The 72,089-nt window shown below is 41.9% G+C and overlaps 1 protein-coding gene across 1 annotated transcript; it reads left to right on the top strand.

The window, feature by feature from the left end:
* Positions 1 to 24,887: 24,887 nt before the first annotated feature.
* Positions 24,888 to 52,951, top strand: LOC114426515 (rho GTPase-activating protein 20-like). Its single transcript, XM_028393983.1, has 15 exons — positions 24,888 to 25,167; positions 28,390 to 28,475; positions 34,835 to 35,011; positions 36,103 to 36,252; positions 37,109 to 37,150; positions 37,249 to 37,333; positions 37,482 to 37,559; positions 37,996 to 38,062; positions 38,495 to 38,692; positions 42,744 to 42,934; positions 43,180 to 43,344; positions 43,776 to 43,885; positions 44,263 to 44,452; positions 48,717 to 48,828; positions 49,592 to 52,951. Exons 1-15 carry the CDS (start codon positions 25,075 to 25,077, stop codon positions 51,259 to 51,261), a joined length of 3,414 nt encoding a protein of 1,137 aa, XP_028249784.1. The 5' UTR covers positions 24,888 to 25,074; the 3' UTR covers positions 51,262 to 52,951.
* Positions 52,952 to 72,089: the final 19,138 nt, after the last annotated feature.

Genomic DNA, 72,089 nt, shown 5'->3' with positions numbered 1-72,089 from the left:
ATATAAAGACACCACTGCACTGTGAGCTGAGCCAGGCAGGCGCTAATTAAGCATCTCATATCGCTCTGCCCGCTTCAGAACTCTTTTGTCTGCCTGTCTTTGTCAGCTGTCTGTCTGGTATTATGAAAGCTTGAACGAATCGTGATCCAATTAGTCAAATCCGGATGCAGACCAAAGACCAGCCGCTCACAAAGACGGTGGGCTTGTGTTTGTGCAGCTAAAGAACCAACTACCACTCTATAATACAAGCATTATGTTAAGTATTACCAATTTATAGCCTCTCTACAGTAAGGATCTCTTTTCCAGCGCTAACATCAGAGCATAATCCCTGCATATAAATACACACTGCTTCTATAAACTGCTGAAACTGGACCACAAAGCAAACGTAAACATGTTGATGGAGAGGGTCCAGAGATGGTATTAAGCTGGGGTCTGCACAAAAGAGTCCAAACAAGTCATCATGTGCTGTCCAAATATCTTATCTTCTCTTATCTTAATGCCTGAATCCTGCAGTTTGCAGCTTGTTGCAACAAGTGGGATGATTTCTGGGGGAGTCAGGATTCGAGGAAGGATATAAAAACTATATATTTTTGTTTAAATGTAGAAATCTCATATCATGTTTTCACCATAGGCTGACTGGAAATGATTAACATCACACAAATTTATTCAACGGAGCCTGGAAAGAGAGGATTGTGTGTCAGAGATCGCGATTCCTTGTGTGTTTATTGCTGCACGTCATCTTTGGGAGGATGTGATTCAGGAACTGGTTGAGAAATACTGGCAGGTCTTCCAGGAATGATGAATTGACGAATGAACAAAATGACTTAGATGTGAACTCCTCCTGTTTATGCAGAAACTTCACTGCAGCACTAAAGAAAAATTAGGTGACACCAAGTTAGTAAGTTTTATCCTCTGGGGACCCTGAGCCAGCGTGTAGGAAAAACATGTGGACTGACCAATGTTTTGATGCTTAGAAGAGCTTGATTCATAGCTCCAAACATAATATTTTTACTGTAAAAGCACTGAAAATGTGCCTAATACTGCGGTTTTAGGATTCAAATGGAAGATTCAGTGTGTAATTTTTACAATCTATGCAAACAATTCGCTGCCTAAATCCAATTTAAAACCAAGACTCATGTGATGTCTATGTAGGGACTTAAATATTGTGCAAAGGGGAATTTTATGGGTGTTTTCGCAGTAACATAAAGCAATATTAGCAGGTTAGCGAGGTCTGTTGAAGCTAAAGTCAGGGTTAGCAGGATCACAAATGTGGCTTTACTTTAATGCTGCTATAACACTGTGGTGAACTTTGGTTGTCAACTTAACCTGGTCAGATTTTCAGCCTAAAACCAGCCAGAAAAGCTGCTGTTCACCAGTGTTAATTTTGGCAGCAATTTCGGATTTAGTTTTTATTTTAGTCTTGTGACTAAAATGTCATTTGATTTTAGTCACGTTTTAGTCATCAACATTTTTAAAGTTTTAGTCTAGTTTTAGTCGACTAAATATCAAATAATTTTAGTCGACTAAATCTGCCGTGGATTTAGTCGACTAAAATTCTATGATATATATTTTTCATGAAATATTTAAGGTTTGATTGTGCAATAAAAACAGGCACAGCTTTAACTTGTGTTATTTGAAACAAACATCTCTTTATTTAATTGCTATTACCTTTTCACAAAAGTAGCAGTGAACAGTGAGCTGCTCTCCCTGAATACACTGTTCAGTCATGACCTTCTTCATGAATCCTCCATAACTACAGCAAAACACTTCAGTGACAGCTTAGAAACAGGTCGCATGCTGTAAAACCATCAGCAGCGGGGTCTTCATTTATAGATTTTGTCACGTGTATCTTTGAACGGAAGTTAAGACGACTCGTCTGCAAATGTCGCTTCAGGTTTATTGTTTTTACCGCTGATAGTCGCTCCGCACGGTTTGTAAACCGTCTTGATTGTCTTGAAATTAAACGTGTCTGTGTGTCTGTTCTCCTGTGTTGTGTTACCATGCATGAGTACGCCTTCTTCCAGCATCGCGGCGCAACGTCCTTACACAGAGAGAGCACTTCTGATTGGCTCTCTGCCGCCGTCTCCTGATTCGTCCCTCCCTTTCCACAAACAAAATTTGCTCTGATTGGATCTCGTCTCCATCAATAATTTCGTCTCGTTTTTATTCGTTGACGAAAGTGTCAATCCATTTCGTCTTCGTTTTTGGCACCGTGCGTTAGTTTTTATTTAGTTATCGTTTCGTTTTTATCAGCAAAAAAAGGTCGTTAACGAAAACTATGACGAAAATGATTCGTCAACAAAATTAACACTGCTGTTCACATCATCACCATTCACAGCTGCTACCTGAACTGTACCACTGTATGTCGCACAGTATTCCCTGTGAGCGCCCTCTGCAGAGACTGTTGGTAACACCGTGTGCAGTTTAAATATTAAAAGCCATTGCACATTTTAATCACCACCTGTTCCTCCTGGTCAACATCTGTGACCCTGAAACATTCAATTATGTTATAGAAAAAGCATCAAGTGATGATCATGACCCACTTCAATGTGAACAAACCTGATTTCCACTATTGTATTCAATGCTTCAAGTTGACAATGTCTAACAACCAAACATAAATAAACCAAACAAAGGTAGAGTATCCACATGAGGTCAGGGAAGAGGAACACACAGAGGAACACCAAGGAACACAGAGGAACACCAAGGAGCACAGAGGGGAACACCAAGGAACACAGGGGAACACCAAGGAACACAGAGGGGAACACCAAGGAACACACAGAGGAACACCAAGGAACACCAAGGAACACACAGAGGAACACCAAGGAACACACAGAGGAACACCAAGGAACACCAAGGAACACACAGAGGAACACCAAGGAACACACAGAGGAACACCAAGGAACACACAGAGGAACACCAAGGAACACACAGAGGAACACCAAGGAACACACAGAGGAACACCAAGGAACACACAGAGGAACACCAAGGAAGACAGAGGGGAACACCAAGGAGCACAGAGGAACACCGTGGAACACAAAGGAACATGTCTAGGATCGCATCGAGGTTACAGAGGTTACATCTCAGACAGGCTGACAAAAGAGAGCACAAGACTTAAATACATGAGGGTAACGACACACAGGTGAGTACAATCAGCGCAGGCAATTTCAAATGGATGGAAACACAAGAGGAAGAAAAACACACACAGATACACAAAGACACCAGACTTTCAAAATGAAACATTGCTGCATTCAGACTTCAGGCCGCTCGAGACCTGCTGAAGTCATGACTGAAGGATAAACAAGAACAAAACTGTAAGTGAAGCCTGATAATCCCTCACCTGGTCTGGCTTTTACAACTGTTATGGTTTGCCATGCTGTTCATCCTGTCTGTCTTCCCCCACCTCCACCTCCACACACACACACACACACACGTGACTGGAGCCATTAAAACAGTCTCAGACTCGAAGCTATAATCCTTTCAACTGTGTCTTTACCAGCAACAGTATCTCATGTCCTCGGCTTCCAGAAGAAGTGGAAAGATTTTCTTTGTGTCTGGCCTCCTTGTTTTGGTTTCCACCGTAACCATGGCTAGAACCGTCATGGTGTCACTGATGGGGATCCTGCTCTGACACACTGACACAAAGACGGCTTTGCTTTGGAAAGAGTATCTGCTTGCACCTTTTTTGCCTGTAAATGTTGTTTTGCATGAGTCTACAAGTCTTTACAATGAAGGTGGGGAGTGAACAGGATGCTCCAGGACAGGAAACCCCTGCGGCGAGTGATAACACCGCCTACAACAAACATATCAGTGTTCTCTTCAGTATCTCTACAACTGAGGTGATCAATGCCAGACCAGACACCCACGCTGTTTTTGCTTTAAAGTGAATCTTGAATCTAATTTTACAAAAACTGCAGTTCCTTGAGTGGCCACTTGAGGCTAAGTGAGTCAATCTCATCTCTATCTTCCTTAAGTGTCATGGAAAATATTTTAAATAAATAAATAATATTTAGGCTTAAAGTCAGCAGGTTGGTGGTCTCACAGGTCACCTGCTGCCTTCTTAGGCACAGCTGCAGACTTTATAGAATCATATGATGCACATTGATGTGTTATTTTCTCAAATGTTGTAATGTACATCATCAAACAACATTTTTTCAGCAGCTGTGTTGATTTTCCAGAACATGTGCTGCTGTTGCCCATGCAGTGGACACAAAAACTGTACAAATACATCCACACAGAGGCTCACATTACTGCTAGATTTGACGTAAACATCAAAGTCTTAGCATTAAAGTCCATCTCATTCTCTGCCCCATTTTTAGATTAGGTAGAGTCAGGCACTGCCAAGATGGTGACGACTAGTGCCACCAAGGTGAACTGTCTTCACACCTCATAAGACGGCACATTCTGTATTTTTTACACACACACAAACATGTTGAAACTAAATGATTTTTGATTGTTGTGTGTGTATTTGAACCCTCTTTGTCATGCTCCACAGTCCTTATTTTAACCCTAACTTAAACCTCATTTTAAGCTGCACAGATGAGGGATCACAGTGAGTGTATACTGTACACACACTCAAACACCCACTCCCTGTTTAACGTGTGTGTGTGTGTGTGTGTGTGTGTCCCTCCACACTACGGCTAAATAGCTCAGCACAATGGCGCCTATTCTCACATTAGAATAGCAAATGCTACTGGGACAGCAGAGGGTGGAGGTGAACAATGACAGTGTGGTACAGTATCTGTCTGCAGGAGGAGCACAGGGTGACACTGACACACACACTGTTTATTTTATCACTGCCCTCGGTTTGTGTCTCTATTGTTATTTTTTTGTTCCAGTTAAGCAGCTCTGTCTCTCTGTCTGGATCCATGAAGAGGCTTGTAGTGATCTGCCTCCCCCGACCTCTCTGATGGCCCTTCACCTTGGAACCTCCACACTTATCAACATGTATCATTATTTTCTCCCTGTACTGTGCGACAGTTTGCAGGACGCTGTCAGGCGTCCTCATAACCCCCTTCATCCATTTCTCCTCCTCCTCCTTCTGCCCTCAGCCCCTCCCCCTGTTTACCCCCTTCCACCTGACTAGCCAATGGGACCAGACGGACTTGTCTGGGCATGGAATGAATGGGACGAGGGAGGGGGTAGGGGGGATGATGACCAACTGGACAGGACCAAACTGCCCTGCCGACCAGACAGGCAGGAGCAGGCAGCCTGTGAGAGTGTGTGATTGGAGTTTTACACAGTGACATTTTTTTTGTCGTGTCAGTTTGTGATGAAACATTTAACCTTCTTTTGAATGGATTTGTGTAGCTGCTGCAGGTGTGGAGGAGAGGGCCTCTGAGCCTTAGGAGAGAAACACAGGACATTCAAAATTAAAAGGGGAAGAAGAAGAAGAAGAAGAAGGAGAGGCAAATCAAAGAGTGTCAAACTCAGCTGATGCCAGTTTACTCACTCAGCCAGCACACATGCCAGCAGGAGGACGAAGGTTTTCGGACATGGAGATGTTAGTCGGGATGGAGGACGAGCATGTGGACGCTGCCAGGAGCAGGGCAGGGAGCTGTGTGGAGTTTCACAGCATCAAAGTGAGTCTTATTTTTCTTTTACGTTCGATGTTATGATGTCAGACAGACGTAAAATGAGCATTTATGCTAATAATGATGAGTTTGGTGGGAGGGGTGATGTATAATTTGTGTGGGACAATCTCAGAAATCCATCACAATGTGTTTTACAACTTGTTGCAATCACTTGTTGGAAGTGGAGTTGAAATACTATGGAGTTCTGACACACACACACAATTATGGTTTTATTTAAAGAAACAATTTAAACCAGACGCCCTGGCTCATTTACAGTCATGCTGATTAATGTGTATCACCCATGAAAAAGTACATAAACTGTGGTAATATTTCATGATGAAATCACAATGATTGGCAAGTGTGTGTGTGTATAAGATCAGCTGCAGCCTATACTCATGAATCTGGGATTTGCAGAAGCAAATGTTATGACATTAAAAAGGATATTTTTGTATTGCAAATATGCAGAAAAACAAATATAGTTTGAGCGGAGTCATTCTTTCTCATTACTTCATTCTTTCCCAGCTCCAATTAGCCGAACAAGCAGCCAATCATAGCTTATTTTTACTTTTGAAAATAGAAGTTATGAGAAAACAAAAGTTCTTTGTTTCATAACCTTGGACTCTGGCATGTTTGTACGCCGATACAAATCTCCACAATTCAATAAAGTACACATAATGTCAGTGGTGTTTAGATGGATAAGTTCAGTCGTTATTACAACCACTTCTCTATGCCTCTGTTAAAGCCAGCAGACCAAAGGAGATTTGTGTGTGATTGGAATGAGCCGAGCTGCTCGAGGAGGGTCCTGGTGGCGTTCAGCCAGATGCTCGACCTGCATGAGGACACTTTTCCCTCCCCCCCAGTGTAGCCCTGGTTTATTGACCCCTTAGAGGGCATCACTATCATCCTCTGATATTGCACTAAAAAACACAGAAGATAAACACAGGGGTGTCTCTTTAACTGTCACATCTGATCGTTATCTAAACATATTGCAGTTTATTTGAGGCATAACTGAAGCTGCGCGATGTTAAAATCAAGCGATACCTGATGTGGTTTTTTTTTTTTTTTTTTTTTTTTCTAGGCATGTTGTTGGCAAGCGTGGAGGAGATAAAGAATTTATGGAGAGGCCTGTTTTAAATCAGCTCTGGCTGCAGTTAAGCAGCCATCCAACTTTATTGCATTTGTCAGTCTGAATTCTTTCAGAAAGAAACAGCAGCTACCACAATGTTTCTGTTTTACTGTTGCATTTAAATATGATTTATGGGTACACATTACCTTGGATAAATCATATATGCATCCAGAGTGAATGACCTGCAAGCTGTCGTGAGGATTTATAATCAGTATGCATAAATGCTCATTTTACGTCTGTACGACTTTATAGATACATGCATATATATATATATATATATATATATATATATATATATATATATATATATATATATATGCATGTATCTATAAAGTCAGTCATGACCTGATTTACTCGACCTCCTCTTCATTGAATGAACAGCAGGTCAGCTACAAACCTGTAATCTCCATATGACCTACTCTCCGATATGCAATATACTATAAAAACTTCAGGTGCAAAGTTTTTCTTCTCAGTGGTGAAAGGAAAAGTATCTTGGTTTATCCAGGTCACTGTGCCAGTCTCTCACTGGTTTCTGTTCAGAGACTGTAATTTTGGTTTAGGGGATTACAGAGATATAAATTATGTGTGAGTGTGTACAGTAGGAGGTCAGGTGGCTTCACGTGAGGTGACTGTAGAGACTCAGAGGAATGCTGTTGTTGTGGGGCCTAAGAAAGCCAGATCTTTGTTCCAAAGTGAGGAGGCTGTTACTCCATTGTACACCCCCCCCATTGGTCTGTCTTTGGTCTGTGATCCTGTTTTTACGTTGAAGAGTCTGGTTTCCTTGTGTATCTGTGTGTGTTTCCCTCCATTCGTAGTTACCTGCCCTGATTGTGTTCACCTGTGTCCTTGTGTATTTTAGTTTTGTGCTCCCCATTTTCTGTCGTCTGTGTGCCTTCTCGTGTCACTTGTATGTATTTCTGCTCATTTACCTGTTGTTTGACACTTTGGTAGTTTATTTTCTTGTGTGGTTTTTGTTTGTTAGCCTTTTAAAGTTTTTGATTTGTGAAGTTTGGTTGATTTTGTTAGTCTGCATTTGGATCCTCCTTCGTTTTTGAACACAAAACACAACAGACATCGTGTAATACTTCATCAGGCTGTATAAACTGTAGTGACAGCAGACTATTTAAAATATTGAATCTGGATCCCATTTCGTCCAGTGTGGTGTGTGTGCCTTAGTAGCAGAAACAACATCACCCAGATCAGGTGAGAACTATGAAATATGAAATATGAAAAAAACGCCTTATTTGGCATCAACACATCTGCTAATAGATCATGATAGTAGTGCCTCATCATCAGATACAGATGTAAAAGTTTGTGTTAGGATGGAGGCTGGGGATAATGGATGTACATATAACATGGTGAACGTCCATGCATGAGCCCCCCCCTGACACTGCGAGCTGTTTTGTTTTCACCTGGTGTTAAGTTTAGTTTTTAATCACAAATTTATTTGGCATAAAAAACTAATGGTTAAGGTTAGGCAAGGAAAACTCTTCACATTGCAATGGTGGCCAAAAATGGCTTCCTCCTTTCCAGTAACATGTAGAACTGTGCCGGAGAAATATCCTTTTCAAGGACCGAAATATTATCCTCATGAGTCACTGCTGCTTCACATTGAAAGCACTTAGGTGGTTTTAGCATGGTGTCTCTGCTCCCCTTGGCTGGATGGGTGTGTTAGCCCAGATTTGATTCATTTCTTCTTAAATAAGTGTTTGTGTCTCCCGTCACTAGACACTGCTAAAAGCTAGAAATCATCCAACAACTGACCACAGTCTCACCCTCAAGTGGTGTAAAAAAAACATTATAAATCCTTCTTTACAGCTGTGCTAGAATTTAATGACAGATCATGTAAGAACATGAGTCATGTTCTAATATACAGTTTATTATGTATGTCTCCTCTTCTGATGATACAGTGTGAGTGTAGGTCAGTGCTATTCGTCAGCAGACATCCTCATGTATGGTAAAGGTATTGGAAGTGCTTTTTTCTAGATTTACTACAAGTCACATGAAGTTTACGTGAAGTTTTCTAAACAGTGTCACTTTATTTTAGTGATGCATTCCAGTGCAATATGAAACAACAATTAGCAGGCTCTTGAAACTTACTTGAGTTGTGTAAACCATTACACTGAACATGCAGCCTGCATTTTGTCAGACCTGTGTTATTATAAAAGGGAGCAGAGTCACACACAAAATTACACAGCAATGCTACAAAAATCCAATTTGTAGACAGGATTATTGAGCCTAAAAGTCCAAAGAAATCATTGGGACCATCTACTTCCTGAATCTTCTGATAAATGCAGATGCAGTGTTAATGTATGCGTTTGCACACACGCGGCCGTCCACGTGGGAGATCAAGTACATTTTCCAAAGTGCTCTTCAAAACATCAACATATTTGAGCAGGTATCTGAGGAAAAAGCATGAAGAAGCTTGTGTGACTCAGAGGTCAGCGAGTGAATGAGGCCGTTTGAACCATGAGCTCGTGTCCAATGCTATATCAATTATGCGGCCATCAGCACGTGCACGCTCACACACACACACATACAGTGAGAGTTTGAAGTTCAGAAGCCATGACGTTCAGTGTATCATTAAAGTTATCTCCTGACTCCTCCAGGTATATCATTACTGCCCCCAAGTCATAACAAACCAGGCCATACTGATGCACTGTGTATGCATTTAGACATGTAAGGTGCCTGTGTATATACTCAGTTTTGTGTGTGTGTGTGTGTGTGTGTAAGGGTTAAGGGTGAGTTAGCGATCATGCTATATGAAGGTATGCGATTGTTCTCACGTGGATCATTATAATGTATGCACTGTAAAGGACCGGTTTGGGTGTTTTTGAAGTGAGAACACATTTTTTAGAAAGAGCTGGTCTGATCTGGGATTAAGACTTGGTTTCACAGTTTATTTTAGAATATGGCATTTAGATGCAATTTCAAGGTTAAGGGTAGGAAGTTAATTATGTCTCTGAGGGTCCTCATAAAGATAGAAGTAGAACTGTGTATGTGTGTGTAAAAGATTCCTGTGGGGATTTGGTACTTTGTCTCCTCAATGAGTCTTTGTTTGAAGGGGAATCCCACCAAAGTCTTCTGGAGACCAAACAAATTGAGAAACTAAAAGATCAAGTCACGTCCTTTGAAAGTGAGACACTCACAGCAGAAGCTGGGCCTACTAACTGCCAATAAACAGGGAATGCATTTGATCTCGGATCATGTGTATCTTTAGCAATAATGCTATAGTAGCATGAATTAACATAAAAACATATTTCCCATCTGATAAGTGGGTGAGATGGTTGAGAGATATTGACATTTTGTCACTGCAGGAATGTGAGGCAGGAACTTCCCTCTAATTGGCCCATTTTTACAGGCTTTCTGTTTTCCTTGTGGTGAATATTTGTTTCTTTTTTGCACATCCTTTCGTTTGTTGTGCTATTCTTTGTAATGCTCCTTTGTCATGCACATTGGAAGTTCCAGCAGTTACCTATGGAACAGGATCTTCAGTTCCTGCAATAGAAAGATGACAGTTGTGTTTACTAGAGCTGCAGCTGACTTTCAGTTTGCTCATGAAAACTTGATCTAACTAGATTTGACAAATTTGACTTTTCACTCACATTAGTGCTCCACCATGATCTAAAATCCATTTCAGGGCCAAGGAACTGATCAACAAGGATTCTTCAGTGGATTTTCTTTCTTCTACCTTCTCCTTGTCATGGGTGGCCATTGAGGCTCAGAGAGGCCTCCTTCCTTACATGTCATCATCAGAGGTTTGCTTCTCCAAAGACAGCAAGTGTGACTTGTTCAAATGTCAGGTTGCATTACCTCTCCTCAGCTTCAGACAGTGGTCCTGACACGGCAGGTTGTAAAGTCTGAGATGTCAGGGTGGCGGCAGGAGGTATTAGACCAGCTGTAAGAGGGGCGGATTATGTCCAACTGACCCTGCATTCCCAGGTTAGAGAGCAGGAGGAGGAGGTGGAGGAGGAGAAGGTGGAGGTGGAGGACCAAAGGTGAAGACAGAGAGGCAGAAAGGTGTCGCTTGTTAGGGAATGAGGAAAAGGATGGAAGATGAAAGGAAGGAAGGAAGGAAAGGATACAAGGATAAAAGGGGATAAAGTTTTGATGAGATGGCATCTGGCAGGTCTTGGCGGCTAACAACTTTCACAACTACAGTGAGAGAGGTAGCTCCCCCTGCTGCCATTTATTTGATTACACCGAGTCTGAAATAGATGGACTTGAATGTAAGACAAAAGTTGAAACTAATGAATCATCACAGCACATGATCCAGTGAAAGTCTTGGACAAGTCAAGTGATTTGTATAATAATAGCACACAGCTGTCTCCTTTTAGTTTCTGTTGTCATGGTAACTGTACCCTCAAGCTGCTATGCTGTTTCTTATGTGTGACCTTATCAATAAAATCAATAAACCTCCTTGTGACTGAAACTTATGAAACTGAAATACAGGAGGGGCTTGTGCTCCCCGTGGGACTCTTAAATGCTTTACGACTCATCGCTGTACTTTCGTTTTCACTCTGCAGAGGTTATTTATCTGATAAGAAAGCGACTGATGTAATACATTTATAATCAATAATGACACTGATGACAATCTCTACCCGGAATCTGTGGCACGTATGTTTCATGTGACTCTGTCTCATGCTGTATAAATTTCATAGATGCTAAGAAAATAAGTGTAGACGAGGTGAAGCGATGTGACTCTCACTCAGTCGCCCTATCTGCAGTGGATCTCGGGCCTGAGAGGTCTGCAGCAGATGAGCTCCTCCAGATGGTTTCCAAAGCATTAGAGGAGATGGAAGACTCGATTGCTTTGTTGTTGTAGTGTGTGAGAAAGTGTGTGTGCACACTACCAAGCCATCCATGAAGTAATTTGGTCATTAGGTTGGGTAATTATTGTGAGTTTCTGTGAAGTGTGACCTAGTGTAAAAACCCGCTGTTTTCATGCATTGAAAACACTAAATGCTGAAGATTGTGGGAGTTTTTTTTTTCATGGGAAGTAGGAATGGCTCTACTGCAGGCACAGGGGTGGAAAGAGTGCAAAGAGGAAGACAGAAAGCAGGAAGGGGACTGAAAGAGAAAAAGTAAAACAGAAAATGATCTCTGACTTATTGGAAAGATGGTTTCATCAGTAAGACTTTACATTTCTGGAAACTTCAATGATGGGGAACAAATGAGGAAGGAAAGGAATGCTGATATGTTTTATAGCATGCAGGGAAATGTGACGGGAGGCAGCAGGATAAAAAATAAAAATAAAAAAGTGATAGCAGGGAATGGTTTAGTTCAGCTTTAGGTCACAGGATTCTCCTGTTGCCAAACACATGTGCACAGACTTTGGCATTGTAACCATTGTGAATCGGACAGATGTTTACAAGATAATCAGCTGCATACATCTGCCTCATAATGACAAGGAAAAATCTTCAAGACTTGTGTAGCCGAGTGAAACTGAACTGGCAAAGGTCAATGGAATATCTTTCTTAATTTGTTATTCTGACTAGAAGTTCATGGAAAAATCCCCATCAACCCTAAAACATCATGCTGCATGACACGAGATGACATTTTTTATGAACCGCAGCATTATTTTATAAAAACAAATACTGTTTCGTTTAAATTACGTATTGTGTATTAAATATGAAATGAATTGCCAGAATTATTGTTTTAATCTCCGGGGTTGAGAAATAAAGCTGATGCATACGTTTTTAAAAGCTGCAGTTCCCTTCACAGCCTCTAGGGCCAGGTCAACTCCCATAGACCTCCATGTTAAAATGGTCAACTTTACAGATAAAATACAAAGACTGTTTGGGTCTCTATTGATACGTTGGGTGTAAATGTTCAAATAATTTTAATTTTATTAAACTGTACCTACAAATCATGGTAAGGCTTAAAATTTCACATAACTATGGGCGTGACTGTTCTGAGTTATAGGCAGGTGACCACTTCCTGTGTGAGATTCCTGCTTCCACGACCGCCCATGTGGCTCAGCTCCACTTATGCTCCACCTCTTTGTCTGTGTTGGGAGTTTAGCCAGACTATGACATCATACTCTTGGCTGGAGCCAGAAACTAATGGGTGACATCACAGATGATGTGTCTCCAGTAAATCCAAACAGCGGGACATTATAGATGTTCTTTGGTTCAGACAGTCAGACGTGCCTGTAAACTGCAGATATTGCCTCTTTTTTTATGCATGAGAGCATTCAGCTCACAAGAGGGTTTATTATAGGACAAAGCAGCTTAAAACTTCAGCACATTAAAGCGTGAAGATGACACCACATGCTTTCTGATATCACACGCAGCTTCCTGTTTGATGAAACCTAATTTATGTACCAGTCACCACTGTGGCAGATCAATCTGGTCCAGCAGATGCTTTGTATGCTGCGATCAGACAGATAACACGTTCTATATCTCCTCAGCGCTCATCAAAATGTCACCGTCCTGACACCGAGAAGCTGATATGAGCTGGGTTTCATGGTTAGCGCCTGTTGCTGCAGATAAATCTTTTGGTTAATTGTTCCACTGACAGAAAGCCATTAGAGAGCACTGGAGCTTTTCTGCAAAAAGATTCTTTGTAATGTTGCATGAGACAAAAAGGGATGTTTGCCATCTGTGTTTGTTTAAAGAGGGATGTATGGCTACACTCTTCCCTGTTTTCACCTGATTTAACCCTTCTGATGCCCTGAATTCACGCTCCAGAAATCACCAGTTTTCTAAGATTTTTCTTTTGTTTTTCCATTATGCCTCTACCAGCTGAATTAAGATGAATAAGGGCTGCACATTTAGGAGAGAAATGTCTGTGCATTTAATTCCCATGCTTCTTCAGGTGTGTCACGCATACATGGATGGGCAGACATTGGTTCCCCAAAACTGCAAATGTTTGCATAACATGACCACACACACACACAATACACACGCTTCAGTCCAGTCTGTGGGACTTTCAGATTGAAGTTTACTTCACACAGCACTTTTCAGCCGATGAGGTTTTCAGATGTGACGACGGAGTGTGAGAAGAATGTGGCTTTGGAGAGATAAAGGATTGTTTGGTGAAAAAAGAACAAGGGAAAGAAACACACACACACACACACACACACACACACACACACACAGAGAGAGAGAGAGAGGTTGCTATGAGCTAATTTTAGCCCAGGTCTTGTTATGTGATGCCACTAGTCCTTCTGCACGGTAGCCGGAGCTCTGCTATGGCAACAAAGGCTTTAATGACTTATGTGAATACTTAGATTTGCCTCCAGTGTGTGTGTGTGTGTGCTTTTTATGGCACACTGCTACAAAATCAACACAACTGTCTATGTTGCTGACACACAACTTTCTAATACATATGTTGTTGCTTACAATATGGAGGTCACAAAGGTTTTGGCTGTGCTTTGTTTTCTGCAGTGATGTTTATCCATCTATTTGTATTGATTGTTTTGGAAGTATCAGCTCTGATATAATGGAAGTAAATGGCAGTAAATGGCATATGTTATCACATTTGGCCTTTTGCATGGTAATATGGTGAACAATTTCCAGCATATGAATAACGGAGGTTACAGGAAAAAAGATGAATATTTGATTTGTGGGTGAACTGTCCCTTTAATTGATCGCTGGGTGCATGAGATAATGACTTGGTGCAGGATAAAACACCATTTGAGGGATCTTATCAAGCCCATGTATTTCAACTGTTTCAGTGGCATTTTACATAGATACGAAAGGGAACATCAACATAATATCTCTTTATCAGCCTGTGATGACTCATGTGACTTGTTCACAGCATTGTTTCTGTTGCTGTGATGCGTTTGTAATCTTGCAGCTGCAAGTTTGACACTTTCAAGGAGACATGAGTCAGACTTTTTAAAGGGGAGTAGAAAGTTCTCCATCTAGGCGCTCATGACATCAGGAAACAAATGCATCCAGCCTGTTCTGAATAATGCAGCCTTGGCCTGAGGGGTGGACATCCTTCATGGGCAAACAGCAACATCAGCCTTCAGCAGCTTGAGTCTTGAGTTTTCCTGAATAATCTTAATTATTCCACCATTACTCCACCTGCTCAAGCATTATCTTAATTAATAATTTCCCAACATCCATCTTTACTATAAATACAACTGCCACTTATTCATATTTAAACTGTATATACTTTCCTCTCTGGCTCTGGCTACTGTCTGTTCTGGTGCTGAAATACTGCTGCATGAATATTTTCATTCATACTTATTGTTTTAAATAGCATGTTAGCCCAGAAGTTTACATGTAAAAATGTTAGCAACATCAACCAAGACTGAAAAAAGCCCAGTTAACGGATTAACTAATTAGTTAATCAGGTGTTAAAGCAATGCAAACAGTGAGTGTTGGCTCTGTTAATTTGGTCAACAGGCCAAGTATCAAACCTGAGTTTGTTTAAAGGCATCGCCAGCAGCTTAAAAATGCTCATTTTGATTGTTCGATTGTTCTGTTCTTTTTCTTCAGCATGGGACACATAGATGCTGAGAATCACAGGCCACCACTGTCACCATAAAAAAAACTTTTTCTCTGTTTAATCAGAGTGGGCACATTGCATCAGTGAGCAGCAGGGTTGATCACTACACATTCAAACATCCACGCAGATGTTGACACAGCAGGATATGACTGTGTTTCAGGGCATCAGGCCAAAACTCCTATCTACAATTGGCTCTGGGCCCCAGCAGCACGTTTCTCTACCACTTTGTTTTGACAGAACACATGACTAAATGTGCAGCAATACCCAATTACAGCACTCGAGGCTCCGCAGTGGTTCTGCAGCATGTTTAAAAATAGCAACAGGCGTTCCCTGGAAGCAGAAAGGGAGAGAGCTGGGTGTGCATTTCTATGTGCAACTAACACATTTTTTTTTTGTGTGTGATCGTGAGTGCGTGTAAGTTAGCGTGTGATTAAAGAGGTTGTGTCAAGGCACACAGACACAGTTCGTGTCTTAAATTAAGGCGGGTTAATTGTGGCAAGAAAATGGAAAAAACATTGCAATCCTGCTCCAGATCCTGGTTTATTTCTGGCACAAGACGTGCCATTTTGTCTCATTAACACACACACACGTGCACACACACACGCACACGCCTTTTAATAAAATCCAGACCATGCCTTGCTGGTTTTTGCCGGGCTAGTGAAGCCACAGTGGGACGAGATTCTGTCACAATACAAGTCTACAGAGTCGCTCTACTTCTACCATCATCCACTCAGTTCCTCAGTGTGAATGGCTGTGAGTGTGTAGTTATATATTTTACTGAAATTAAAAATTTTAGTATTTGAAACTTCTTCATCTGTTCATTTGAGAGGAAACCCATACTAAAGTCCATGTGGTGTAAATCAGAGTGTGGATGTAAGGCTAATATGTGTACATACTGATGTACATGTGCCATGGCTAGCAGGATAGCATGCTAATTTCAATACATATTTGCAGCATAACGCCATAATTGATATTCCACATGCACAACTTTAGTTCATTGAGGGATGTTATTAATGTTTTAAGACAATAAATAAAATGGCTAGGCTTGTGTTCCCTTTAGCTAGTGCTAATATTAAATTAAACACAGCCATAAAACACTAGTAAAAGATATGAATTAGTCTATGTATGGTGTTTCTGATAAGACTTGTAATGGTGTGGTTTAAGCCTGTAGTATTACTGTTCTACTCAGATTATTTTTACCACCCATGACTGTCTACTTTATGGATTAGTGCTCACACTGCTCAGACCAGAGTCCTCCCCTGTTGGCCACTGACCTTTGACCTCTTGATTATTTGTTTTTCATGTTCATTATGTACAAAAAGAGGCACATCCTGCTGCATTAAAAGTCACATTCAACTGTGATAAAAGTAACATTTTTAAACTTGAAAAATATCGGCCTGTTTTAATCTGCATCATGAATTCAGGACCTACTAATGATCCTGACCTCTGGTGGAATGCAAGCTTTGACCCCTTGACCTATGAACCCTGCTGGGTTGATAAGACGCGGCTGGCAGTGATAGCGGCTCACACGCAGCGTTCTGTCGACGCTCTGATTTCTAGCGCCGACTGACGAGACAACCAAACACCATAAGGCACACAGGCACACACACACACACACATACACATGCTGTTAGTCAAGTGAAGGAGGAGGCTGCTGACTGAAGTGTACATAAACACACTCATCCCCTCCTCTAAAAGATCCTGATTGATTAGCTTGTCTTCCTCGGCTGCCTGTCTGACTCCTCCTGCAGAGAGCGGGCAGCGCCACGCCTCACTCTCCCTTCCTTTTCCCCTGCCGTGCTTTCAGACACATTATTGACATGACAATCAAACACAAGTCAATACTGCTCCGGCGTGTTTTAAAGGGATGCACATTACTGCCACATCATTGCTGCTGTTAAAATTGACAAGTCACTCAATAAACTGCCATTTACTGAGGAAACAACAGATCATTATTATCATTAAAACCATTATTCATATTGTTCATATGCATTCAAACCACTGAGCACTGTGACACTGAAGAAAGTGATATGTTCTAATGAGCCTTATTCTGACAAGCCGTCAGGCGCGTTGCTGGCAGGTCTGATGGGGTCAGCAGTTTAAGGCCCCCTCAGAGGGCTTAGCTGATGGGCCGGATATGAGCATATATTAAATGGCTTTGTCTGGTTAGTCACATTATTGCTCTGGATAGCTGTTAGCAGGGGGCGCAGATTGATTGATATCATGAGTGCCAACAAAAAAAATAAGGAATTATTCCACTTGCAGTAGCTGCAGTTAGAACAAATCCTCACATTTCCCTGAGCTACAGCAGCATCTGAGGACACTAGAGCACAGGGACACCACATAAAACACAGAATTATGTGTGTAACCCTACATTTGGTGATTTGCAAATTTGCATTATGGATCCTCTTGTCTGAAGAAGAGAGGGACCATCTGGCACAAACATGTACGACAACAGAGTACAATTACATGGCTGCATGCTAAACTGGCTGGAAAACATTAGACTCATTATAACACACAAAAGACACCAAAGGAAGCCCCAAACTGTTGACTGGCTGAAAGCTTATATCAAGCAAAAATATAAAAGTCGCTGCCCCAGCTTCTCTGAAACATGTTGCTGTCAGGACTTTACTAACAACCCTGACAATCATTTGAAATGTTATAGAAACACCCAGAAAAGAAAACATGAAAACATGAACAAGTTCCTGTTTTGTCTCTTCAGGTCAAACCACTCAAGGGCAGTTCTTGCTTTACGTCAGGACTTCCATGGAAAATGTGACCACTTGAAAATCCAATTATTCAAATTCAAATTCAAATATTATTTTCCCCTTTCTGCAGTCTTTGCTGTTGTGTGTGCATGAAAAGGGTCAAATGTGACCGCATTTACTAGGAAGGAATGCTGATTAGCTGATGTAAGCTCGACCTCTGCATGCACCCAGTGTTGCTCAAAGGGATTTTTATCTTGCTCCAAACGCTTTTCCTGAAAATACTCAAAAGTGTTTGGACACTGGTGGTGTTTGTCCTGTTATTAGGATGAAGAGGGATGCAAACACTTCCTGGCAGGTTTATGACATTTATTATTAGTTATGTTGCATTGTTTATGGAAGAATAAAGCTAAAAAAAAATCATGATGAAAGGATGACCTTTGTTTGACTGATGGGGTCATGAGTGTTAGCCTGCAGGACTTAGGAAACAGGCAACTGTGTATGTGTGGTTTAAATGCAATATCAGCATGTTTAAAAATACCTAAAAAGCAACATAATATCATGTCTTTGTGACTTTTAATGACAGTGCTTGCTGTTAGCATTAGTTTTCAATTGAAGTTAATGTTTATTTTATTTATTTATTTAGTTGCAGTGAAAATTAAAAGGTACTGGTTAGGATTGGGATTAAAAAAAAGGGATAAAGACCAAAACACACACTCATTCAGAACATTAAACAGATTATAAAAGGACAATCGTGCCTTTCTGCTGCTGTGATGGCGTGTCAGTGCAAATTATTATGGCATTAAATGACACATATAAAGCTAAAAAGGGATGTTCTTAATGCACCTTTGATGAAGGAGGGATTTATATATATTATATATGTTAATTTGAATGTCAGTGCATTGTGTTGCACAGATAAACTGCCTGTTTGTTTCAAATGCATCATCTAATACATGCAAATACATTTCCAGATGATATGAGATAGTCGGTGGGGCTCACAGGTGTCAGGTAGGTGACACCTCCCTCGCTTGTATATCTTGAATAGCTTGCTTTACAGAATGTTGCTCACAGAAACGTTTAGAGGCGGACCATGGCAGCTTTTTTCCAACTGAAGTGATTTATTGGAATGTGGCGTGGCAACAGGACAGCTGACATCTCATCTACACACGGGACCCTTGCTGCTCTCACATGGAAACCCTGTGTGGTTGATCCCACTGATAACATCACGACCCCTCCACTAACAACAGTTCTGTCAGCCTGGATGAAATGATTTAACCTGTCTCACTACACTACACACAAACACAACCACAGCAGCTGTGCGTACAGACACACACACACACACACACACAGACACACACACACACATCCTTCCATTTATGCACCAATACAGAACAAATAAAAACAGTAAATTATGTTATTACAGCAGACAATGAACACACAGTGCAACAAAATAACACTGAACAATTACAACACCTGATTATATCGCACATGGATTGTCTGCTGTGGATTTCTGTGTTCTTTGTATTTGAAGGGTGTCATGCAATGCAACACGACGACAGAGTCAGGTTAATACAGTCCCAACAACAACGATAAGGCAAAAACACGCACAATGCAGTGTGTCAATAGCATCCGTCACTCTGTAGGGACACTGTGCTAATCAGATTAGGAGGGTTACAGGGTCTGGAAGGAGGAGGAGGAGGAGGAGGAGGAAGTGGTGGTGGTCTGTGTGTGTGTGTGTGTGTGTGTGTGAGCAGATGTAACAGACCAACAGCCAGGCTTAGACCGTCTGTTTCTCTGATTTCTGTCTCATTATCCCTGACTGACTGAATGACAGTCGGTGTGTGTTTCACTGTTTGTGGGTGACTTCTGAAACAAAACAAAGGTTTCAGAAAATGGTGAACAGGTTTTTTTTTCCCCCAGGGATACATCACACACTATATGTTCACTGTAGGGCTAATGGCATGGCTCTTATTTGCCACTGCACAGCATTAAATAACACCACAAACACATTCTACTCACACAGATTTTTATCTTGCTCCAAACGCTTTTCCTGAAAATACTCAAAAGTGTTTGGACACTGGTGGTGTTTGTCCTGTTATTAGGATGAAGAGGGATGCAAACACTTCCTGGCAGGTTTATGACATTTATTATTAGTTATGTTGCATTGTTTATGGAAGAATAAAGCTAAAAAAAAATCATTAAAGGATGACCTTTGTTTGACTGATGGGGTCATGAGTGTTAGCCTGCAGGACTTAGGAAACAGACAACTGTGTATGTGTGGTTTAAATGCAATATCAGCATGTTTAAAAATACCTAAAAAGCAACATAATATCATGTCTTTGTGACTTTTAATGACAGTGCTTGCTGTTAGCATTAGTTTTCAATTGAAGTTAATGTTTATTTTATTTATTTATTTATTTAGTTGCAGTGAAAATTAAAAGGTACTTGTTAGGATTGGGATTAAAAAAAAGGGATTAGGGGTTAGATAAAGACCAAAACACACACTCATTCAGAACATTAAACAGATTATAAAAGGACAATCGTGCCTTTCTGCTGCTGTGATGGCGTGTCAGTATTATGGCATTAAATGACACATATAAAGCTAAAAAGGTGACAGGTGACACCAAGCTGGACAACAAAAAACTGGCATAATATTAAAAAATAACTTTCTTTAAACTCTAACTCGACAGAATGACACAGTTTAATATCAAAGACATTGGTGTACAAGTCATTCAGTCTGGGTTTTCTAGGTTAAAGTGGCCTTAATGTGATGAAAACTCAGCTGCTGGATCCTTAAAACAAGCCCTCAAAACATCATAGCCTACAACTTAAGCCCAGTCCTTAGGAGCCAGTCGCCAGCGAACCCACAGTTTCCATCTTCAGCACAATAATGTTTAGATGTATGTCCTTGCTTTCCTCCACCTGAGTCACTCCCTCTCACCACAGGCTTTGTCTCAGTCTGTTTCACCCAGGCCGCCTCCGTCTGGCTCCTCCGCACGTCTCCAAGGCCTGATGTGCCTCGGCCTCCCCACGCCGCAATGTTTAGACGAACTGAGAGAGGCAGAGACACGCTGGCTGTGGCAGAGAGTGATGCAGGGATTCCTGCCTACTCGTTCTCTGTAACTAACCCTGATGTTTGTCTCAGAGGCTTTAAAGGCTGGATCCGTAAATCCCGGAAGAGTAAACAGATGATGGACTCAGCATGAGAAAACCAAAACACAGGGAATGAGTTTCACTTTCAGACTTTTTCAAAGGGCTCTTCATTAATGCAGTTTTATACTCTAAACAGTAAACGAGCCTTGTGCAATAATTTAGGGGGATCCAACTATAAACTTCTTACCCACATCATTTCTTCATAAAGTTTTGAGTCAGGGATTAGACATGATCCTAATGTCAGCATATGTTGATATGATTCTCATAGACTATTTTCTATTGTGTGTATAATGTCTGTGTATTGAAAAACGAGTCATGATAATTTGAATCTTGGATGCTACCAACCCCCTCGTAGCCATGACCTACATTTCTCCTGACCTGTAGGTCAGATTCATCCCTTAATGGTACATGCAAGCAGCTTTGGAGCATATTATTCATAGTACATACGGAGACGTGGGAGATAACCATCCAACCATTTTCTGGACCTGCTTTGTCCTGTACTACAGTGTCAGAGGGGGTCAATGGGTGAGAGGCGGAGTACACCCTGAACGGGTCTATCCCTGGGCTAATATAGGGAGACAAGTGTCCAATAAAGGACGCATAGAGCCTGCCCTGTACGCCACCTCTCATGTCTAAATGAAGCTGTTAGGAACATTAAAGTCAAAGTAAGCTATGTCTAAATGATTGTGTTTTCTGTCCTCTTAGTTCACCCGATGACCTCAGTCACATTTAATCAAACCAAAGGCTGCAGAGCATCTGAAGTCCTGATGAAGTCAGTGATCAAGGGATAATGCATGTGGCATTTAGTGGTGCTAAACACGAATATGAATATGACTGAAAACCAAACAGCATGTCCTTTTCCCTCAAATAGACAGATGTAGACTGGCTGCACTACTATGCTGGCTTCTTTCTCACACATGCATGACATGTTTTCAACTCAAAAGTCACCTTTAGTTCAAGCAGCATGTCTTGGTTGTCATTTCCCCCCCCCCCCAGCCCATATACGAGAAGCAATTTACTGCCATTTCTGAGTATCTTTGTCACATGAAGTTGGGTCTGTCAGGCCTGTCACAAGCGCTCACTGCACACACATGCACACAACACACAAAATAGCACAGATGAGTAGTTTGAAAGTGTTTGCTGTGTTTTAACCGCCATAGAAACTATAATCGCCTCTGCAAAGCAACTAAAAAAAAGGTGTTTTCCTCCAAGTTTGTCATTTTTTCCAGAAGTTGTACAGTCATACCTAAACATTTGTCGCCCAGAAACCTCTGGATTATGTTGTTCAGGGGGGAAAAAGGAAACAGTGGGTCTTTATTTTTGGCCGCTAACGTGAAAGTCTGGCTTCTTAAAGTAGCAACAAGGATGGAGGAGGTGGTGGTGGCAGCAGAGGCGGCGGCGGTGGTGGTGGAGGTGGAGGAGGCTCTTCATACCAGGATGGCAGACGCTGTTTTGGGTAATAGAAACTCCCTTGCTGTCACAAGCGTATCTGTCATCTGTCTGACATCCCTCCATTCATCCATTTATCCACACAAGCCTCAAAAACCGCTCATCTTATCCCTGCGGCCTCTCATCAACCTCCCTGTATGAGCATGTGCGCTTGTTTGCTCTTTAAATAGACATTTGGCTATGTTTAGTGCAACTGTGTGTGTGTGTGTGTGTTTACAGTGCGAGTCTAACCCTACCCAGGCTATGAATATATCCCTCATGTACGGCTCCTGTCAGAACTCTGGACGGTCTCCAGCTCATTTTCTCTCGCTGGAATCGACCATTTGCCGTCCAAGTCGATACTCTTGGCGGCTTCCAGTTTTCAATAGCCTGACTCCCCGGGCGTGACGGAGACATTCCCTATCAGACACACTTCAAAGAAATGTCAGATGATATTCACAAGGGCACATATTGATCCTCTTTCTTTCAGTAGTGGGGAGAATCACTAACACAGATTAGGCTTCCAGTTTCCCCCACTGACCTGAAGTTACTTGGCCCGGCTCGGTTCAGGCATGAGGAGAATCTAGGAGCTTTTGACTGCCGTCTCACTGTGAGGTGTGTGTGTGTGTGACCCACTTTGGGTTTCTGGGCTGAATAAAATGTATGTTTGTGACTTATCATGTAGAAACGTGTTGCTTTTTGCCATGGATACCCAAAGAAAAAACACTCCCAGACTTACTTTTTATTACTGCAACCCAGAGTGGAACATTTAGGTTGAAACTAACCAGTGCAGTGCAGATGCAGACCTGGTCAGCCAATGGCGTTTTCCAACCACATTTCTGACACACCCTCTATTTAATCTCGCTCCAAACAGCAGGAAACAAAAACAGTCATTTAACCCCTAAAACTATGCACATGAAGTGCAGTATAAGTTCAAGAACAAATATGATCCGGCCGCCTTGATGAAAGGATGATTTAGTCAAGTTTATTTGTTTTTTGTGTGCATCAGGACTTGAAGCTATTCTCCAGACAGAAGGCAGTATATTCTCCCTGGCTGTTGTTTTCATGCAGCTTGTGACATGATCAAAGAGGATGGCCCTAGCACTATCAATGTCCTTATCATCATATGCATGCCACTTTTCAGGGGGACAGATAAGAACAGTTCTTGCACAGCTTTGTGTTTGAGCAGAGGGAGGCAGTGGCCTGCGACAGGCCTGCTGCTGGAATGAATAATAAAGGAACTGTTGGGTTTGAATTTAAAATCCTAAAAAAAAGGCCTCAACTTTCGTGTGTTCTCGGATTACCTTCAGACTTTTTAAAAGTAAACACTCTCACCCACACAGGAAAGTGTCTTACAGTGAGGAATACTGTAACTGCAGCTAGAGGCCAAACGTGTCATGCGTCATGCCTGTGCAGAAGAAAAAAAATACTGTGGACATTCCTCCTCATCAGTCATGTTATTCTTGGCCCTGGGAGAACATTCTTACACCTGGACCAGAGACCCCTCAGCAAACCGCATTCACTACTAGGAGAACAGGCTGTTTCTATACGGCACTGACTGCCCGACAACGAAAACATATGATGGGCCCTTCAAATAAAAACACACAGGTATATAAACACTGACAGGCTCAAGAGTTAAACCAAGACATGCTTTCAGGAACAGGGGCTGTGTCAAGGTTTGCTAATTGGGGGCAGGATATGGCCTGAAGTTAGTTTGGCTGTCAAAATAAAAGCTTCTTATGCATGCAGGCTACAGATCACATGTGAGTATTCCTGCTGGCTGATTCCAGCTTGATACATGTACTTTGCACGTTGCTACATACATTTTAGAAGAAAAGCCGACTTACCTTCTCTGTAGGTAAACTTGAATCACTGAAATTATTTGGTATACAGTTGCCTTGCTGCGTTGAACTGTGAAGCTAGCTTGTATAGCAAAAAAATGTCATAGCTCTCAAAATGTTATTGTTATTTAACCTAAACATCTAGGTAAATATTAGTAGCTTGAAATAGTGTCTCTGCTTGGTGGTTCGTTTGTTAGCTAAAGGTGCTAGCTCTACACTATCAGTATAAACACTTAGCACTTAGCTAACCAGGAAGCAGTTTGACCAACAAGTGCTCAATTAAGCTAACAGGTGAGTCCACTGTCAGCTAGCAAACAAACTTAAGTTGCCATAGCTACTGGAGCTTCACCAGCAATAGCTCAACCAAGAGTGAATAACATAGATTTACAAAGTTGTTCCGTTTATGTAACCTGTCTTTATATGTGTTGTTTCCTTTATATAGTTATAAAACGGTATTGGCGTTTTTTGAGTCATTTTTTGACAACGACGTAAGACGGTTTTATTTTGAAGGGCCAGAGCGGAAGTGGCGCGTTAACTCCGCAGCGCTGGAGTCAGTCGAGGTTGGAACGTCTCGCTGCGCTTAGAGCGAGCTGCGCTTTAGACAGAGAGACACACGCACACAGTCCCACAGAGCGAGGAGATCAGTGCGCACGTTTCACCTCCTGCAGCTCCTCTTCTCCAGCATGGATTCTCCTCGGACTCCTGCCGGATAATCGTTGGACTTAAAACGTTCGTATCATGGGAATATACAGCCGGTGCGCTTGGCCCCGTGGATCTATACAGCCTTGATGGAAACCATGTCACCGCAGGAGGGGACCATGGGACAGAACAGGTCCGACTCTCTGACGGGAGAGAGCAAGGCGCTTCCCGATAACAAAAAGGTACCAGTGACGATCCTCTGTACCGCTCTTGGTGCTGATGGAGGGTCCAGTCTAGGCTCTGTTTCTGTCCTGGTGTGTGCGTTTTTACGCAGTGGTGCCCTCATTATGGATCAGTTTTATATTCATATTGCATTCTTATGAAATGTTAGAGTGATAAATATTAGGTATGCCTTTTGAACAGTGGGTTAAGATTTCCTTTTCTATTATATGTCAGGGATATTTGCTTAGGTTGCATCACTTATTCTGTAATTTATTATGGTTATAAAGCTGGAAAACCTGTTTGGTGTGCGTAAAGTGGGGAAGATTTATTCCACATTATAAATAAGTGTGAGCTTTGGTGTCATTCTTCCAGGCTGCGTCCTGTAAACATCCTCTGCACCTTTGTTTTATTGGAGCTTTATCCTATTATTCTGCAAATTTGACGAATATATTTATTTGAAGAGACTAAGCAAATATAGATATATAGATATATGTATTTATTTGGTTAAAGTTTGGAATGATCAGAACTTTTATCAAAGAAAAACGCACAATATGCATCTTTTAAAAATATCTACTCCTAAAAATCTCTCTTCATTATCTTGAATAAATCAATATCTGATTTACAGCACAGAACAATGTATTTAAATATTTATTGTTGATTAATTGGACTCTCAGGGATACTCTCACTTGCGCATTAAAAAAAGATACTGCACACAGCACATTTTTATATTTGATTCCTCATCACTGACTTTGCATTAAATGCAGTCCTCTGCTCTGCAATAATCTCCATCTCCAGTTTTTGTTGATACAATAGGTGAATCCCCAGCTGCTTGGTGTATTTGTAGTGAAGAGCGCCACCCCTAAAGAGCGTGTTGAAAACCTGTAACTGCATCCTTTCAGCAGGCAGGATGCTCGCTTTAGATCTGCTAAATCCTGCAATCTAGTGACAAAAGTTGACCCCCATTTGGAGGTCATAACCAACACCAACATCATGAGTGATATCCTCAGATCAAGAGTGCCACATGATTATAATAAATAATAAAGCCAGCCTTTTGTGCATTGAAAAAGCCTTAAAACCAGAGTTTATGTGGAGCTTTGTGGACAAAATCTCCTCTGTAGTCGTGCAGTTCCAAGTGCAACAGGCAAACTGCATCACGTTTTGGCTACAGGACGCAGTTACTCATATTTTTCTGTTGGACCATTCCATGTTTTTGTAAGTGTTTCACCACTTCCCAGACCTTGTTTTTAGTTTCATGAATCTACAAATGTTGTTGCTGTAGCCTCCTTTTTTTTTGGCCCGCTCTCCAACAGTTTGTGCTCTGTCCAGCTGGTGACGAACAAGGTGTCAGCCAGAAATGTGTCCCCTCACTCGGCGATTGTTTATCTCAAGCTGTTTTTGTCGAAATGTTCATGTCGGGTTATGCATGACAGGTGCATCACATTTTTTTTAAAGGTATTGCCTACAGTCCATACTTCCTCTTTGGCTTGTCAGCATCATTTGAGACGTGAGGGCTCATTGCACTTCCTCATTGTTTTATCAGCTATGTGAAGGGTTTTCATATCGGTGTTTGTCGCATGTCCTGTCAGTCAAGCTGTCACTTAAGGAATGTTATTGTTGTTTTAAGGCACATATCACAGAAAATATGCTGGCGTTGCAGACCCAACCTATGAAAAACAGTACTCCAAAAATGTTTCACTGTGGACTAAAGATGTCTGTCTTGTCTTCAAGCGTTCAGTCCGATGTCCCGTGATTTAGTCTAGACTGTAGTAACTTGTGCCTGGAGATGCCATGAGAGAAATCTGACCCATGAGTCACCGCAAAATGAGTTTAAGACATGACTTTTATTTATTTTGACTCTTGTTATTCTACGTCTTTATTATTAGTTTGATTGCATTTTACAAATGTACAAATTTCAAGATAGAGGAACCATTCAAAGTTTAAAATACTTCAAACATCTTGGTCTTCAAGAATTTGGAAATTCAGCTCCATCTTCAAATGGCAGGGGATTAAAGATGAAGTGATTTTTGAGGTCTCTTCTGAGTTTAACATTAGTGTGTATTGCGTGGAATGTTGGGAGCCAGAGTGGGTGATGTCATCACTCAGAGTGGAGAGAGGCTGAGGAGATGCCTAAAAAAAATCTCTCTAACCTGCGCTTAGACCTGCACCTTCCATCTAACTGGGATAATTTTTATATCAGTTCGAAGGAACACTCGTTAGCTTTCTGACGGTGTGACTCCACACCAAACCGTTTTGCCCTGACAGCCAGCTGTTCGGGGAGAGTGCCGGTCATTCTTCCATTAAGACATAATGTAAAACCAAAAACAGAGAAGCAGAGCTGCCATATTTTCTAACTCCGTCTCCACATCTTTGATATCGCAGACATAAAAATTATACCCTGTTGTAGACCCTGTGCTTCTTATAGTCTTATGGTATTATTCCAGCCTCAGACCTTTCATATGGTGTATTCACAGGCTATTCTTTAAGGTCAGTGACTTCATACTGTTCTTGTCTTCAGCCGTTTCTTTTTCATATCTTCATAATATTAAAACGTTTTCTACTTTTCAAAATAAGAGCTTAATCTTTTCAAATTCTTAACTGTGTTTCAGCAAATTAAATTCAGATTGCAGATTCCCCAGCAATTCAGCGCAATCCTTCACATCAGCATTCAAAGCAATGCTTCAGCTGCGGCAATCAAACTAGTTAATTTGTGATGTTGCCTTTAAACCTTTTCTCAATAACTTCAGTGTGTGTTGGCGGGGGTGGGATGCTTTGCGCTCACTGGAGGTTTTTGGTATGTTGTAAATAGATTAGGTTTAATTGAAATAGCTGCGGTGGCTACAGGGATGCTTGTCATACTTCTATGAGGGAGCTGCCAACTGATTGTGTTACAGTCAGACTATATGACTGATCATAAACATTGCACAACTCTGAAATGAAATGTTTCTTGAGCTCGCTTTTTGTTTTTTTGTTTTTACCTCCTCCTTGGCTCACGTCCTCTGTTCCCTCTTCACTGCTGTCACTTCTCCTTTTCTCTCAGTCCTCCTGTTTCTCTTAAATCCAGTATTTCCTTCATTGACCACAGCCAGCAGCCAGCCTCAAGCAGTGCTGCTGAGTGTGCACATTGCAACCATTTTGTCTCCCTGTCTGTAATCATTACATGTTGTTCATTACTAAAAAAGAATGAAGCAGGTCCTCACCTCCTCTCTCTCTCTCTCTCTCTCTCTCTCTCTCTCCATGTGTAGAAAATGAAGACCCTGGCCCAGAGACGACAGTCAGCTCCCTCACTGGTTATCAGCAAAGCACTTAACAGATCCAGAAGCACATCCAGGTATGAGCAAACAAAGAATATTGTTGGCATGTAGTTCCTTAACAGAGCATTTACTTCTCTCAGTGGATGATGGTTTAGGTTTCTCACAGTTCATTTCTGTCCTGTATAAAAGGGTTAATACACTTCAAATAATAACAGGTGCAGATATTTAAAGGTTTCATTTGTAAAAATTGAATTGAATTTCTATTACATATAACTTAAAAAATAGTTATTGGTTGCTTATATCATCCAGATGCCTTGTTTAATTGTGCAGCACTAGCTTACATTAGCTTGCCTGCACACACATAATTGTGCCAGTCTCCCATGCTGATCTGCTTGTGCGTTGGCTAGCTTGGTGTTGACATATTACTTAATGAGCTCAAATTTTGCAGTAACCACATCCATGTAGTTAATTTGCACCTTATTCTTAGTTTTTTTAGTTTTGTAATGTTAAGTTTATTTTTGTGCTTTCTTCTGGTTTTTACTGTATTGAAACAGAAGCAAAATGCGTGATTGATTGCATTGGTGCTTATATTGAGCAATGGAATGCTGACTGCAGTTCCCCCAATAGCCACAGGTGTCACTATTAACAGGAGTTATTGGATTCTTACATTATAAAATAACCATCTAATTATATCTTTACCAGGGATTTGATATGTATCAGTGTAGCTTTTTTGGGTGCCTGCATTGCTTTTAGCAGTTTCATTGAATGTTCTTAGAAAACCACTTAGATTTAAGGGGCTGACGGCCCAGAGATTAGAGCAAAGTGAAGCTGGGAGGCTGATGATAAAATCACCAGACTCACTGGGAAGTCTTGATCTGGAGTGAGTAAAAGTGGAAGCCTGTGGCTGCTGATTTGAGGTGTACACTCTGAAAAACAGATCCTAAACACCAGAATTAAGAGGTCAGCCTTCCTGACTCATTCATTGAGGGGTCTTAAATGCTTAGTTCTCCCAGAGCTATCAGGCTTTTCATCACACTCGTACCAACACAAATCCCTTCCTTTTCCTTTAACAGGCTCGGAAATAAGCCATTACAAACCCTTTGGGGAGGGTATTTATTTACTAGAAACTTTGTTTGTCTTGCATACTGTGTTGCAGTGCCAGCTCTGTGGAGAATTAAGGGGGGGATAAGGCAACCTGGTCCTCAAAGCACTGTGAAATGTAGGCTTTTATGCCATGCTGCAAGTGACTGGTGAGGAAACTGGACATGTTTATGTTGTGCATGCATGCTAGTGGCATTTTTAGTGATTGCAGAGGGAGATCAGGATGGGCTGGGGCACGCATAGCTGTGAAACTCCACCACTAAGACCAGTGCTGAGGTAGACACTCCACACTGTTAAATGGGTTAGTGTTCCAGGGGGAGGATGTGTGTGTGTCTGTGCTTGTGTCTGTGTGTGTTGGTAAGAAAACTGACATATTCTGTGAGGCAAGCAATCTATTGAGTGACAGACAAACAGAGCCTGACCAGCAGAGTCACTCAGTCTGCCAAGTCTGATCAGTCTGTGTGTGTGTGTGTGTGAGAAGTAAGAGTTGGTATGGAGCCAGGACTTGACACTTTCAGCTGTCACCCTTAACCTTTGACCCCACATCAGGAGGCATAGGGGCTAGCAGAGGTCACCTGGGGTCAACACCTCCCATGTCAGCAAGTGTGTGTGGTGTTCATCAATGTCTGGATGTGTGTGTGTGTGAAGGGGGTGCTACCAAGGGAGAGATGTGGAATTGTTATAGTATGATGACTCACAGTCATCTTAGAGGCAGTGTGAGTTTAACAGGTGCTTATATATTTTTTTTCATCATCTTCTGTTAAAGAGGGCAGTGCTGTGATGGATGCATACCTGTTGCTGTTTTATCAGAGTTCATGCTTTTGTAGCCGTTACATAAGAGTCATAAAGCTCCATTAGTGCAGTTAAAAATAGATATATCAAGAGTGCCAGGAGTGCTTGGCATCATCATCAGTTGGCTTTTTCTCCAAGTAAATCAAAACAGCTGAGAACAGAGAGAGAGATATTCTTGCTGTAGGTAAAGAGGTTTCAGATTATGGTTCAGAATTTGAGAGAGTCATTGTCATCATGGGAAACAACTGGTTGGTTTGGGATTTCCTCCCACATTCTAAAGACTTGCTTGTTAGGTCAATTGGTCACTCTAAATTGTCGTAGGTGTGAGTGTGAATGTCTGTCTGTGTTTCCCTGTAATGGACTGCTGGCGACCTGTCCAGGGTGTACCCTGCCTCTCACCTGTAGATAGCTGGGATGGGTTCCAGCCCCCCATGACACTGCATTGTGGATAGATGGTTGGTTGAAAACCCCAAAGCTGCAATCGTCTTCACCACAATAAACAAAATATTTGCCAGCGCCCTTCTTTTGCTCCCTCTCTTCTGCCTTTCCCATCAAACTGAGAGGTGCCAAAAGGGTCTCTCTGTACTCGCTTCCAGAGACACACACTTCATCCCTCATGTACCACGCCTTCACTGAACTGTATCCCCCCTTGTATGCAATGAAATCTATACATCATGGAAGAAGGTGGCTGCACCATAAAGCATGAAAACATATGACTGGCTGACACTCCTGACCTCACACACTCTCACTCGCTACCAGCTGCAGTGTCACCACAAAATGACATACACAAGCTGAACTCAAACACCAGCTGATGGATAACACACCCACACACACTCCGTCACACACACATTAGTGTGTTGGCAATAATCCAAACCAGTCCTACATGCAGTTAACTCACTTTTTAACACACACTACAACATCTGTCCCGTCCTCTTCTTGGACCCTAGATAGCCATATTTCTTTAATAAGCACTTCTCAGGATATTACTGTTTTTACACAATCCCAGTTCTAATGTTATCCAGAAATCTGAGTTCTTTAGAAAAAGGCCCTGCTGCTCCAACTGACAAACACAAGAACACATACTCACTCACACATCATGCAAAAGACATTTCCTGGTTTTAATAACAAGCTCTGTTAAGGATATCATGGCTGGTAGTTACTTCTCCTTTACTGGCTGTAAAAAGGGAAGAGTTTCAGTATTCTGACCTCATCCTCTGTGTGTGTGTGTGTGTGTGTTTTCTCTGGTTCTATAGGAGGCATTGTGTATCAGTCAGGGATGACATTATATTTTGCTTATGGAAATGAGCCGATGCAGATGTGAGTTGAAACACGTAGAGACAGGATGGAGACAGAGTGAAAAAATACAGGAAGCAATCAGTTAAAAAGGCAAATTTGGTGTGAAAAATTCAGTGTAATTTAGGAATGAATGAATAATTTGAGGAAGTAATGTCTTTATTGTCAAACTTACTTCAGTTTATAGTTGCAGCCATGAACAAAAGCTGCCACTGTTAGTTTAGGAGATGGCACAGGGTGGTGTGTGCTGGGATGACATCTTCTTGTGTCTGCACTCTCTCTCTCTCTCCCTCACACACACACACCACTTGTCAATTGCTCCCTGTCTGGAGAACCTTTATCTGGAAAAATGAGGTCAGACTGCTGCTGATGCAATTCTCCCAATGTTGAAGCGCACACAAAAGTTCAATGGGTGACACACACACAGAGAGCAGCACACAAGCGCACAAAGTTGTCTGGATACAGAGGCTGTGAATCAGTGAAACACATCTCTGACTTTTTCTCTCTGTAGCATAGGAGTTCAGCTCGTCTTAGTTTGACTTCATCAAACCTGCATCAGAGCCAGCAGACAAACTGATGATGAAAATGACGTATACACACACACACACATCCTCCTCTGAGCAGATGGAGTTGTGTCATATCTGCCCTCAGGGTATCAGTGTGTTCCATCTGGGTTAACAGTTGAGGTGAGATGACGTGTCACTGCTGCACATGTGACATCGATGAAGGATGTGAAAATGTTAAAACTGTATGAAAAAAAGTCACATAAAGAAAAGTCTAACAGGAAGAGAGGGGAGAAAGTTCCAGCTGCTGGTCCAGCTGCTGCCCTCGTGGCGTGTGGTACATTCACCTGTTGGCCGTGTCCATAACTGAGACATTATTCATCTTCCTCATTCCATCTCCCTCCCTCAAGCCACCATGATTTAAACAATCAGTGCAGCTTTGTGTTTGTGTGTGTTTTCCCCACAAACTAGGTGTTATTCCTCCTCCTACTTCGTAGCTTTCTAAATGATCTTCTTTGAGAAGCTTGTCAGACTCTAGACTATTTTGTGATTTATGCTGAGACATCCAACCTTTTACACAGAAATCTTGTCCAGTTCTTCTTTAATATTCATGTGGAAAATTAGTATGCTGTGTTGTTCTGTTCATTGTACACCGGCCCCTTATTGTGTTACAAAAAAAAAGTCAACCGTTCTCCCCACGGAGCTGTGCCTCAGACAAAGGTGGCCATGTATACGCAGGCGGGGTGGGCACTCAATTTATCAACATCACATGATGTACAATGGAGCCATTAGCTCTTCATCCATCAGATTCAAAGGGCGGCTGGCTCAGCTGTCAATCACACATTTAGGAGGGAGGGATGTGCGGTGAATACGGAAGATGTTGTCTTTTTCTGGGGGACAGCTCGATGTGAAAGGGGCTTTACAAGATGGTTTGTCAATGTGTATCTGTGTGTGTGTGTGTGGGCTCCTCCTGATGGGATCATTTCCCGGTCCGGACTGCAGGAACAGAGCATGCACATGTGTTCGTAAGCTCAACGGGAATGTCGCACTAAAGGTGCAACTAACTCAAGACAGTGGAGATTAATGGTCATTTTAAGGCACAAGCATATCGAGATCAGTTTCTGTGATTAGTGAGTTGAACAGGGGACGATAAATACACAGAATCATTGTGAGGCAGCTTCATTCTGGTCAGATCTGTGAGCTCATCAGTCACACAAATCCATGTTGTCTGGCTTGAAGCTACATGCTGGCTAATCAACATAATGTGAGGAAGTTATGTGTCGGTCTCCCTTTTATTTGCATGTTGGAAACACAGTGAACTCTACTTTGTTGTGTGTCGTCTTAGCTGAGGGGAGCCTGTCACCGGCCAAGGTCCAACAATGCAGCCAACTGAGCATCAACTGAGCTTAGTTGGCTACATTCGTTATTTTTAATTGAATTCAGCCCCCCCCCCAAATCCACTCCACCTTTGAATTTATTTTTGGATAACACACAAAGACAGACAAAAAGGAAAGGGAGGCACTAGCATTGTCGCCAGCTCTGTATTAATTAATTATATAACCAATCACTTACGCAACGAAGCTGCGAGACTTTCGGTAAAACCAGAGGCTGAAAGTTTCTCTGACTGCCTAGCTAGAGACAAGAACTGTGTGTTCTTGTAATGAAAATGATGTTTGGGGCGTGGGTGTGTGCAGTGAGTGTGTTTGTGTGTGTCTACAATAGACACAGAAAGACAGCAAGTGGAGTTTTAGTTTTTTTTTATCTGGTACTGAAGGATAAACAGGAAAGGATGGAGCTCTCAAATTGTTTCCTCTGTGTGTCTATCTTTCCATCAGGGAGACATATTGACAGCCGAGAATGATTTTAAAAGTATATTTCTGTCACTAACAAGAATTTCTGGTCAAATCTTTAATTAGAAGCAGAAAACCCCTCAGTTCTAAAACATGCAAATAATGCACAACAGATTTCTCCAGCTGGCTTATGCAACATCATTTATGATTTGTAGCCAAACAATTGTCTTGCAGATGTAAAAGTCCAATATTTATTTTACAGAGAATGCTTGATTACACACATCGTTGCACCTGGAATCAGGAAACAAAATGCAGGAAATAATGAGGCAGATATATAAACTATTGGGACCACCATTAATTTGCACAAGCTGTTTGGTTATTAGGCATTGGCTCACCACTTACACGGGCCTCGTGTTTTTGGTTACTTGATCACTGCTGGGTTGTTATTTCACACTCTGAAAAGAACCCCAGAGCTAATACAGCGCAGTAAAAACACTGGAATAAAGGAGAGCACAGGACTCGTCTCAAACCACAATGTGTGTGTGTCCAGGTTTAATCATTTTCTTCACTGTTTATTGAGTCCTCACACACATTTAATGGCGCTAACCCATCCCAGTGGTAATCCGATTTGAATAGGGTATGTTAATTTACACCCCACGGAGCTAATATGCCTTTAGGCTGAATGATATTGTGTCTTGAGGTTTACCAGGTAACTTAGAGGAGCCTGGTGGAAGCTGGAAAAGATTAAGAAAGCTGAGCTCTATGTTGTCCTCTATTTAAGTTTCGCAGTAGTTGTTTATGATGATGAAAAGAGTTTTAGCCCAACCACAACCAACGCTGGAGCTCCAAACCTGCTGTTCCAGTGCATGCCTCTACACCACAGATTTTTCCTTTAAGGGGATCAATAGTATATTTCATTCTGTGTGACTGCGGTTGTCTCGATTTTGTCCCCCTCAGGGAGAGCTGTTTGACGCCAGTCAGTCCAGAGTCATGTCCCCTTGTCCAGGCCTTCCTGGCGGAGTGTCCAGGCCGAGTGTTCCTGGGTCATGCCCAAACACAGCTAAAGACCGGCCTGCAGACCCAGGAGAGACACCTCTTCCTCTTCACTGACACCCTGCTCGTCGCCAAGGCCAAGTAAGTTTCCTCCTGCTGAAATGACAGGGAAAAATGAAGCAGTGTGTGTTTATGTGGTTGCGTGTGTGTGAGAGACGGAAACAGAAAATGGAGGCAGAGAGAGACGTAAACAGGAAAAAATAGATTGGAGCTAATTTGAGTGACTCTGGAGCAACACATCATCTGTTCCTGGTTGTTTCTCTAACACTGATAGCAAAAAAAAAAACATCCTATCTTTCCCTCCATTTCCTTTACTTACTCCACTTCTTCCTTCACTTCTCCACCCCTCATTTTTTCCCCCCAGTATATAATTATTCCCCAGGCAATTAAATCCAGATGAAGCCTGGCTCAGATCAAAGCCCCACTGGCCTGCTTTGGGCCTGCAGTGTGGGGATCCCCACCCACAAACTGCAACACACACACAAGCACTTTCAAAAATAGACATTTAAAGAGCACATAGACATTTTTGAAGTCACACACACACATACAGAGTTAGACTTTTACTTGTGTACTTACTGTACACACAAACCTCTCAGTCCAGACACAGCAGGGTATCTGTGGTCCGTCCAGGGAGTCATGTGCCTGTGGGTGGAGCTGACCCTTCCAGCTCACAGTATACACTATAACTAGCTTTAATACATTGTGGGTGAGCTAAAGGAATGTGTGCTGGTATGTATGTGTTTAAATGAGCGCAACAGCATGCGAGAAAAGAAGTTCAATGATGTGCGAGCATGTGTGTTTCTATGCCTTTATAGCCATATAATAGCAAAGAGCATATATTTGTGAGCCAAATGTGTGCATTTGGATCTTCTCCCTCTGTAATTACAGATGTTGTGGTGAATAAATACACGTCTGCTTGCTTGGGTTTAACCTCTGAAAATAGCTGAATCTTTTAATATTTTGCTTCTATAGTGTGTTTTTTTTAAAGATTAGCATATGTTTTATGGAAATACGTTATTTGAAGAAGTCCGATTCCACATTTAGAGGCGTCCTAATAAGCTCCTTGTGGAATGTTGTGACATTTGAAGTCTTGAATAAGCTAAAATGTGAAGCACTTAAAAAAATGCTGATTAAAAAATCTGAATTTTAGACACTGTTTTTGTTTTCTGCAGGTCTCCTTCTCATTTCAAAGTGAAGGCGCAGGTCCGAGTGGGTGAGATGTGGACAGCCCACTGCATGGAGGAGGTGTGTGAAGGAAGCACAAACCCAGAGAAGAGCTTTGTGATGGGCTGGCCCACCTGTAACTGTGTGGCCACCTTCAGGTACGTACTCAAACACACAGTACAGCACAAGTTGTCCACATTATTTTAGGGTTTATCATTCAACTGATATTGATTCGTGGTACCAAAAAAGTACTTAACTCTGTCGTGTGTTTGTTGTCACTACATTCCTTGCATACTGTCATATTTCCTTGTGTGTTTTAGAAAGCCTTGTGGCTTTGTTGTCATGGCATTTCCTTAATTGTGGTGGACTATAACTGCCAGGTAGACATAGCCTCACTGTCTCTTTGTAAGTACAGAGTTTGAGACCTAACCCTTCACATTTTAGATTAGGAATGCCTTGGAAGGTGAAATGTGGCTGTGTTTTTCCTGAACTCATTTTAATTTGATCCAACAGGAGCAATTTAACGTCTTCTTATATAACTTCGTTTAGCGCATTTACATGCACTGCATGAAAATATTTTGGCAATTCCACTTAACATACTTCTAAAATGTCTCTGTGAGTTGCTCCAACATATTTCTAAAGGAGTACACAGTGTTCTAAAGTGCAGATGTATGTTACAGAAGCAGACAAACAGCCACAAAAAATCCATAAACTCTTCAGTAGGATGGCGTTTCCCTATCATAAAACCAAATCTCTGTAAAAGCAGAGGAGATAACCACATGCACGCAGCAGGCACGGACATGTAAATGCTTCCATACTGTACATACTGTGCTATTATATTTGCACCTGTCTCTATACATTTCACACATTTGTCATGATGCACGCACAGCCAGTACAATTTGCATCAGCAGGAATCCAGTCGTAGCTTGAGGTGAAGTCTGGATTTCTAGACGGGTGCAAGTTACATAACACGGCGAAACAGCCTCATTATGTTTTATTACTTTCATTTTTCAGCTCTGAAGAACAAAAGGAGAAGTGGCTGGCACTCATCAATAGGTAACATTGATTAAATGCTTTCTTACTTTTACCCACAGCCTTTTACGTACGCATGCAAATCTTATTTGAACCTTTTTTTCTTTCTCCTGCACGCTCAGTCGGGTAAGTGAGGGAAAAGAGAAGGACGACCCGAAGACCGTTCCTCTGAAGATATTTGCAAAGGACATTGGAAACTGTGCATATGTAAGATCTCCCCCACCCCCTTGTTCTTTTTATTGCTTCTCTAAGCACAAAAATATTTTTTTGGGCAATTAATAACATCAGTAGCAGTACTATAATTTATGTAATACACCAACATATTTCTATAATGTTTTCAAAATGTTTCCACCAGGCTAAGACACTTGCGGTCAGCAACGCTGACAGCACCACTGATGTCATCCGCATGGCTCTGCTGCAGTTTGGCATATCGGTAAGTAACCAAAGATCACCGCTGATACCGAGCTCAATGTCTACTGACTGCACTTTGATGTATTATAGAACATCAGGCCAACTGGTAGTTTGGGAAGTTTTTTTTATTCAAAAGGGGTTATTTATTTACATATGATCACTATGTCCCCAAAAAAGGGACAAAAGTCCATTTCATTACTTCTGTCCTTCTACTCATTGTTTAAAATATATATTTACAGCCCCTTTTGACATCATAAGGGGGTTTTTCAACAATATCACCAGGCTGGTTTCATTACCAGAGAATATTAGTTCTCCTACCTTGCTTTGCCGCGTCTATATAGCACCATCAGGAAAGGATCAGTCCTCTACCAGCAGCAGCTCATTAGCATACACAGGCATGCTAGAATAACATGTTTATGTGGCATTTGAGCTGAAAATTGACACATTCTCTCTTCTAGGGTTGTGTTAAAGATCACCGGTTGTGGGTGAGTTCCAGTAAGGACGACCCTCCATACCCTCTCATTGGTGAGTCCATAGAAATTATGAAAAAGTCTTTCTGTTAAGTATGAAAAATACTTTGAAGGTATTGTTGTTGGGATATGTTCCAAACTTGTTCTTTTAAAAACTCTCCAAGGATGCTTGGTATTACCTCCCTCCATGAATATTTCAAAAACCAGGCAGAACTACCCACAGCAGGGTGTCACGCCTGTGCAAACATCAGTGATACAACAAAAACTCAGCATCTGGGATCATTTCAGAACAGCTAGTTTGTTTGTCACTGTACATTCTGTTGGCATAATATTTTGTTTTGTTGCTTACACATAGTCCTTGCATCCTAACTCGATACTCGTGCTTCATGATCACCCTGTGGCAGCTCTGGCTTAATTTGTGCTCCATGTCAGATGCACATACCAGACCCTCCACCTCTTAACCTCTGGACTCTGACCTTTCATTCAGGCCACGAGTTTCCCTTCAGCATTAAGATGAGCCACATTCGGGACGGCGGGAGCAGCAGCGGAGGAGTCGGGAGGGATCCGTTGAGTCCCACGGACTGTCCAGGGGTCCTGCTGCTGGATCAGTGTCTCCCTCCAGACACCCAGTGCCAGTTTATACTGAAACCCAGCAAGGTCGTCCCTGCACCAGCTCATCTTATAGGTAAGGGTCACAGGTGAACGCCTTTTAAAGTGTGATAAACCTCATAGATTTATAAGGAGAAGTGAACATTATGCTGCATAAAGAGCATTTTTTTCATTAACGTGACAGTTGAGGTTTCTAAGTGCATGGTTGGTCAGTGTTGAGCTTCCATCCATAAATCTAAATCGCTATGAAACCGCAAGAAGAATTATGAGGATACAGAAGGACTAATGCAGAACAGAAAGTACTTCCTAGAATTTGTTTCACTTACATAAACCTACTTCACCCTGTACTTTGGGTGCTCATTCTTGACAATCATAGGCTTACAGTTGTATTGCGAGGACTGAGGATGAATCAGTAGGTGAGCGTGAAGAAAAGGAGTCACTGAGAACGGTGGGAAAGGAGCTTCTAACGGACAAGGGGTCACTCTAGGGGTTAGCACAGACGCAGTATCAAAATAAGAAAAACATCAGACAGACAAAGAGGAAGAAACCCCAGAAGGGACGGATGAGTGTGAGAAAAGGAAGATGGAAAGTGAAAAGAGATGACGCTGCTGTTGAGTAAGTCCGAAGGCCAGCGAAGGTGAAGGAAAAACAAATAACTGATACAGGAAGAGGAATGTATACAGGGAGCCACTGAAAAGGGGGACCTCAAAAGTGAGAGGGATGGAGAAGTGAGGAGGAAGAGGAAGAAAAATAAGACGACAGAGGACAGGAACGAGGATGGACTGTGGGCACAGAACTCCCGGATGGAAAAAGGAGGAGATGAGGTTTAGAGGAAAACAAGTTGAGGAGAAAAAGCGCGTGTTTTCCAGTCAAGGAGGCTCCAGTTTGCCAACCACAGGCTTCGCCTCAGATTCCTTTTGCTTCAAGCATAACAGTGTCTTACATAATCGGTCCGTACCATCCCTGCCGCTGCAGAGGCCTTAATTGCTCACACCCCTTCCGAAAGCTAACGAATGTCTGTGTTTATTGGGTGGTAGCCATGGGAGAAGCCCCCTTTTCAGGAATTTGTTTCTCTCAAGCAATCCTGCAGGCAGTTCAGCCTTGAATGTCTAATTGGCATATGTTAAACAAAACGACAGCAAGCTTTTCCAAACATTCTCCAAATAGCACTTGTCTACTGCGACTTGCTGCATGGCCTGTTTGCAGTTTCAGTAAAAATCTGCCAGGAAAACTGTCTAAGGTAAAGATGTCTTATGGAAAAAATTTTCATGGATGGACTCTTCAGCTCAACCCCTTGACAGTTGTTCACTGCCAGCCTTTGACAGAGATCATTGTACCATCTTACAATACATACTGAGGTTCTACCCGAGACCTGCTCACAACCTAAACTCCTTGGGAACCAATAAAGTATCTGTCTATCTATTTATCTATCAATGGTTCCTATCAACTGTAGCCAAAGCCTTTGACTCTGCTTTGGCTACCAGTGTGACAGATTCCATTCTTTGAAACAAGCTTTGATGATTTTGAACTTGTAATAAGGCAGGACAGTTTTTAAGGTTAAGGAACATTCCTTTATGATTGTTGGGAATGCTTTCGTCCATCCAGGTCATGTTATGTCTAAGATTTCAAATCAAGGGAACTGGACTCATGAAGTTTCACCACTCCTCCAGCGGAACTGAGGAAGCCACTAGAAGCTCCAGTTGCCTCGATTTAAACTCTCGGATGTGAGACTAAAGTTTTTTCACTTTACGTTCAGCCATACCCACAGACAAGAACGCATATTTACTGTATTTCAATCATGAGAGACTCAGCGAACTGAATGAGAAAGATTTATTAAGTACAAAGTTTGAATGTGCATTGGCGTCCTAGACCCCGTCGTGAAGACCACATCCGAAAAGTGGGGAAAACGCACAAGGAGTGGCCGCTGGATCAGAAAATCCCCCTGGGGTCTAGGCCTGGTGGTGGTGGAGAGCTGGAGGGCAGGAGATAGGAGACCTGAACTGGCGTGGATCTGGTGGTGCTTGGGGTGGAGGAGGGTTGCCGGGTTCGATCAGAAGAAAGCTGGAGAGGAGACTTTTAAATTACGTGCTAAGCTGTTATGCTACATTAAAGTGCTTCACCAAAGGACACTAGTGCCATATGAGGCAAGCAAACTGCGAACTTTAGAAGACAACCCATGTACCCACAGCCACCCTTTTGTAGCCATAATACTGACTTGCTAAGCAAAAGTCTGCTTTGCTAAAGTGGGTCAGCCTTATAGGAACTGAGAATCTTAGAGTTTGCTTATTTATAGGAAGATAGTCATGGCTTTATTTGGTTGCACAATGATATCAACAAGCTAACTGCTCCTTTTAAAACACTTTGTACATAAGTGTGGGGTCTGAGTGTGGTTTGGTTTGGTTAGAAAAGAACTTGTGGCCCATTCACACTAGTCTTGTTTGGAGCAGTGTTTTACTTATATTGTCTTCACCAAGATAATAACAGCAGTGTTTGAAATTTTAAGGTGATTGAAATGACCATAGTTTACACAGCAGTGCGACCTCCTGCATGCTTGTAAATTCTCAGAGTTGGGTTTGGACTCGTCTCCATAGCAGCCGAGACAATAGCAGAGAAACAAAACAGTCAAAACCACAGTCGTTACCTAAACCTAACAAAGTAGATTTGTTGCCTAAACTGAACAGATTGGGGACAGCAGTGGTGCAGTGGTATAGCAGGGTTGTCCAGTAACCGGAAGGTTGGTGGTTCGATCCCAACTCCTCCCTAGTCACTGTTGGGTGTCCTGGGCAAGACACTTCACCCTAGCCTGTGGCGCGCCTTGCTAGTCATTGTATGACACTGCTTGGCAGCAGCCGTAAAGAATTTCCCTCTGGGATTAATAAAGTATCTAAAATTAAAAAAAAAAAAATAAATAAATACTACATCCATCACCTGTGTTACAGCGCACACTGAGAGACGGTTATAGAAAGATGACAGACACTGTCCACCCAGTCAAAAAGCGGCCTGTCTATGTTTCTCCTGCCCGGAGAGTTGTAATGACGTAACGCGACGTATCATGTTTTTTCTCTTGCGATGGTGAGGCCTGCTGAGAGGTGCCAGAGCAGGCTAGCAATGTGTTACTGTTGAACTTTGTTCCTCAGTGTATTTAGGCATGAAGCCACAGCAGATTGTTAAATAATGAATTCTATGCGAGGTATGCTGTGTGTATTGTGGGGCCCTTTTTTCTTTTTTTGTTTTGTTTGGGCCTTTGGGCCCTCCACCCACTACAAGAATCTTTCGTTTGTTAGGAGAGTCCCACCCTTGGATACAAATCACAACTAAGTAATAACATAAATATTATCATTTCAAGATTGTTGGCAATTCAAAGGTTGTTACAATTACATTTCAATACAGTGGTGCTCCGAGGGATTCACTGCATTGTGTGCACTTTTTGCCACAAAGGCAGAAATGCAGGAGGAAATAATTATATAACTGTTTCTATTCATTTTATTTAGTTAGTTTATATATTTGTTAAGCTTTGTTGTTTTACCTTCATTATTAATCAAAATGTCTGTCACCTAATTAGTTAATTTTGTTATTACTATGCCCTAATAGGCATTTGCAATAGAAGTATGTCAACACTGGTTGATATTCTTTAAGAGGAGTACCTGTTTGCTGTACATTCTTATTAGCAGACACCTGAGTACTCACATAGAATGCAGTTTCATAATAGCAACACGCTGAGCTGTTATGTCACAAAGAACATGTAGGCAGACCTGCAGACAGGCAGCTAAATAGGTAGACAGTGTGTCCCTGCACCACTGAGCAAACGCAGTCTGAAGACACACACAGGCCTCTATACATGCGTTTGTTACGTCACATACAAGCAGGGATAAACACAGACACCTACATAGGCACTGATTATATGGTGTTCTCAAGCATGAACATGTCTGCATACATTTAACTGAATGATCAGTGGTTCTTTCTTCTTCTATCTTTCACTTTGACAAATGTGTCTTTGTGTTGGTGGACTTATCTGTCTGTTCATCTCTTAAGAATAATATATATTGCAAAACAGTTTCTGAGGTTTCCTTACTGACACATTTGAAACCACAGCTCACCTCTTCCTCTTTTTGTCCCCCTCTCCACAGAGCCTGGTCAGCAAAAGTCTTTTAAAAGGAAGAGGTCTCTGATCAACTGGCCCTTCTGGAGAGGTTCCAACACGCAGCTGGACGGCCTGCCCCTGTCCCCAACCTCACTCTCCCCCACACAGGGACGGCTGTTCGGGCGACCCCTGAGTTCCGTCTGCTCTCCAGAAAATGGCCTGCCCAAGCCTGTCATGGTTAGTCATGCGACGCGAGGTCACATAGGCCAGTAAGACGGGTCAGGAACCTCTAAAGGGTTGCTGAGAGGATTTTAGGGTTACTGTGTTTTTGGGGAAATGTTGGTGTGGGAAAGTAGTTTACTTGACAGTGCCTGATCATTTTAGAGTGTTATGCATCTTAATTAGTAGTTCTTTTGAGATTATAATCCTCTGTTTAATTATGAAATTGATTGTAAATCAATGTAACCTTCTATTTACTTAAGGACATGCTGGTGTTCCTGTACCTGGAGGGGCCGTACACTCGAGGCGTCTTCAGGCGATCAGCCGGGGCAAAAGCCTGCAGAGAGCTGCGAGACAGACTGGACAGCGGGACTGAGGACACAGAGATCTCACATCAGTCTGTGTTCGTCATCGCCTCTGTCCTCAAGGTAACACCCCTCACCAACCACACGCACAGGTCCGCTGAGCTGCCTCACTCGTTTGAAAGCAGACAACAGAAAGCAGGCACGACTGATGTGCGTCCAAAGTCGCCTAAGTCCAGACAGGATAATCTGTCTCTGCACAGGCAGGCAGGCAGCCAGTCAACACACACACACACACACACACACACAAGGTGCAGCATTGTTCAGGATTCAGGCCAAGTGGTTGCTGCAGTGTCGGCCGTCCAGTGAGCAGCACAGATTTTATTTTTTTCATCTCTATTTTTTAATCCTTTGTATGTGGAAATGTGAGTTCAGATTTAGATTACAACAAAACACATTCACTGTCATACCTGCAAACTCTTAGCCACAACACAATAAAACAGGACCACAGTTAAACAAAGCTTAACTGATTCTCCCGGTACTGTTTTTGCATACAGGACTTCCTGCGTAATATCCCGGGCAGCATACTGTGTGCAGACATGTATGAGCAGTGGATGGATGTGATGGAGGGGGACGGAGGAGAGGCGAGGATTCCAGCCATCCAGAGGTAAGAACTCCCTCTGCTAATTTAACAGCTGACGCGTACGCAAACAGCAGAGTGACAAATTAAAGGAAAGACTTGGATAAATGAGTGTTGTGAGGGCTTATGGTGGAGCAACACCTCACACTCTGACTGTTGGTTTTTCCTCTATTTAAACCCTGTTTATGTCTGGAGAGAGGAAGAAAGACAGAAAACAAGCTTTAACTCCAGAAGCAACAAACTGCATTCCTTTAGCTTCAGAAACATTAAACAACAAATAGCATAAACAGAGCAAACAGAGGATTCCTGCACAGCCTGAAACATCATCACACACATGCACACATTGTGAGAACAAGCATTTTCTGTGGTGTCCTATCATTATTTATGGTCTTGTTATCTCTCAGGTTGCTCCACCTCCTGCCCAGTGAGAATCTGCTTCTGCTGCGACATGTGATCGCCATGCTGCACTGTATACAAGGCAACGCCCAGGACAACCAGATGAACGCCTTCAACCTGTCCGTTTGCATTGCTCCCAGCATGCTCTGGGCTCCAGCTCCGAGCACCCCAGAGATGGAGGGGGAGGCCACGAAAAAGGTGAGGAGAAACATGAGATGTGCCAGTGTGTGTGATGTAAGAACTTGCCTAAAGCTCATGTATTAACATACAATATGAATTTCAGGAATTCATCTCATATGAAACTACTTTACATGTTTAAAGCGGAAATAAACATGTTTACATCCTGGTACACACAGCAGATTTAGTCTCTGTAGGTCTTCATGACAAACCTACATGGATACCTTTTTATTATCCACAGATTATTAAGTTTACTGTGTAGTTTAACAGCTGATAGTTGCAAAATATATATCAAGTGATGTCAGTGAGGGTGCATCAGTTTCCTCTTGTTTTCATTTTTATGCTAAGCTAACCAGCGGCTCCCACTTTGATGTGCGTTTGGATGCACTCTATGTTCTCATCTAAAACCTGACAAGCGTAAACCTTTGAGTATACTGATCTGCTTGTGTGTGTGTGTGTGCGTGTGTGTGTGTGTGCTCAGACCTGCTCAGACAGTGTACACACTCTGAGGAATGTAACATTTCAGTGGAATAACAGAAGCAAACTGCTTACGTGCTGCTGTGTTGTATAAAACGCATGAGAGCAGACAGACAGACCAGAGAGTGTGATTGACAGATGAGATGGTAAAAGTACACACACATACAGGACAGTGTTTACACACACACACACACACACACATGATCTCTGCCTGAAAGTCATTTGCCAGTAGACTGAAGTTCTCCCTCTGGATGTGGGTGCTGCTGACCTCCAGGCAAGAGCTGACTCACTAAAACACACCCTAACCTAGTCACACACACACTCAGTCACGTTTGCAGGTTGTCATCCATAAGTGAAATCACATCCAGTTGAGCTTGAACTCTCTTGCGGGAAAAAAGACAGTTTCACCTCAATATATGAATCTATTACTACTTAGAGAATGACGTCACCGCTGAGAGAATTAAGCCCTATTTCCGATCGGCTGGAGTTAAAAGAGTAACAGTGTTTAGAAAGATTTGACCTTCTTGTGTGCTTTTTGAAAGGTTGAGCAGTAAAACAACAGTCCTCCCTCCTGCCTGGCCAGCAAAGCAAACTTATCCTGGCCTAACTCTCCAGCAGTAGCTGCAGCCAGAGCCCACAGAGGAAGTCCCCTCACCCACTAGAAACCAACATGGAGTCACTAAAAAACAAAGCATACAAAGCTTTTAGATTTGTGGTCTATTTGGAAAGTTACAGTAATTGAGTTTCACAACAATCTCTGTGGGTGGCTGGTTTGCTTATCTTTGTGTGTGTGTGTTGAAGTGGTTGAGGTTCATTGAGAAACCATGCAAAGAATTTCCTACAGAATCCTGAGGCCAAGTGTGTGTTTTTTGTGTGAAAATTTGTGTCGTTGAAACACCTTACCCTCACACTTAACACACACATACACACACTTGTCAGCACAAATCCCCTCAGCACCCACAAATACCTAAATATCAGGTTCAACAAATACTCCTCTGATAACACTTTCCCTCTCTCACACTGTGTGTGTGTGTTTGTTCTCAGCACAGGCGGCTGATTTTCTGGGAAAAAGTTGTTGTTTTTTTTTAGTGAGATTTTGAAACTTCCAACCTTGTGGTCAGAACCAGAGGCTAATTGTAACTACCATGGGCCTCAGTCTGTGTAATGGCTGGTTTTCAACCTTTTCTGGAGACACGTGATTGCTCAGTTTTAGCCAATTCAGTTTGCTTTCCTCCGTTTCCTTCATGCAGCATGTAATTTAAATGCTTTTGGTGGAACATACTGTAGCTGTTTTGGAGCTTCTCAGGAAAATACAGCTTTACTTTGTGTTAAAATGGAGACATAGAGGTTGGAAAATGTGGAGCAAACTCATTCTTCTGTCTTTTGTTTTTGTTTTTTTAAATTCCTCTAGCACACAGCTGTGATGTCTCTTTTTGTACACCCACTGAGTTGGAGTATGAAGAGGAGATGTACAATGTAGCAGACAAATCTTTTGTGAATGATATATGGCATTTCTGAATGGCTGAAAGAGTTTAAGATAACATCCCTCTTAGGTGAGGATGGAGAAGTGAAAGTCTCCTGGATGCCCACAGGCTCTTTCCTGCAGTGCTTTGTATCATGTAGCCGGCCTCTATGAGTGACAGTGAGGAATGTTGAAGATGTGATTGAAGGAGGGCAGCAGAGTGAAATGAAAGAGTGAGAGGAAGGTCAGAGAAAGAGAACAGGGGTTTACACAGGAAACCAGACAACAGATAAAAGTTAGCCTTCAGGGCTAATGCTGGCTTATTTACAGTTTAGTTCTGTTCTAAAGTGAGCACCATCCCTGTCGAATTTTTAACAGTCAAAGAGTAATCCTTGAACAACAACAGGTTGCTAGGCTACAAGAGGGCTGCATCACAGTAAGGCTGGAATTCTGCCGCATTTAATAACCCTCAGCGCAACCTGCAAAAAGTCTCACCTGTGGTCCCTGGAGGACGGACCTCCGTATACCAGGTCCTTCAAATGATGCAGCCCTTCAGCTGGGACACAGCTAGAGGCTTCATTGTTCCCTCTTTACTGGCAACAAGTCTGTTACATATGACTTGTTACTCACTGAAAACAATTTGAATTTTTAACCAGGTAAACATTCATCCTACAAAGTTGGACACTTCATCCTGGAAGTTTATTGGTAACGACCCATTTTTTGGAGCCACCCTCAAGTGGCCACTCAAGGAATTGCAGCTTTAAAGACTTCTGCCTTGACTTCATGTCTCTGCTGCTGTTTCATTTGGTGCACCGTGGCCAGTCTGATAGGATTATTTCCACCACTGATAACCCTCTTTGTTTTTCCAAGAATTTAAAAACAGGCGCTGCAGGAATGAGACGGTGGAATGTCACCGTACACTGATAGCAGAGAGATGTCCCTGTCTGTTGCTGGAGATATCTTACCTGGAATCCCAAACAGACTTATTGTTTGGGAGATAATTGGGTAGTTTTACCGCCCTGAAGCAAATTGTTGAGATGTTTTTACAGAAGAAGGTACAGCCAGTACCAACTCACAGTGCCCACCTGCAGACTGTAGATATGAAAGTCATGTTGGAGGATCACAGCAAGATGAAACATTTGTAGAAGCATATTTGCTTGTTGCATAAGTGTAGGCTAACTGTTCCTGCAGGTTATGGAAAACAGCGGAAAATTATTCATAATCCAAGTAAAGTGTGGCCCTTCATGCAACATTAACACATGTGGTGTCTGAAGAGAGGTGGTTTACACGCAGAGGAGGTACAACCAGAATTGAACGTTGTCTGGTAAAAAACTATGAAGGATTACCGGATTCCTTGAATAAAACTCACCTTTTTTAAACATTTTTTACAGTGTGTGTCCAGACAGTTCTTCTGGAATCACTGCAGCCATATGCAGACATACAAACAGACAAACATCTGGCCCACAAACAAACAGCGGGTCTGTTTATCTGCACTGTGTTTCCATAGTGTCACACGGTGCACAGCGACGGCAGGAAAAACGACTCATTTATAAACACTAGCGGCAGATTTTTTTTTTTTTTTTTTTTAGTGGAAATTTTCCACAGCCGGGAAGCCTCTGAGTGGCCCCGGTGTTTGCGGACTATTTGTGTCATACTGCAAGACGTCATACATGTTTAGTAAGTTGTGTCTGTTTAGTTTAGAAGACAGCGGTTTCAGCCAAGTGGTGTGATTTGTTTGAGGAAGGATTCCAACTGGGTTGATAAGACTCAAAGTTTTAACTGGATGCAGGCTTCATATTGGGATTTCTCTCTCTGACATTTGTGATTTTTCTCATGATGCATATGATAATCTTATCCTCGAAGCTGCTGTCAAAAACTCCCACACCGTGTTTGTCTGTCATTCCCAGTGGTGGTCATTCCACAGGCATTTTAACAAGTGATAATCAAAGCCAATGCATGATGTCATACGATATTATCAGGACATTATCCAGAGTCGATGAAGAAGAAGAAGTCCAGTTTTCTTGGTCTTGATGTGGAATGCAAATACTCTTGTAGGACTTGGAAGCTTGACATCAGTGCAAACATTTCACAGGGTGATAATATGGGATGCAAAAAATATAACATTTGACAGCTGTTTGAACCCAATGTCAGAAAGGTATTTAGGTCACAATTCCATAAAATAAAGCAGGCAGATGTTAAAACGTGAGTAGCTACAGCACGCTGTCGAAACCTTTTTGTGACTTTACTTCCCTGAGAAGCAGAGACGACAAAATGACTACAGACAGAGCACATTAAAGATTTTAGAACGTCTGCATGATGTAACCAGGTGTTGTTTCCTTCCTGCAGGTGTGCGAGCTCGTCCACTTCCTCATAGAACACTGCAGCAATGCCTTTGGAGACGTCACCTCACTGTTTAGAGCCTTCAGCCAGAAAAGCAGCAGCAGTGACCACGGATCTGGTAAGAACTGAGAGTCAGCAGAACAGATGGGGATTAAAGAGAAGAATTTCGATTTAGAATGGTTTTAAAGATGAAGGCCAAGTCTGCGGACGGCATTCCTTCTTCAGCGGTTTCATTAAACCACTGAAGAAGGAATGCACAGTCTCAGTCACAACATTTATATCAGCTCATAATAAGTTTGTAATTCATCTTGGTTACATCAAATTATGAAGATGAATGGTTGAAAAAGGGCTGAGTCAGTAACACGTTAGGAGTAAACAGAAAAGAAAGAGGAACACTTAGGATGGCAGGTTTGTTTGGATTGAAACAAGTTCTGGTGCAAATTTGTGCAGTTTATTTAAACAAGCTAGAGCACTGAATATGGCCTTCACATTTGTTATGAAGGCCAGCTTCGAGGTTAGAGTATCAGAGTGTGTGTGTGTGTGTGGCTGAACAGAAGCTGTATTTGTTTCCTGGATGTGTAAAGCTTCACTGTGTTACACCTAACTGCGTGTTTGAGCTTGACTAGCTCTCTGTGTGTTTGTGACGCCCAATCAGACTTGTAAATTGGGGTCACCAGACTGACCTGCAGTAATTTCACAGGTCACAGGTGCTAATTATAAGATAATACTGAATTTCCTCATTCATAATGCAGCACTGATTTTCTTGTCCTCCTTGTCCACAGCAGTGAAAGTGACTTTGTTTCGTTCAGCTCAATTCTTTTTTCACTTTTTTGAGCTTTCTATGTGACTCAGTATTCTCTCGTCTTTCTTTCTCCTCCCAGATGTTTCATCCTTCCAGATGAATGACTCATCCTACGACAGTCTGGAGAACGAGCTGAATGACGACCCCGAGTCTCCCTGCCAGGAACAGCTGCCACTCCGTGACAAAGACAAACCGGACAGCCGCAGCCGCGATTCAGTCATCACTCTCAGCGACGGCGACCCCGATCCCTGCGACCCCGAGACTGACCTCCTGCTGCAGCTCCCCCCTCAGGCCAGGCCGAGGAGGTTCAGCCCCGCAGTGCGACAGCCTCGCACCCGTCAGGCCAACGGTTTATCACAGGGTCCCAGGAGGCTGAGGAGGAGCTCAGAACCGGCCTTAGCCCTGGGTAGCACGCCACCTTCCTGTCCAGTGATGGTTCATGCTGATAACGGCCACCTACCACTGAGGAAGGCTAGCTATGATGCAGCCATGGAGGGGGAAGGGGAGGAGGAGGAGGAGGTGTTTCTGGAGAAGGGGCTAAATGGGTTACAGCTGACAGAGGAGGGAGAGAACAGGTGTGAGAAGAGAGGAGCTAAAATCCAGAATGGTGGTCGGAGGAAGTCAAAGCATGCTCCTCCACCTCCGCTGCGGCTGGACGCCAGCTGTTCCAGCCTGTCGTCACCGGCAACCTCACCAACAGGCTCCTCCCTCAGTTCTTTAGACTCCGCCTTTTCACAGTACTCCACTGACTACACCACTAATGGGTCAAATCCTTTGACTGACCCTGCTCCTCTCTCACCTCAGTTTCCTGGGCGGCCACAGCAGTCGCCCAGGGGCTCCCCGCCTCAGAGGGAAGCCCTGACACAGCCCACCCGCATGGGCCACACCACCTCCCACGGCCTCCATCCTAACATGTGGCTCAAGAGAGACCGGAGTCTGTCGCTGAGGCAGCCTGAAAATGGACACACAGAGGAGGACTTGCCTGTGGTAAACGGGAAATCCTACCCAGCCAGTAATGGCTACTCTGTCCAGGAGGCCGTGGTGACAAACCACAACAGCCAACGAAGATCTAGCAGCCCTCCATCTTACCAGCAGGCTCTGCTGCAGCTGCAGCGCAACCGATCTCCTTTCTACAGGGGCTCAGAGAAACCCCTCACAGTCAGAGAGTTGAGGCAGCTCAATGATCAGACCTGCACCCACAGACCTCCAATCCCAACCTCCCCCAACAACCCAAAACCACATACAGGAAGTGAGGTCACACAGAGGCTGACTGGAAGTGAGAGTGTGCAGCCACCACAGGGTGTTTTCTTTGGACAGACTGCCACCACGCTGATCCTTCAGAGGCAAAAGTCCCACTCTCTGACTCCAGTCATGGAGGACCATAAAGGGAGGAGGACCCTCCCTCGCAGAGCGTCCGAACCTACTAAGGTCACTGCGAACTCTCTCCCCTCCCCCAGCCTTACCTTGGACAGACCTCGTAAGTCTAAAGCTCAGCCCAAAGATGGCGGCCTGAGAGTATCGGACGTAGAGCCGAACCATGCCAAGCCGCACTTCTTCCTGTCTCCCTCTGCCACCCGGGCTGTGAGGGACTACTTTTCCTCTGAGAATGCAGAATCCTGCCTGCGGAGGAGTCAGGAGGTGGCGCTAGCTATTGCACAGGGTAAGAAGGAGTGGCAGAACAGAAGGTGCAGTGACCCACGACTGGAGGACTTTGAACAGCTGTTCTTTGCAGAAGAGTCATACGTGTAAATGAGAACTTTGTACAGATGAACTGAAAATGGGAGGCTGGCTTTTATCTAAGACGCTTACTTGTATATAGATGTCTTCATCATTCATGTGATTATATCCTTCGTTATACATCTTTGTCCTGTTGCTGATTACTGTAACGGTACTTCAAGATTTTTAAAGGTACACATGCACGTTCTGTTTCAGTGGTTCACCTTCTTGTTTCTATCTAGATTATCTTATTCAAAACAATGGTTCTAGAACTATTTTCTAACAACCTACACCATGCTACCATATCACAGCACAGAAGATGGCGTGCATCTACCCATAATGAATATTATGAGGAGGATGACATTAAAGTTTACCTCCTGGTGTGATGTCACAAGTCTGCACATGTCATCGTAGGTGGATTCACGATAACCTCTGAATGATTGCTGGGTGTCATGTCCCTTTAAATAATGGTTTAATCAGTATCCAGAAGTAACCATTAAAGGTACTACGAGAGCAGCTCTAGTGCAAAAATCTGGTTAGTCAAAAAAAGTTTTTATTTGTTCTTGTTTTATCTTCAAAAAATGCTTTTTCAGCACATACGGTTTTACTAAATCTGAATCTCGCCACATGTTTCTTGCCACAAGGTTTTCTTGTGAAAAGAGAAATCCACCAACAGATTTTATAGAATACAAAGTGCCACAAATATGTTGATTTTTATAATATACAGTGCATTCATTTGTATCTGCAACACATGTTTTCTAACGTGTCAGTGATGGGAAGCACAGATTGTTGATTGTTGTACATACTTAAACAGCATTTGTGACTAATTCCATGTAATAGGTGAACTATTCCTTTTTCCAGAGAGTGAAGTGTTTGTCTGTTTGAACCAGTAGTGAATCAATGAGGGTCGGTATTTATTCATAGAAGCAGTCTCCAGACACACAGCACACGTGTTGTCCTCTGAAGCTCTGGTTTATATCTCTGTGACCTGGGAGGGATAGAGGGAGGGAGGGAGGTGAAGCTGAAGGAGGAGGAAGAAAATGTGTGGTTTGTGTGATCAGTGATGGTGTGTCCTGAGCCAAAATGTGGGAAAAACTGTGCCATCCAGGGAGAATTCTCCTTTATTCTCGCTTTTATAGCACTTCAATAAGAAACCTCTTCAGTCTCACGAGGACACAGCTTGTTTGTGTATGTATTTTTGTGTGTGTGTTGAGATGAATGCACCATTTAAAAGCAGTCTGTCTAACTGTTGTACGTTTTGTCCATAGTAATATGATGGTTTGTTCCAGCACTGCTGTTATTGCAGTGTTCATTTTAGGTTGACCCTTTACAATAAATGTCCTTATTTCACTGTGTAATAACGTCGATGAACATACATTATAAATAATATATATTCTCAACTCTCTCAGTGTTATTAATGTCACAGGACTACACACTAAAATAAGGCCATTGCCATGTGAAGTGTCACCATTTTAATTTCTCAAACAGTACTTTACCCTGTATTATTATTAATGATATTATAATTGTTCTCTCCATTACAGTGAATTGTGTTCAGCCTGTATAGTTCTGCATATTTATGATACAAATATATATAAATATATATATATATATATATAAAAATATAATATCTTGTTACTTTGTTGTGTGAGAAAAATCAAATGTGTATTTTTGTACATGCCAATTCTGCTGCTGCTGCTGCTGCTGTCTCTCTATAGAAAGTATATTTGCTACAGAATGCACCATTTGTATATTGTGTACATGACGATGTCCGATGCTCACGAGAACAAAATATCATTGATTTTAATAAATGTTGCTCTTGTGAAACTACTCTGCAGATTCAGTGGGAGTTGGTACGTCGGTGCAGGCGCTGGTAGCATCAGCAAGCTAAAGGCGCTACATGTGATTGTTGCACTGTGCACCTCTTAAATGTGACTATAGATGTTGCCATTAGCAGGTAGCATCAGCAAGGCTAATATGGTGAAAGTGCTACATTAACACCTCCTAGCTGGTAGCATAAAGGAAGCTTCTGTGTTTATGATGATGATTGGATGAACCATCTGTCAGTCAATATAATAGAAAAAAAAAGCTCAGCTTCAGCCAATCGGATCCACAAATCGTCTTAATGGGAACACAAAGGGCTACTGAGGGTCTTTGAAACCAAGAAAGTAGCAGCGGTGTAGATGATTTTTGCCATCTTTGTGAGAAAATATGACCATAAGAGTGACTGTGGTCATAGACCGTCATCACATATCCGCTCTTACTTCTTCACCTAAAATCAAAAATCAAAACATCATAATGACCTCAGTCTATATGCTACATCTGTGTGAGTGGATAAAAAACTCTCAAGGTGTAATCAGGAAGAGAAGAAGCCTCACTTTGACCTTCTCTGTTATGTTTGAACACATTAACATCTCCTGGAGAATTTAAAATAAGTTTACCTGATAAACAATGCTTGGCTAACATGATTGCATAATCGACTTTAAAGTTCATGTAATAACTTTTAAATTTTTGAGAAGCTACTCTCACTAAAAAACAATCAACTGCGGCTTTGTAAGTGTTCCTCCAACCTTGATTTATAGCCTTTTGTGAAATCCACTGCCACATACTTAAACATGAAACAGAACATCAGAAACCAGCAGAATTATGGACCAAATCTTCAGAAACATGCACGTATATTTCCAACAGTGCATGACAGTAGGATACACACGTACTACTGATGTGGCTTGATGTGAGGCAGGTTGCTCAGCAGCAGGTGATGTAATACAAACACACACAGCAACTTGTTGCATAATAGAAGCGTGGCCCATAAAAACCCAAATTCCCATTTCACAGCTCAATAAAGGGCGTGCATAAGAGCGACTGCAGGCATGAGTTTCTCTTCTCATAAATGTTTTGAGTCCTTACAGGAGCTGGTGATTTTAGTGTTTTAGCCATATTTGTGCATCTCCACTGTCCTCGCAGACCTGATGCTAACAATAACACAGGAGAGTGAGGTAAAGAACTGGAGCAGAACATGATTATGTAATGCATTACCTTGCTACATATTGGAACAATAATGATTTCTGGTTGACCTTGAGATGCTTTTATATCTACAATATCTAATGTATTTGCAATAAACACAGATGAAGAAGGTAACAGACAGAGGTTCTGTTTAAACACTACATCCCAAATTCTAATGATGGGACTATTGTTGAGGTCAGCAGCCAATGGAGCAGACCCCACCCTGCTCCTCACCCCTTATCTTCTGTCTTCTTTATCCCTCTTTTTCTTTACAATAGCCAACACTCACGGCATCCTGAAGATCCTCTCCCGTCTCCAAGTTTCAGGGATTCCCTCAACTCCCTCTCATCCATTAAAGGTAGGGTAGGAGATTTTATTCTGATGTACTTTTTGATAAATTAGTGTAACTTCTCTTTACAATCCGATAGCAACCAATTAGTTTGGCAGTTTGGCAGTTTAGCATTAAAACGAAGAATATTAATCATCTGTGGAAGCTATAAAACACTAAAAACATCAGCCAATCCTCCGGGTGGACCCTGCGCAGAGTATTGGCTGGTTGTCACTCTCTTCCTGCTCTGTGTGCACCAGAGAGGTACGTGCATGATGGCTGAAGTCACAGACCGCAGCTCGTCTTCAGGTAATGCGTGTCCATGTGATTGGGAGGCGTGGCTTTGGGGTGAGCGCCGAGAGAAAGGGGCGTGTGTTTACTTTCCAAATCTGGCTGACACTGAGTTTTCAAAATCTCCTACCCTATCTTTAATCAATAGACTTTGTTGAAAAAGCTGTCAGATTGAAACAATGAAGTAAAAACAGAATACAGGGAGTCTGCATGATGTAATTTCATACAACCATTAGATTTCTCTTGAGGTCTATGATGCCCTTCCCCTTGTCTTGGAGGCAGGCAGGCCTAGCCAATCAGCTGATGAACAAGGACCACTCTGTTTCTCTCTTCCATCAGCCAGACACCAACCTTCACTTCACTTTTCTGTAAGTATATAGGATAAAATATTTTTCAGCAACTGGTTTTCAGTGGAAATGATCTTTATATACAACAGTTCTTCAGCTGCAAATCAAACATATGTTGTTTCCACAAACACAACCACTGTCTGTGTCACTGTGTGATCATGATGTATGTGCCCCAGTTCTATCAATCGGTGTGTGGCCAAAGTCAAAGTAAAGCCAGCAGAGGTGTCAGAATTCTTAGAATGTCACATCCAGCTGTACAACAGGATTGATGTAACGAGTGGAATCCTTTGAACAGAACGGAATGTACCAGAAATGTCGGGACTGTTTCTGAAATGTTCTCTTGAGTTGAAGGTGAATTGCAATCTGTCTTCTGTGACCTGAAATGTGTCTTTGCATACCTGTTGGGATGTTACCTGCAGTGTATGTGGTTTGGCTGCCATGGGGGTTCAGTCCCCCAACATAGGCCACATAGTGGGGTACACCATGGGTCAGCACAAGCGCATTAAATCTGCTCTTACTAATTTTCAGGGTGTAAATCAGGGAATGAGGAAAAATTAGAAGTTTTTGCAAAGTAATATAGGGCAGGACAGACTAAACGCCCTGGGTATGCTCTCTATCGAGCAGGAGTTTATCAGGACACCAGACTTTATGACATGGACATGGACATCTTTGCCGCCTGTTGTGCTGTTGTTCGTTGTTTTATTCAGGGTCCAGTGTAGCTACATGATACCTCTACTAAGAGAATAAGAGAAATATCATCCATCTGTATGCATTTAATGCTCCAAAAAAAGGCCTCCCTGATGCATACGGCTAACTATGCTAACCACATCCTGCAGCATCAGAGTCAAGAAGCTGCTGAGGGAATTTCACCGGAGAATTTCCTTCTCAGGTGAAGGATAGTCAAAGTTGACTACTAACTTGAGCAGCCACATTTTCAGATAGCAAGCAAATGTGGTCCACTTTGGGTGTTGATACAGCACTTCATCTTCATCTGGCCCTCATGAAATGGATGTGAGCCCACACGTAAAATTCCCAAATTCACTGTGGGCCTCTCTTGGCATAGATGTAGCACAGTTAGCACTGGGGAACCTGCCTGTGCCTGTCTATCATTGCGATATATTCGGTTCCTTTTGGTGGAGATGTAGCTATGGTCTGGCCCGCCTGTGGCTCAGGTGTGGACTACTTCAGTGCTCTATTGCCACGCCCTCAGTGGGCCAAATAAGAGCGGTGATGTGAACCCGATTTGGGCCACACTAGTTTTGCGATCTGTGTTTAAACCACATGTTTTTCTTTAAGGTTTGAATTCTTTTTGTTTGTTCAGGGCTTGTTGCTGGTCTCACAGGTGCTCCTCACACTCTCAGACCCTCAACTGCCCTCCTGGCAACACTAAAGTTTGCTTTTATTTTCATAACAGTGATAAGGGAGGTTTTTAGGGCTGCTTGGCTCCTCGGTCAGATTCCTCAGCCAATGCGTAGCTCGCTGTGCGATGAGGTCACGCCTGATACCATCTATCAAACTGGTGAATTTCAGTCAAAACATCATTTAGTAACGTGTTCCTCCCTTTGCTATATGTTGTTGACCCACTCTAAAAAGCATGTAACTCCCAGGAGAGGAACCCTGGTGATATTCCCACATTGTGTTTTTCTGACACATTCTGATGAAACAGTAAAAAAAAGAAAAAAAGCAGGCGTGAGTAAATTCCCCCTCTGAGCCCCCGGGGGACGCTGCATCTGATTTCGATTAAGTTTCTTTGTGCAAAATATCAGAAAATAACAGCACTAACAGGAGTTCTTCTGTGCCAACATGGACTCTGTTTTATGGCTCCATCCCGTGTGATGGAAGGAGTAGCTACAATAAAAGCATTGTTTGGTCCGAGCTGAAACCCACAAAATATGATCGGTTTGGAGGTTTATGGGACTCTGTGGAGGTGCAGAACCACAGAGAAACATGTCAGCTTTTTGTTTGACATTTATACATCTAAATATTGCAAATTGCAGGAACAGCAGCACAGAAGAATTTAAGACCTCCAACAAAGTTCAGTTACATAACAGGAGGGAAGATTAATGGGCCAGGACACAGAAGACAGAAGGAAGTCCAGCCCAGGGAGATAAAGACACCTGTCAGAGAGTCAGTGAAGAAGAAAGACTGTGTGTGTACGTCTGAGCATATCAGTGTGTTAGAGGACCAATTAAAACTCTCCAAAACAAATGCTGGAGTCGCTGCCATTTCCTGCAGTCAGTGAATGTTCCAAATGATTTCTGCCATATTGCTTCACTTGTAGCCGCTGCAGTTAGCATTAGATTTTACTTACAGAAAACTTGTACCCATCAAAAATCATTAAATATCTAAAACGGACCATGCACAGACGAAGATTAGAGCGTACACACAAACATTTAAACCCATTTATGCACCAATCCCCAGGATCGCCTTCATGCTGCTGTGTGTGTGTGTCTATCCCCTTCATGTGTGTGTCAGTGAAGGTGGGCGGAAGGTTTCCATGAGTTTGACCTTTGCTGGCATTAAAAGAAACGGATTAGAGCAGACTTTCATCTGCTGCCTCTTTGTTATCTCCATCAACAGTCTGCTTCCATCCATGTTCCCCATGAAATCAATCAAAAATGCTTTCAACGGTTTTTCCCCCGCTGGAAAACTTTCAGGAAAATCCCTCTTTACAGAGAAGTTTTGAGGTACATTTTTTTGAAGATTTTTTTTGAAAGAGAGGAAACACAGTGAGGAGGATAAACAAAGAAATAATATTGTTCAATCCTTTAGAATTGAATTATGATTTCCACAGAACCATGTGGGAGCTTCTCCTTAATAACTGATTGGAAAGAGCAGGCACTTTTTATAACAGGCTAACTTTTTTTAGCGGCTTACTCCCGCCCACTGTGGTAGTATTACGTCACATTTAACCTCACAAAAATAAAATTAACATGTTTTTTTCTATTTAAAACCCCACTAACATCAACCTGCCTTGAAGTTCAGCACCATGTCTTTTGTAACTGTATACAATAAGACTAAAGTAAGTAAAATGCCTGAAACACTGTTTTCTGTAATAAGTGATAGACCTAGGTCATGTAGATATTAAGATATTGTTAAATGTATTCATAGTTTGAGAGTTAGAGCTTGTTGGAGAGCAGATTTTCCACTTTCTGCACCTGCAGTTCATACTGATGAACTTTAAAATACAAAGAGAAATGTAATCATTTGTGATTATTCACAAATTATTATTATTATTCATTTCTCAGCCCCGAGGTTGAATCCTTACCTCGCACTGCAGCTGGATTCTTGCTTGATTTGTGACGGACCTTTTGGCAGGTCAGGAGTCAGAAATCACCAGTATTCTCAGTTTGACACAGCACTTTCTGTTTTTAATGTCTGCATTTTGCAGCTGTGGTTTTTACTGTTTTTATTGTATTGCTGAGCATTAGAGTAATTATGATTGCCTGTGAATGAGAGGAATTCCATCTAATTCCGTCAGTTTGCTGTCTATATTTTGTCCATATAAAATTTCACTCACCTTTTTTATAGATTAGACATAGACAGGTTAGCATAGACGGTAACATGAGACGGAGAGGAAGTGGCGGGTGAGGCGTGGGTGCTTCTGTGACCTATGAATAAAACCAAGACATCAAGGACGGCTGATGTCCCCCACCTCAACATCAAGGCTTCAAAAGCACACACCTACGCCCCATGTCCCTCTGTGATGACTGACATGCATGGGAGTCATGTTTGGTGGCAGGTCAGAGCTATTCATGTTGCAGGAATAAAGCGTTCCCCTCCTATTTATAGATCAATGCATGTGCTGGCCATCACGCTTGTTTTTGATGCTGTGGCCATTTTTGGTTGGTTATGCAACAGACCGCGAGTATTATAGAGAGACAAAGCGGCGTTTGTAGCTCACAATGGCTGCTGCAGGCATATTAAAGCCATAATTGTAACTCTTCTTCCTTTTTTGAAATTTGAAACACAGCAGACACAACTGCCCTGTTCACTGTCTGTGTAATTTACACCACAAAAACTGTACGTCTCAGTGATTACCCCTCATTACCAGTCAAACTTTTTGACATGCTGCAGATGTGTTCTTACACACACACACACACACACACATATATGTACACTGTTATATAATGTGCTATGACCTCAGGGACCCAAGCACAACCTGTTCAATGGTAAAGCCACTGTCAACACTTCAGGGTGAGAATAACATCAAACAGCACAGATCAGAAAACAGGGGCTTATCTAATTAGTTTTATGACAATAAACACACTTTAAAACAGGTAACTGCAGCTACAGAATGCATAGGTTCCAAAGGGACAGTAATACATAACCAAGTGTGTACGAGATTGAGGCGAGTGTGTGTAAATTCAACAGGCTCACCTCCATGAACTTGGCAGGCGTATAGTTGAAGAGTGTGAGTGTGTGTGTTTTCCACCCCATTACCTGGTCACAGGTGGCCATTATATTCATGACCTTTGACCCCCTTACATAAGCCTTTTTGTTTACTGCACTCAGGACTTTTTTCCTTTTCTTTTCCCTTTTTTTACAGCTCCCCAGCATGAGTCCACACACTCTTTGATTTGGCCAAAATATGAACGTGTTTGGGCTGCTTGTCAAAAAGTGACTCAGAGCTGGCTTTGAGGTGACATAACACACCTTCTGAAACCTTCTTGGGGGTCTGGAGGTCTTGTGCAACAGTGGATTTGTACAACTAATTAAGTTTGAGTACCTACAACATTGCATATGTCTATGAGCTCAGAGCTTTGACCAAAAGAAGGCGATCGCAGGTGTGACGGTGGGACATCCAACTGGGAGGGGGCAACCAAAGGGCAGATCCATGTTGGAGGGGTTTCTATATACCATCCGGTGTGGAATATCATGGGATTTCCCAAGAGATTGCACTAAAATGGATGGCCAGATAGGAAAGAAATGTATTTCCTCCAGTTTTTTAAGGGTGTTTATTTCTATGTTTTTGGAGGTTATATCTTCTAAATCTGTGTGGTCTGTGTGCAAGATGGAAGCAGAGATCTGTGTGCAGACTACAGACATTGTTTCATGTGTTTGAGCATGCACTTCCATTCAGTGGTAACATTTTGTTCCTTCCTTATTTTAACAAAAAAAAATATTGTGTGCTAAGAAAACATTTTTTCCTTTTTTGTGTGGATGTCCTTGCCTCATCCGTTTTCAATATCTTTAGAATGAAGTGAAACTCTGACTCATATCTTATCACCTGACATCAGTGCTGGGCCTCTTTCACTGAAAACCTGAAACCAGAAGAGGAGGTTGTTATAGCAGCCGGAGGGCATGAAGTCTGGGTGCCTACCTTGGTGTTACATTTTTACTTGTTAATCTCACTGCAGTTAAGTGTTCACACTGACTTCACTTCTGCACTGCAGCCTGTACCTGAAGTCTGAATAATCACATCACATTGTCTCTCTGCTTTCTCTGGAATGTGCTGATCAAGGCTCCATCTTTTCAATCTGACCTCCTTCCCTTTTATGTTACTGCACCTTTCAACTCTCACCCTGCATGTAAGAGAATCCATTGTAGAACTTTGTGTCACTTTTGTCCTCTGTTCAGAATCAGAAAGGTTCTGGTCTGCTTCTCATTGCCTGCATTTGTCACTGTGGTCCTTTGCCAGTGCTTTGTTGACAATAGGGCCAATCAGCCATGCTGTCATAGCCCAAAGGGTCCCTTTGGATACTGTATGAATGCCATATGTTATGTAACCACTAGTGATGATATAACCCTCTGGACTGCCCCGGTTCAGTCTAACGTTATTATCATAAATGAAAAAGAAAGCACAGTGTGCACCTCCACCAAAGTCTTAAGGTTCCCCAGCTGCTGGTAGGTGTTACATAACAAACAGAGTTTGGTCAGGGTGGATGGTAGAACAGAGGGGGCGCTGATCAGATCAGCGGCTTCACTGTGGTTTTGTTTGGGCCTATAGGGAAAGCAAACGTGTTCACTTAAGTGGAACCTGCTCAACTACCTCAAAGACAATCATTACTTTTTACTGCGAACTTTAAATGACTGTGCACAGTGTCGCACTCAAGCACCCCTGTAGCCTTAGTTGCCTGTAGAGGCTAAATAAAACACAAAGAATAACAGGAGACTGGAGACCAGACAGACAGCCTCCAAAATCACTGTATTATTCAGAATATGCCTGTTGCCTGTGTGGATTCTTACATCATAATGTGAGAATAAAAGCCATAATTTTCAAAGTATCAGTGTGTAATTGTGTGACTTTCAGTGACCCATTGATTCAGATGATAGCACAGTGAGCGGAACACTTCCAGTTTTCATCAGCTCCATAAATCCCTTAGAGGGATTTCATTTACAAAAAAAAAAACCCCACAAATCTGATTAATATAATCATTGTAAGTGGCTCTAAGAGGCTTTGGTCCAATTCAGTGCATATCTGACCAACTGAACAATGACAGGAGGAAAAACTAATATTGAGACATGTCTCCATCACTGATCACGGAGCGTAATCTACCATGCTGACCCACTTCCTGCTTTTCTATTGGCTCCCAGCCCAGTGGTTGTCGGGGGAGACGGAGTACACCAGCTGTCATTCACCAGCCTATTTACAGGGATGCAGTTGAGATTATCAGATTGCCTATCCTCTCTATTACTTATGCTGCAAAGTCATAATCTGCCCTTCTAACAAAAGTCTGAACGTTTTAGGGTGAAGGTGGTTAAAGGTCAGTGTATGTTTGGGTTTGGTAAGGAGGGACTCATCCCAATATACAATAATACAATAATTGTGAATGTGCATTGGCGTCCTAGACCCCGTCGCGAGGACCACGTCCGAAAGGGGGGAAAGCTTGAGTGGGTCTAGACCTGGTGGTGGTGTAGAAGCAGGAGAGCAGGAGAGAGGAGGCCTTGAATTGCATGGATCAGGAGGTGCTTGGGGTGGAGGAGGGTTGCCAGATTCGATCAGGAGGCAGCTGGAGAAGAGACAGAGGCTTTTAAATTTCTTGCTATACGCTATGATTGGGCAGGAGAGGGACAGATCGACAGCTGATTGGTGAGGGAGGTGCCATCTATTAAACACCTGACTATGCGGGAGGTCACTAGAGGGAGTGCAGTGCAGTGAGAGAGAGAGAGTGCGAGGATGGTGAAGAGGGAGAGGGAAGTGGATAGAGATAAGTGGTGGATGATGTGAAATAGTCTTCATGATTGAACTTATGCTGAGAGCTACATGTGTCAACACTGTGAAAGATGTTTGTGTGTTTGACAGCATCTTTAATCAGCTCTTTAATAAGCACTGCAGAGCTGAACACAATACTACCTGTGTTTCTCTTTTGGACTGCCTGCGTATAACAGAATATAAAGAAGAAGAATCACTTGTATATCAGTGTGGAGACATGTGTAGCTGATGTGTATGAGCATCTGCTCACATCCCAAATGTTTTTGTTGTTACTTTATGGAAAGAAATATAGATTGTTAGATTTAGATTAGATCTATTTATGTCACCTGGAAGAATGATGAAGCTCTGCTCCAAACCTCATATTCCTCATATTTTTTCCAGGTCCACTAAGTGTCATATTTGTGCCATTTTGTTCTGTGTTCGTCTACCCATGGGTGTTAGCCTACTTAGGCTCAATAGTAAGTACAGTGTATTTTAAGCCCCACCGCTGCTGTCGCCCCACTTTGGCTCAGTTTGTCTCTCTCAAATGTTGTGTCCTCCTTTAGCCAGTTAACTATATAGTGCAACAGTACGTCAGGGTGAAAAATCATATCTGTAGCACAGACTTTAAAAGCTATTTTCACTCAGAGAGAGACAATGTCTTCGGGAAACAAAGCCACCCACTTCCGTGACCTGGGCATTCCTTGTCTGATCTGACAAACATCAACAGGACTCCCACCTCCTCCTCCTCCTCCCTTCATCTAGACAAGTCCTTTCCACAAGAAACATCTGTGAAGTGTGACAGATTGTGGACACTGCCTCTAAATAGGATAAATGAGACTATTTAACATCATGTGACGGGTTGTTGTTGAGACATGCAGGAGCCAATCGGTGACAGAGGTCATTCACAGAAATGCATCTCTGTTCCGGTGATGCAAACCAAATTGGCCTGCAGCTAGAATGTATCATGGCTTTGTTTAGCTTACGTGTTGCTGCAGGGAGCCAAATGACGGCATCAGTCATCTGCCATCTTGGATCTGATAGAAGCACACATGTTGCATGTATCATCTCTTGTCTTATGATATAAATTTGGCTTTTACAAAATGGAAAAATGAAGGAGCAGGACTATTCTGAGTGAGTAGCAGCATCATGTGCTACCTCTGGGGGAGATAAGGAACATTTGAACAACAAAAACATGAGAAGGAGGAACCTACAGAGGAAGATAAATGACTCCAAGAACCAGATGGAAAGGAAGACACACAGTGAAAGTTCAAAACGCACACTTATCTTTGGTAAAAGCATCAAAGTGTTGAGTCCTGGCAGGGCTGAGACAAGGGGAACATGATGTCAATGAGGTCACAGGTTAAAACAAAACTCTATTACTCACTGTGGACATTTCGCCTCTATTAATGCAGCCGAGTTAAAATGAGGACATCGTTATGAATTTCAAGGGAAGATTAATTGTCAGAATTAGCAGTGTTTTGGAAACAGACTCCTGCAGTTCAAAAGCGTTCAGTGATGAAACGATGCAGGAAAACAAAGGCAGCAGAGTCAATGTTTTATTTAACAGGCCTGCTTGTGCAGCTGTTTGACAGAGTCAGTGGATCTGAAAGAGATGAACAAAAAACACACACACACACTGCAGCAGGCCTACTGTAGGTGCATACAGGAAAAGAGAACACAGTTCAGACAGTGTGAAGACGGCAGATGTCTGCAGGTTCTGTCTGTTGAGTCAAACATAGAGCTGACATTTAAATAAACCCTTTCAGTAAAGAAGTTACCTGCAGAGCAACAGAAGGTCACTGATAGTCTCAACATATCACATGTGGTCTGTTCATAGGATATCTGTCCTGCAGCATTTCTGTATTTAGTAAGCTTTTTCATGAATTCTTCTAAATGTGACATACAAAACTACATGTCAAATACAGTTTTGTTTACAAGAGACATGTAATTTGCCATTTTTTATCACCTATATTCAAAGAGATCATGATGTAAATTGAAAATTGAGACTTTTCCCATCCTCCTTATTGCCTAACACCAGCACTCTGAACTGTTTTCATGTTTCTGTTTTGCACATATCCACTACTTGTGAGGTATTTCCTCACTTCTGAATGCCTTAAATGTAGGGTAGATTTCATTCTGATGCACTTTTTGTCATCATTAGTGTAACTTCTCTTTACAATCCAATAGCAACCAATTAGTTTGGCAGGTTCACATTAAAGCGAAGAATATGAATCATCTGTGGAAGATATAAAACGCTAAAAACATCAGCCAATCCTCCGGGTGGACCCTGCACAGAGTATTGGCTGGTTGTCACTCTCTTCCTGCTCTGCGTGCACCAGAGAGGTACGTGCATGATGGCCGAAGTCACAGACCGCAGCTCGTCTTCAGGTAATGCGCGTCCATGTGATTGGGAGGCGTGGCTTTGGGGTGAGCTCCGAGAGAAAGGGGCGTGTGTTTACTTTCGAAATCTGGCCGACTCTCACTGAGTTTTCAAAATCTCCTACCCTACCTTTAACTCGATGTGCAACATTGTTTTTTCTGCAAATGTGATCAAATTACAAGCTGTCTGATGTAGCAAAATACTATTTGTGTATAAGTGGACAGCCATATCTAATTCTTCCAAAGCATGAATGGAGGGGAGAATGCTCTGGTCGTTAAATTGGCTAACTTTATATTTACAAAAGCCCTCTGAGTGTAGCCACATTTACAGCTAGCTGGCTACACCTAGCTTAGCTTGGTTTGGTCATACATTACATTACCAGGAAAATGGACCACATCACACCGGTCCTCAAATCACTGCACTGGCTTCCTGTGAGGATACATTTCAAAACTTTACTCCTGGTCTACAAAGCACTGAATGGTCTTGGACCAAAATACATCCAGGACTTATTGGTTCCCTATGAACCATCCAGACGCCTGAGATCATCAGGGACAGGCCTACTGTGTGTACCCAAGGTCAGAACCAAACAGAGTGAAGCAGGATTCAGTTACTCTGCCCCTCACCTGTGGAACAGCCTTCCTGAACACCTGAGGTCTGCTCAGACAGTTACTTCATTTAAGTCAGGCCTGAAAACACATTTGTTTACTGCAGCGTTCTCCTAATTACTTGACTGCACTCTTCTCATTTAATCATCCTGATTCTATTAGATGTCTTTTATGATTTTATTGTTTTTATGATTTTAATTTCCTTCTTAATTTAATGTTTTAAAATGTTTTTATTCTGTGATTTCATCTTATGTAAAGCACTCTGAATTGCCTTGTGTATGAATGGTGCTATATAAATAAAGCTTGCCTTGCCTTGCCTACATTATGACACGTCTGAGTGTGTGTAAGAGTGTTGACTAGACTGTTGAACTGAACTACACTGAAGCAGTGTGATCATCTGCTTTTGTCTCTATGCACAACGAAAACACCTCAGAGGGTGAGGAGGTTCACTCCAACTGCTGAGTGTCTGTGTGTGTGTGTGATGATTTCCAGGAAAAGATGTTATCACTGCAACACCAAAATAGGGCAGAGCTACAGGACAGTGATGGATACCTGACTTAACTGATCATTACTAGACTGATGGAGCAGAACCGGTGTAAATGTGTGTTTGACAAGGGTTGGAAGCGGTGGTTGGAAGTGGAGGTTTTTGCTGAGATACTTGATTATTTGTCCAAATTAAAACACATTAGAGCATCATCATCAACAACACCACTGTTTGTTGGAACAGTTTCATCATTAGGTCAAATCCTCATCTTAACAGTAGCTGTCAAAGATCTGTAGAGGAGAAAGTATAAAAGTTTTTAAGTGATTGTTGTGTTCTCGTCTCGTGTATTCTGGTCTTGAGTTGCAGCCTGTATTTGCCGAATTCGATAAACAGAGGGATACATTCTGTTGAATTATTCCTCTTGTCTTGCTTGTCTTGTGTGCTCTCTCCCTCCTCTCTTCTCTCTCTCTCTCTGTCTCTCTTCTGCTTCTTGTCACTCTGAATTTCCATTTCATCTTCATTCTCACAGCCCTCCCCTCTCCCCCTTTCCCCCCTCCTCCTTTGCTTTTGCTTATGGTCGGGGCGCTCTTTGATGTTGTTATTCCACCATATAAAGTAATGGTAACACTGAGAGTCCAACACACGTGCCACTTGTCACTGTAACTGATTGGGCCTCAGCTGAAAGCGACGCTCTGACTAAAACTGAAACAATAATCCTACAACGCCTAATATAGAGACACAACACACAAATGATGATCTTCTTTAGACGCCATGTGCAAACTGTGCTGTTTATTTACTTACCTTCATGGTTACATGGTTGGCTTTGGGAGATGAAATATGTTGTCATTCAGTTATTATAATTTATTAATGATTGACTCCCTTTAACACACTGACTGCTTTTCATCAGGCCACTTTGATTTTTGTCCCAGCTTTACATCATAATAGTCATCATTATGTAGCAGTGAAAACAGAAACACAGCATCAGGCTTAGCTGCATACAAAAAGTCCCAATAACAACCAGACACTACACATGGACACGCATGTGTGTCGTCAAATAGTCTTTTAAATGCACAATAGTAGACTTTACCAGACATTACACAAGTCTGATGAAAAGGATGTTGGTCCAATGTTTATTGAGCTTTTATTTTGAAAACCACTTGATGGATAAACATTCTATCAAATTATTTTGTTTTTGTTGTCTTAAAATAAAAATGGCAGCACAAAAGGCAGCTGACAAAAACAACAAAAAAATCTACAATGTTGCTCAGAGTAGACAAGCTGGCTCTCATACCAAAATGTTGTGAAACGCTTGTTTTCCGGACAATAGAATTGAGTTGCCATGACAACACCGGAAGTAGATTTGTCGCTATTATTTTAATATTGTGCTCTATTGTTTTTACTCGTGTTGTTGTCACAAAACATGCTGTCGATGCGTTATTCAATTGTCTGTTATTTTATTTAGTTATTAACGAGTTTTGTAGAAAGTCACGTGACCGGAAGCAGGAAATGCTCGAACAAACAATTAAGGTTCTGGCGGCAGAAACGGTAAATTTGAGTTTATTCCCGTTTTTTATGTTACAGGTGCTCTACCAGATGAACACGGTAAAATGCATTAGGCTACCCTTTAAACGGCTAGTATGTGGGTTTTATTTCGTTGTCTATTTAAGTTTACACCCAAATAAGTTGTCTGTTGTTTCTAGCTTTCATGGTGTCCATTGTTTTTTTTTAATCACAGCCTTACTACTTGTAGGAATTAGAATAAGAACAAAAAAAAGAAGTTACAGATATCAATCTACATTCTCCAGTAGCCTTTAACTTTTGGCAAAGGGAGAAATAACAACAACAATTCATAACAAAGTTACTGTCATCAGTCTTATTTTATCTAATTAAGGTCATAATTCATTTGATTTACCCAGCAGTGTTTTACCAGGTGCCTGCATAATATTTTATTTGGCACTCTTTTGAAAAACATCACGTCACCTTGCAGGCAAACCGAGAGTATGTTGTTTAACCGCATGTTGGTTTGGTTGCCAGAGCTCAACACACAAACAAAGCTCACCTGAGAGACCTTTACCAGAATCATCCAGCCGAGGGTATCAGATTAGAATTATACTCTTTAAGAAATATGTCATTGAAGGAAAGTAAGAGAGGCAGAAAAGGTTTGTTTCCTTGGCCTTTTGTTCTGTGAGGTGGTAAACTGAGTAAAGAACTGAAGTATTATAAAAGCCAGAGATGGATTTGTGAGATTGTGAGATGACAGAAGGAAGGAGTGGGCGCTTTCTGGTGAATGTAAGGCAGAAAGGTCATGTATGTTGTTTTGAATGTATTTCACAGGATGTATTATATTTCATAGACAAGTAGACGATCACATTTTCCAAGTCAACAGCGTTTGCACTAGAATTAAGTACTAGAATGTCTCAAAACACAAAAAAAGCAACGGTATCATTTTTGTTTTTATTATTTAATTTCTTCCTTTTCGTACTTTTTTTTCAAAATATTTTCCACCTTTTAATGACTTTAATAAGATCGAGAAATTTGCATAAGCATTTTAAGTTACAGTGGCAACAAAGACAAGAGTGCCATCTACAGAAACCACCAAAAACTGCAGACTATATCCCAGTGCATCTGACTGCCAAGTCTGAGAGATACAAAACAATTATGGACAAAAAGTCTGTCCAAAGAAAAGAAAACATGTGACTTTTGACATTTAGATCCTGTAAAGTTAATAAACATAAAATTAAAGCTTAGACATTCTTACGTTTCTAAGGTTAAACCCAGTCTGTAAATCATTCACAGTGTTTTCGCTTGCTGTCAACTAAAGTTAAATGGTGGTCAGGGCACATTCAGTCACAGCAACATGTACTAACCACCTCCATGTGTAAACACACCGGCTATTGTGTTTAGCTGGTTCAATATTGTTAAGTAACTATAATGAGGACATAATGTGAACTGAGCGCTGTATTGACTCTCCCATCAAACAAGTCAAACCTGTGTTTGCTTAAAACTTAAATAGATCAATAGACAAAGAATGCCACGTGCTAACATCAAACTGTTGTTGTTTAATGGTTTAGACAGATACTGTATAGAAAGAGCAGCAGGTAGGGATTTGCTGCACTCATGTGGTCACAGAGCAAACTTCATATTTTTCCCTGATATGTATAAAATGTTGAGGTAGGCTGAGGTAACTCATTGCTAAATTAAAGTAACAGATGATAATTGGAATATCACAGACATTGACTGTGGCCTGTCACCTTTGGAAATAAAATGGATTCAAGACTCTAAAATGCAACATGTACTGTACAGAGCAACTTGGGGTGTAAATGTTAAACAAATGTTTCCTTCTGTTCTCACAATACTCACAACGCCACGGTTGGTCAGGTTTCACCTGTCTGAAACCTTTGCTTTATATGTTTAAGAGCTTCATTACATATCTTACTTCAATTTTCTTGGCTTCTGCTGTGATGAGTTCTGCATTGACCTTCGGAGTTGATATGCACTATAGTCACACATCCTGAGGAGGGCGCCTCTACAAACATGCCTATCTATCTATCTGTCTGTCTGCCTGCCTGCCTGCCTGCCTGCCTACCTACCTATATTATTACTTGAAAAAAATGTTAAGTATTACTTACTTATGTACTTTGCTCTTAATGTTTTAGGAGGTGAATGACTGCCCGCGGGTCTTGCCCTGATATTTCCTGCATGGAAAGATCAGCCTGAGCTGCTGTTTGAAGGTCAGGTCACTGTGATGGAACCTCTGCAGTGGTGTCTCTAATGAAACAGGCCAGTTCTGGATTTTTTTTTTCATGCACATACACACTTTTCACTTAGAGGTCAAAGGTCAACATCAAGAAGCGAATTCAAGATTGCATTCCAGTGTCCATAAATACCAGAAAATAAATGAGTATGTTCCAATAGATAGTATGCCAAATGCAGTGAGCCAGAAGTACCAGGATGTACACTCACTCTACATGTCTGACAATATGCAAGCCAACATATTTTTCCTGCTATTTTTACCCACAATCCTCTGCACATAACAGCAGCAATAGAACTCTGTGAGCTCTGCAAATATATTTGATTTTATTCACAATATTTAAATGTGGACAAGAGGCTTGAAGTTTAAGTTGCCATGGTGTTATAGTGTGTCCCAAGCATATCCAAACTACATGCATGCTCATATAAAGTTATTAATTTCTGAGGGCAGTTGGAATGTATACTAAAATATGGTAGAATGGAACACAGGCAAAGCGAAAGGCAGAGCTATGCTTGTAATTGTATTCATCTGTTAGAGGGATGCTCTGTAGCAACAGGAGCACCCAGTTGTCATAGCAACACTTGTTAATATGCCTTTTTTTTGCTATCCAGCTGAAGTTAACAAAGACACACCAACAAAAAGTCATTACACCGTGATGCTAGGCAAGAGTGTTTGATAGGGAATGACATCACTATCCTGTGGGGACATGATTTAAAAAAATGCAAATTAGAAAATAAATCTTTGTCTAATTTAAGGTTGTTAATATCCTTCTGAAAGTCGCACTTTGTTATATCTGTCTCACAGCTCTTAACACATAAATATGACAGATTAGGCTTAAATGAGATACATGAGAGTTGTCCACTTGTATAACAGAATGTCCAGCTGCAGAGAAAATTACACATCTGATCCTCAAAGCCTACAAACCCATGACATCCTGGTTAAGAGAAAAGGGTTTTACTGCAGCGCCTTTGTATCTCATGTTGCCTTGGAAACCAACAATCTGTGCTGTTGTACTGTGACTGGCCAGCAGGTGTCAGTGTTGTTCAACAAACAAACTCTTCTGCGGCTACTACAGTCTTATGTCAGGCATATATTTTAATAAATTCCTCAAATGTGAAAGTATTGTAATGCACCTTTTATATACACTGCAGAAGAAATACAATATAAAGATAGCGTTGCAAATTAACACACTACTATACTAATAACATGAAAAATTTAAATGAAATTAATGTGCAACTAATGATACTTTTTAAAATAAAATGTTTTATTCAATCATAGAGTCCAGCATCTTTAGTTAAGTTTGTAGAGGAAAAAGGGATGAGAAGAGAACCACACGATAAACTGTGCCATCAGGGTTCACCTGTAAGATTACTGTAATCCCATTTAATGTATTACTGAACATTACTTCCTGAAACTGCAGGCTGAAAACATGCTAAGTGAAAGTGATAGAACATACTGTCGAGATGAAGCATATGTGGGAGGAACGTAAAGTTCCCACAGAAAAGCTGTGCAAACATGAGCCGAATATTATCTCCAGTGTCATCAGTCAGCATCAGTACCAGCTGGTTCACAGCTTAACCGAAAATGGAAATATATTCATATTTAGTCAGCTGCAGTTAGTTTTATGCACAATAATTCACATTTGTATCTGAAATGTTAAAATAGGACAAAAATGTAAAGTGATGAATCAGCCTCCTAAGAGATCTGCCATTATAAATTGGCCTCCATATTCAACCAGCCCCTTTCTTTCTGAGGCTGGCATCTAACACAGTACAGTACCACACATTCTCTGTGTTTGATGCAGACACTTCAGGCATACTTTGCGGGATCCTCCCAAAATATCTGACACTGTTAGACCTCCTAACAATATATGGTATAGATAATATTATGGAGCGTAAACTACACTAACTTAATATATATAAATGAGTGAGGTCAGTGTTGGATTTAATGGAGTGGCGAAGAGCAACGGATCACTGCATGTGCTTTTCTCATTATGTTGAGGCGAGCTGCATGCCAGTGACTCACAGCTCAAAGATGACACATCTCTCCTCCTCACAACCACATGGCCTCTGTTTCACAACACAGCTATTTTCATAAAGCCTTCATTTACAGGCGGTGATGAATGGTGAGCTTTTTTCAGGAGCTGGACGCCTGCTGGGGTGAGAAGAGAAACTCGAGAGACAGACGAGTGGCTTATTTATTAAAATGTCACAACAACTGTGATATCAGTGGCGTAAATTATCTGATCGACGTGTGTAAAAGGCTCACGGATTGTATGGATCTGATATAGGTGATATACATTTTTATATGACATGAAACAGCAGATTGGTGTTTAGAGCGATGAAACAGGAGCACCCTGCAACACCTGTTGCATTTCTTTTGAATTGAATTTGCACAGCCTCAAAGACACAGCAGGTGGTTTATTGAACCCTTTATGCAGGTTTTGTAAGGAAACATCCTGGATTATATAGGGTGCAGCTGTGGCTCCACACAGGTCCAAGACACTGAAACCAAAATGGAATCTGGTTTGTCTCAAT

This window comes from Parambassis ranga, chromosome 21 (genome assembly GCF_900634625.1).
Source record: "Parambassis ranga chromosome 21, fParRan2.1, whole genome shotgun sequence".
In the NCBI taxonomy this organism is placed as follows: Eukaryota; Metazoa; Chordata; class Actinopteri; family Ambassidae; genus Parambassis; species Parambassis ranga.
The sequence above is the reverse complement of the archived record's forward strand: the minus strand, read 5'-3'. Positions and strand labels throughout refer to the sequence as shown.

Excerpts from the sequence above, each read along its gene's own strand:
- LOC114426515 (XM_028393983.1), top strand. The coding sequence starts at position 25,075 with ATGGAAACCATGTCACCGCAGGAGGGGACCATGGGACAGAACAGGTCC. Across the intron at positions 37,334-37,481 it reads ACATTGGAAACTGTGCATAT|GCTAAGACACTTGCGGTCAG; the intron begins GTAAGATCTCCC and ends TGTTTCCACCAG. Across the intron at positions 43,345-43,775 it reads TCATCGCCTCTGTCCTCAAG|GACTTCCTGCGTAATATCCC; the intron begins GTAACACCCCTC and ends TTTTGCATACAG.